Source organism: Gracilinanus agilis, chromosome 6 (assembly GCF_016433145.1).
Source record: "Gracilinanus agilis isolate LMUSP501 chromosome 6, AgileGrace, whole genome shotgun sequence".
Classification (NCBI taxonomy): Eukaryota; Metazoa; Chordata; class Mammalia; order Didelphimorphia; family Didelphidae; genus Gracilinanus; species Gracilinanus agilis.
In genome coordinates, this window is record NC_058135.1 from 277,735,487 (window position 1) to 277,805,172 (window position 69,686).

Genomic DNA, 69,686 nt, shown 5'->3' on the forward strand with positions numbered 1-69,686 from the left:
TTCCTTCTTCCTTCCTTCCTTCCTTCCTTCCTTCCTTCCTTCCTTCCTTCCTTCCTTCCTTCCTTCCTTCCTTCCTTCCTTCCTTCTTTCCCTCCTTCCTTCCTTCCTTCCAGACTCCATTACTCACCACCAAAATAAATGCTCATTAGAGCCCTGAACCAAGGTGTCAGGAGAAAGAAATCATAAGGCAGACAGTGATGTTCCATAGGTAAAATTCCTTAGGACTCATTCTCTTATAGTATTAATTATGTCCTTGTCTCCCTCTAATCTATTTAGTGATGCTGGTATTCACACACACACACACACACACACACACACACACACACACACATATATATATATATTATATATATATATAATGAATAACAAGGAAGAGTCATGCATTTGGAGACTGAAAATTGGAATTTAATATCAGTTTCTCATTTAATAGTTGGGTAATTTTGGTCAAGCAACTTTCCTTCTTTGAACCTCAGTTTCCCTTCATATAAAAACATGAGTTTGGATAAGAAACTCTTGAATATAATTTCAAATCAGAGATCATATAATTCTACAGTTTTTCATTAATTTCTTTGGACCAAGTATCATAATTTAATTTGTTGATATCCAATTAATCTTACAAATTTTTACCATATAATTTATCTTCATTTTATTGTACTTGTTTTTATACATTTGTATATATACTTGTTTTACCTTATTTGACAATGAATTCAGAATATTTTAAACTAAATTCTTTAATTCTTCCAACATGAAATCACAATTTTATCAGATTGAATATTAAATTCACCTGTGAGGAGTAGGGCATATTTATAGATGTAGACTTAGTTACAGAACATAGACTTTCAATTGTGTCTAAATCAGGTGAATTCCCAAACCACTGATATCATTTTTATACAACAATTGAATGACTCAAAGCAGTACCACCTCTATTCCTAACAATAACAGCAAAGCAAAACAAAGCAACTCTTTCACTTGTCCCTGCTGATGGAAGATATATTTTCCATGACTATAGCTTCATGTGTTTGAAGATATTGATTAAAATAACAGAGCAGTAAAATTGATCTGAAATTAGGGTTCCTAGTTTTAAGTCTTGACTCTTAAAAAGGAATGATTTGAAAGAAATGTTTCGAATCTCAGTTTCATCATTTGTAAAATGGAAGGGTTGGATTAGATGACATTAAAGTTATCTTTTAAGGTGTTTTCCAGCTCTCCAATTTTAGCCATACCATCTCTTCTAATTCAGAGCCCTCCAATCCTATAGTATATATATTTCAGAATAAATATATATTCTTCTTTCAGAAGAAGACATTAGGAATAAATGGCCAGCGAAAATACACCAGAGTAACTGAGTTCATTTTTGTGGATTTGTATAAACTAAAATCATGCTTTTCCTTCTTGTTTTATGTTTTTATCTCGTTAACATGATAGGTATTCTAGGCATAATCATCCTCATACAGATTGATTCTCGCCTTCACACACCAATGTATTTTTTTCTCAGTCACTTGTCCTTTGTGGACAAAGGCTTCTCTTCTACTGTAGCTCGGAAAATGCTGAGAGATTTCTTTGAAGAGAGAAAGATCATCTCATTCCTGGATTGTGCCTTGCAGCAATGGTTCATGGGGTTTCCTATCTAGGGCCTATGATCACTATGCTGCAATTTGTAACGCACTACTTTATTCCATTTCTATGTCCCAGAAACACTGCAACCAACTGGTGGCTATCCAATATTGCGCAGGATTCATAGATGCCATGATTCACACTTCTGCTACTTTCCATCTCCCCTTCTGTGGTCCAAATGTCATCAATCACTTCTTTTGTGACATTTTTCCTTTCCTCTCCTTCATATGTACTGATTCCAGCAAAAATAAGTTATTTGTTTTTGTTATTGCTGAGATAGTTAGAATCTTCAATGGTCTGATCATCCTTGTCTCCTATATTTATATACTTATAGCTATCCTACAGATCCACTCTGCTGAAGGGAGGCAGAAAGCCTTCTCCATCTGTTCTTCCCATTTGACTGCTATCATCATCTTATATGAGACCCTCTTCTTTATCTGTGTGCCACCTAACTCAAGTTTCACCATGGATACCAATAAACTCATCTCTGTGTTTTATACTTCAATGACTCCCATGTTGAACCCCCTCATCTATAGCCTGAGGAACAAGGAGGTCAAAGATGCTATTTACAGGACCATTGCTAAAAGAAAATTTTGCATCAGGATATGAAATTTCTAGAATGGAAAATTAAATGGTGGTTGTTGGTGATTGTTCTTCATACTTGAAAAGGACCAAAATGATCTCATGATATTGGGGTCACTGTACAATGTGTACTCTGACCAATATGGGCTCACAAGCTTCTACTCTATGGAAGGTACAAATACTTCATATGAACATTTGAGATGGAAATGTCATTAGATTTGTGCATATCACATTCATTTTGAGTCTTTATTAAAACATAGCATCAGCATGACAGGCATATCAGAAAGGTATAAAACAGAACATTATTGAATATAAGGAAGGGGGAAGTCATCATTGACAAAGAAAGGTTTCTTGGAGAACACAGAATCATTGATCTGCAGCTCAGGGAGCCCTCAGAAGCCATGTAGTCTCATACTCACATTTACCAATGTAGAATTTGACATCCAGGGAGAGTAAATACCTTTCTCAAGGTCATATAAGTAATAGACTGTAGAGTGAAGATTCAAATTTAGGTTCTGTGACTTCATGGTCAACATGAATTTCACTTCACTTGAGGTTTCAAGGATAGACATTCCCCAACAAATAAAAGAAAGGAAAGACATTATAGGCATTGGGAACTTTCTGAGCAAATGGAATATACAGACAACCAGGGATGGAGTTGGGCAAAGAATAGTTCTTAAGTGTAAAAGACTTAAAGGAGAGTAATATGAAATGGTGCCACCAGATGGCAAAGGGTATTGAATGTCAAACTATAGAATACTTTCTGTTTTAATTTAATGTATCTTAATATATTTAAGCAAAGGACTAAGGAAGAAAACAGAAAATATTAAAAACATTTTCTCTTGTGGAAGACACTTAGGTCAGTTCCAAATTAACTGTTACTTCTTCTAGATAGAGCAAAGCACTATGTAACTATCGACCACAATACAGCATCTCATTACTTTCTGGAGCTCCTGCTTACTCCTACAATGATGTTTCCATGGACAGCAAGATTGAAATTGTATGGCAGTAGAGATAGACCATCAAAATCATGAGAAAGGAGGAAATATAGCAACACAACATCTCAGTTCACCCTTGTGAAAGTTTCTGGGAAACACCTGATCAAGATGAGGTAAAAAATGTTACATCTATGAAGACAATAATTTGGAGGGAGGTTATTTTTATTTTGTTTTGTTTTGTTTTATTTCTACTAAAAGGGAAGCAATAAAAGATAAATTGTATGAATCCTATTCTTAAAGACAGAGATAATATGGGGAACCAGGAATTCTTAGAAAATTAGTTTATTAAAGCACTTTGAAAATAGTCCTAAAGAAAGAATACATTGAAAAAGAGAAATAGGAGACAAAGAAGACATAGAAGAAAAAATCTGAAGTTTCTATCCTAATAAACACTTGGTATACAAACTATATTGAGTAGCCTACTGATTTATTTGGTACTTTGCAATGTACTACAAGAATGTAAATGTATTATATGTACATGTGTATATGTAATGTCTACACAAATATATATATATATGTATATATATTTTAAATCCAGGAATCTGATCGACTGTAATATACTGGATGTGAAAGCATGGTGGAGAATTTACAGACTTATAACAGTATGAGGTCAGTAATAGGGATTACATTGTTCATTTTTCCAAATATTTATAACTCTATCTTGCAAGATTGAAGTACACTTTTCCATTTTATTTTTTTTTGTTTTGTGTGATTTCTTCTATAGCATGGCTAATATGGAAATAATTTTGAATGACTTCAAATTTATAATTTATATCATACTGCTTGCCTTCTCAAGGAGTCAGGGGGACAGGAGAGAGGGAGATAATTTGGAAGTTCAAAATTTGAAAAAAAAATTTTTTAATTTAATTGAATTTGGAAATATTTGAAGGTAAAATATATTTTAAATTCATATCCATGTTAATAAATATGTGTTTAATTAAATATATAAAACTCTTCATCATTATGAGACATTCATTGCTATGCAGTGCAAAATGAAAGCTTTGGATTTGGAGTTGGATATTAATCTAGATTAATATCTTGCATCTTCTAGCAAATTATGTGATCTTGGGCAAGTTCTACACCTAAGTTCCTACTTTTCCTAGGGTAGAATTGGGAAAGATCTTTATGTTCATTTCCATCTATAAATTTCATTATCCCATGAGACTATTATGAAAGAATAGAATGGAATTTCAAACTTGGAAACAACCCAGACCTTTGGAAACAAAAGAGGTCATATTACACCTGTGCAATAATCTCACAATATCTACAATATGTGCTCATCTACCATTACTTTAAGAGTCTGATGATCTGGTGAGAGGGAACCCACTTCTTCCTGAGGCAACTCATTTGACTTTGAATCCTTCCTAAGATTACGAAGTTTTCTCTTAAAGTACATTAAAATTTGCTTCCTTGTCATTTCTATCCACTGTTCTCCATTTCTATGTGTTTTCCAAGTTAGTTGTTGCTCTCTTCCCAACTGATCACAAGAGGATATTAATACTATATGGGAGTAGAATATTCTTTCTTTCCTTTCCTGATTTATTCCATATTTTATCTGGCTTATAATTTTATAGATCTGATTATGCCCTGAAATACAATCAAATATCACTAAAATAGGAAAACCTATCATCTCTATTCTGAGCCTCCCAAATAACAGGAGGTAAATTTTCTGTTTTCAGTGAACAAATCTAATGGAAGATTGTGATATCTGGTGGTGATGGAATACTATTGTGCTGAAAGGAATGATGAACTGGAGGAATTCCATGTGAACTGGAAGGACATCCAGGAATCGATGCAGAGCAAAAGGAGTAGAACCAGAACATTGTACACAGACACTGATATACTGTGGCACAATCAAATGTAATGGACTTCTCTACTAGCAGCAATACAATGACCTAGGACAATTCTGAAGAACTTATGAGAAAGAATGCTATCCACATCGAGAGAAAGAACTGTAGGAGTAGAAATGCAGAAAAAAAAATCTGCTTGACCTCTTGGGTCAATAGGGATATGATTGGGGATATAGACTAAATGATCACCCTAGTACAAATATGAATAATATGGAAATAAGTTTTTAACAATGACACATATAAAACCCAGTGGAATTGTGCATTGGCTGTGGGAGGGGGGTAGGCAGAGGGAAAGAACATGAATCATGTAATCATGGAAAAATATTCTAAATTAATTGATTAAATAAATAAAATTTTAAAAGGAATATTATCTTAAAAGACATATAGGTCAAAGAACAAATTATAAAAACAAGAAAAACTGTATTAAAGAAAATTAGGATGTTAGATACCAGTAGAGATGACATTAAAGAAAAGGAAGTATATAAAATAAGGAACTTCTGAGACAAAATGGAGAACACCTTGAGTGACAGGATCATCAGTTAAAGACTTTGGAATGTACCAAGGTGGTGTGAGCCAGGGCCAAAAGATAGTTGGAACCACCCCTATAAATACCCTTGGACTACAGCACAGGAGGCCTCAGTTTGAATATCCTGGGAGGAGGGTGGTTGAAGGGAGGGTAGGCCATAGATCTGCAATCCAGCATCCATACCTGAGTGCCATAGAAAGTTATTATACCTGCTACTAATAGAGCTGAGAGATAACAACACCTCAGCTATTAAGAACACCATTAGCCTTCCCTATCCTTTGGTTTGTACCAGGGCCAGTTCAAAGCTGGGATTGAGACAGGGAGAAGAATCTCAAGCCTGTTATCAACTCATCATCTACAGATTTAGATTACTTTAATTCAGTTAGATTAATTTAGTATTCCCAAACCTCTATCCTTATTCCTTGTTCCTAACCCTTTAGATAAGCAATAAATCCTGTTATAGTTTAATCCAAAAGAACATTGGTGTTCCTTCCTTAATTAGTGAACATCTACAGCTAATTAGGGGAAGGGATTTATCATACTGCAGTCAGAACAAAGTTATCCATTTAGCACATCATCACTGTCCTGATCTCTTATCATCTCTGATAATCTTATAAGGACAGTTTAGTTGATTAGGAAATAAGGACAGAGCAAGGGAGTTGTCTTTTACCTCATGCTTCCAGCTCTGTCTCCAGGAGCATGGAGTTTATTATATATATTTCAAGACTCATTTCACACAAAAGAACCCTCCTGAAACTTTGCAGATGCGCAGAAGTTACAAATTATGTCACATCAAAACACAAAACATTGGCTTTAGAATAGACCAAGGCCAAGGCTGAATTTTGACTGGCTTCTTATCAGGAAGCCAAGTTGGGGAGTATCCCTCTAAGGGTCAAATTGCCCCCACTAAGATTTTGGCCTTGGCTATACCAGGCAGCAGCATTCCTGGTTAAAGGGGAACAGTTTTAACCCTTTAAATTCAGGTTTGCTAGGAACATAAAGCTTTTCAATAAGGCCACAATACTTTTCAACAAGAAATCACAAGGATCACAAAAGGGGTCAACAGAGGAGTCTCAGATTTTTATCTATTCTCTTATTGGTTTCCCACACATCACCAGTCCAAATTACCTTTACCAGCAATTCCAACCCCAAGCCAGGAAGCTAGAGAAGTTGTTAACACACATACAACTGCTCACTGGCTAGCTTGGCTTGGGCACTGTTGAAGAGGCATAGGCTTGGCTAAGGTGAACTTCATAAGTCTTGGGGTTACTAGCACATTGTGTAATCATCCAGGCAAACGCATCACTCAGCCCAGATCCATCTATTATTATCAGAGGATCCAGAGCCAGCTTAGCAGACTCAGCTAACAGAGCCTGTCAGGACCAGGTGAGGCTTAGCAGCCCTTTCATATTACCAGATCTTCCTCCTATTTATGTACAACATATAATCTACTTTGTTATTATATCCTAAAGATTCTGGGGTCTTTCTCTCTGATTTGCAGCTGAAATCTTCCATATGTGTTATTTCCTCCATTAGAATGGGAACTCGTGGAAAACAGAGGATATTTTATTGATTTTAAATCCCAGGGCTTAGCTTAGTATCTTAAAGTTAGGAAATGCTTAATAAATGCTTCATTCATTCATTTAATTATTCTTTTATTCAACATTACATATTTTGCATGTTTTAACATACTGAGTAAAGTATTTCTGACATTCAATTTTTTTAAGGGATAACACATTTTCTGCAAGGTAACCAGTTCATTTTTTTTTTAAATTTTCAACTCATGGACCTAAATCTTCAAGGCTAGAAGATACCAACAAGATTTAAGTATTTAAAACATTCTGAAAAGAAAATGTTTTTTCTCACAAACTGCTTTGCTAGTTTTCTCCTGGGGGAAAACCTGATAATTTGGGGAATATGAATCTAATGAAAAGGTGTTTTTATATGATTATGATCTTTTAAACCTTTATTTTCTATCTTCATGACAACTCTAAAAGAGTAAAGCAAGGACTAGATACATGGAGTTAAGTGATTTGTCAAAGGTCACACAGCTAGGAAATGTCAGAGGCCAGATTATGAACTCGGGTCCTCCAAACTCCAGTCTTGAAGCTCCATCCATTTTTCCACTTTGTTGTTCCCTTTTTTAGGGTTATGAGTGGCATTATCAAGATAAAGAGTTTAGTAGACACTTCTAGACCATATTCTGACCATACTTCTAGTATAATAAATTATTTTCTGAAAATTTCAGAAGTTTCCAAATGCTAAATTATTGCATATGTGATTTGGCATGTATCTTCATCTCTCTTTTGTTTCCCCTTCTGAAAAACAAAACAAAACAAAACAGGGATAATAGTATTATTCTCCCAACCTGATAAAATCATTGTGGTGACCTAGTGAGATGATATATGTCTAAATACTCTACAAAATATTCAGATTTGAAAAAATGGGGAACTAAATAAAAGAATTATGCACAATGGAAAAATTATTCTACTAATATCTTCCTTTGCTATGGCATTTGAAAATTTCCAAAAAGCTTGCAACTCTACTCCATAAAGTATATCATATAATGATCATCACCACATTTCAGAAATGAGGAAACTGAGGTCCCAAAGTTAAAAGACTTTTCAAAGAAAGCTCAATAAAAAATGTCTGAGATTGTATTGGAACTCAGGTCTAAAAATTCCAAAGTCAAAACTTTATTAACAGCAATAAATTACATTTCAAAAGTATTTTAAGATTTTTAAAGCACTTTAAATTAATTGCCTATTTTAAGTATCATATCAACCTTTGAAGAAAAATTCTATTAGCATTGTTTATAATAATTTTTATAAATGAGGAAATAGGTTCAACCTAGGGCCATATGGGTAATAAAAATAAAACTGTCCAAATGCATTTGAACTCATAATTTCATTCAAAGGAATTAAAGAAATATATCAATCACCTTGTCCCATACAGAGCAGACACGGTAGTAAAATTTAATAACAAGCCTTGAGTTTTATCATAGAGGTATAGATTTAGAGGTGGAATCATCTTAAGAAGATATCTAGTTTATCTTTTTTGCATTTCAGATGAGAAATTTGGGAACCAGAAAAGAACAGTGAGAGGTTTATTATATAGCTAAGCAAAAAAGTATATAAGAAAGAATATTTTACTAGTTACACAATCTCTAAAATTAGATTAGTTACTCTATCTGGTTAAGCATCTGTCCCTTCCACTTGAAAATGGGGATACTACTAAGCCCTCTCTAATGTCAATGGTTGTAAGAAAGAAACATTTTTAAACCTAAGATTCTATTGAAGTGGGAGCTCTTATGGGGAACTGAAGTAAATATTAGGTCTACAAAGTAAACCCAAGAATTATTGCTTTAATGCACAATAATTTGAACATTCTAAAAAATGCTTCAACATTTACATATAAACACTGCCTTAATTTAAAGAAAGAACACATTGCATATTCATCATAAATGGAATCTCCATGGACCAGTTTTGGTTTGGAAGATGGTAAGTCTCATCTAATTATTTTATCCCTTAGTAACATAACTCCCAAGGAAGGGGACACAAGGGAGATTGTCTCTCCAAGATAAAGTAAATAAAACTATTCTTCCTATAAAGAAAATATTCCTTCTTTATCCCAAAGCAATCCTACAATTCTACAATGAAATTGTGTCTCCTCTGTGTGCTGAGATAGTAGTGGGTGAGTGGTGAAGCACGGTGTGGGAAGAGGGGGAAGACAGAGGCATTTAAGAAACTGAAAATTAGGCAACCTGTTTTGACCCCTTCTTGTTACCTTTAAAGGGAAAAATCAATAATATGTAAATTAATATATTTAAGATTTTTCCCCTCTTTATATGTTTTGAGAAAGCCAAGTTATTCTTTAGAAAATACCTGGACTGGGGCAGTTAGGTGGCTCAGTAGATGGAGAGCCTGGCCTGGAGAAAGAATGTCCTGAGTTCAAATTTGGCCTCAGACTCCTTCTTGCTATGTGACCCTGGGCAATCTCTAACCTTTCTGCTCTTCTGCCTTGAAACCAATACTTACTGCCAATTCTAAGAAAGCAGGTTGTCTTTTTTAAAGGAGTTCTTGGATCTAACAAGGCATTACCATCAAACTAAGTTATTCATTAATGAAATACTAGGAAACAAGAACAGTGATAATGTGGTTTGCTTATAAGGTAATAAGCTCCAGAATAGTATTCTTTAGTAGACCACAACCTAACTTGCTCATTAGCCAGTCCAAGGACTATAGGTGGTTCAATTTCTTGTCAATTCCATTTGTTGCTCTCAATGGGATTAATTGTTTACAAATCTTTTGGAGCTGGGATGGTGGTAGGGACAATCTAGGCAGAGAAAAAATGGGTATGACTCAAAATTTGCAAAAATAAGTGCCTCTGATGTACTAGCTACTTGAGAAATAGATAAAGGAAAAAATTAGTTGAAATATAGTCTTTCTTCCACATCACCACAAATGAAACAATATCCTTCTCCTCTCATCCCCTCTCAATCCAAAAAAAAGTATTCTTTCCCAAGGTAATACAAATAGCAAAGAGATGTCAGATAACCTTAAAATGTTTAATAACAAGAATTCAAGAGAATAAGGAATTATTAAGTGCCTACTATGTGCTGAGCACTTAGTAAAGTAAGGGAGATGCAAAGAAAGGCATCACTCCTTAATTTCAAGGAGTTTACAGTCTAATGAAGTATATGACATTCAAACAACTCTACAAATTAGATAGATAATATATGGATATGTGTATGTAGATACACACATCTGTATGAATTGGAGATAATTTTAGAGGGAAATTATTATCATGAAGTGGCATCAGAAAAGGCTTTTTGTAGAGGATAGGATTTTAGCTGAGAAAGAAAGAAGGCAAGAAATTTGACAGGTACACATGAGAAAGGGGAAAATTTGAGGCATGTGAAATAGACAGTGAAAGAAACCAAAACTTTAAAGCAAATTATTCTATGTTATATGAAGGGACATCATAATGTATTATATTTATGTCAATGAGAAAACTGAGATTTGGTCAAGTTAATTCCACAAGAAAGTATCAAATTTGAATTTGAACCCACATTTTATCTTCAAGTCTAGTTCTGCAGTGCAATAAAAGGAAATATTTTACATGTGTGTCAAGGAGCCTAATTTACCAATTTAAATGGATGCATCACTATTAAAAAAAAAGAAATCCACAACAATATCTTTTTCTCCACATTTGGGCTTCAGATAGCAAAGCAAGCATTCATGATTCCATCGTTACCTCATTCTCTGAAAAAAAAATCAACTGTGGTACTGCTGTCCAAAAGTTCAAAAGTCAGGTCACTAAATAGGAAATATTGAGATGTTATATTCATAAGTAGCAATCTGAATTTTGATTTCAGAAAAAAAGCTGGTTGCATATGACTCTTTGAAGTACAATGAACCAAATAAGGGATAATTCTACCAACTCTTTTGTACTCAGATATTATTTTTGGAGTTGTGATGAACTCTGGAATCTCCATTTTAGATAGGAGAAAAGATGGTACCATTAAGTCGAACATAATTATCATTTTTTTGTGTCATGGACTCCTTTCAAAGTATGGAAGAGGGGCAGCTGGGTAGCTCAGTAGATTGAGAGTCAGGCCTAGAGACAGGAGGTCATAGGTTCAAATACGGCCTTAGACACTTTCCAGCTATGTAACCCTGGGCAAGTCACTTGACCCCCCATTGCCCACCCTTACCACTCTTCCACCTAGGAGCCAATACACAGAAGTTAAGGGTTTAAAAAAAGGAAAGAAAGAAAGTATGGAAGAATCCATCGATATCTCAGAATAATATTTTCTATTTTTTTACCTAAAATAAAATATTTTATGGTACAAAGGAAAATAAATATGTTGATATGATATATATATGTATTTGTGCATATATGTATGTGTCTAATAGACATATATATGCATATATACCTCTAATTTCCATTTTAAAATTTACAAGTGAAGAATCCCTGAAGTAGATGATCCCTTTCTAGCTCTGAAATTCCGATTCTATGATCAACATAAATTGTGGATTTGCAACCATGCTATGTAAGAATTGGGTGAAGGAAATGAAAATTTTTTACCATAGAATAAGAGGAGACACATTCAGTGTCTTCAATTGTTTGAAGAGCTCTAATATATTAGTGAAATTATATTTTTTCTTTCACCCTGGGGGATAATTCAAATAACAATGAAGATACAAGGGATAAAAATCAAGCTCATTATCAGAAAAATGCCAGCAATGAGAACTCTCTCATCCTGGAACAGGGAGTAGATTTTCCTCATCCCTGAAAAAGTTGTTGCCCTTCCCTGAAGATCTTCAGGCAAGGACTGGATGCATGATCATTCATTAGATATGTGGTAAGAAAAATTCTATATCAAATGTCGCTTAGATTAAGTCTTCTTCAGTACTTTCTAATAATGACATTTTGCAATTTGGGGATAGAAAATATTGAAACGTTTCACTTTTTCTTTAATGACAAGCATGAATGACTTTTAATTTTAATTTTTCAAGGAAGATCAGAGTGGTTCTAATTGCCATACAGAATATGCCACACCTTTATAATATAGCAGTTCTGAAAGTTCATGTAGCTTCTGAATTTATTACCTTGTGATCAGTTTAGTGATGGGCTTCTTCCTAATTATCTCTCCTAGTGCTGGGATGGCCAATCCACTTCTATGCTTATAGTTTTTGAGGCTTGGAAGGACCTCCCAATAACTGCCACTGACCATGAAGTCTTGGAGGGTCACTGATTAAACAGTGGAGGAAGAGTGTTAAGGAAAGAGGATGGTCTTAGTGAGAAACAAATGCCAATAATTACAAATTATATTTATGAAGTGTTTTAAAGTTTGCAAAGCACTTTTCGAACATGAGAAGCCTCCAAGCAACCTTGCATGACAAGGACTACAACTACTGTGAACCCCATTTTTGAGATGTGGAAACTGAAGGTCAGAGAAGTAAAATAACTTGTCTATGTTCACACAGAAAGTATCAGGAGGATCCCAAATTAGAAATTTCTAAATCTACCCATGGCATTTCTCCATTACATATTGCCTCTCTCTTAAAAAAAAAGACATGTCACTTTAAAAAATGCTTAGAGACCTCAGAACTTAGCATAGCAATATATGGTAGATGCAATTATTATACCAATTTTACACAGGAGAAAAATGAGTTTGAATGAGGAATCTTGCCCAAGACCACCCCAGTTAATATATGTTTGAATTCAGATCTCCCTAGTTCTAGGTCCAGCAGTCTGTCCATTACCCTGATGTACTCTATCATGAAAAATAAAATGAGAAAAGCACTTTATTCACAATAATATCATGAAATAGGCAATCTAATTCAAAGAATCTTCATTGTTATAGGTGAGGAAACTAAGGCTGAGAAAGCTGTTGAAATGTTGTTTAGTTAAAGAAACCAACAAATATTAGGACTAAGACTTCAGTCTATAAGTTCTGAGTTATTACAGTTATATTATATTATGAATTATTACAGTTATTATCATAGAATTAGCAATTCTAATACTTTTGCACCTCATAAGGATGTTACCTTTTATGTGTTTTGAAATTTAGGAAGTCTATATTATCACCAGAGCAATAACTAGGGTAGTGTAAATAGGGTTTTGCTCCAGTGCATTAGCATATCAAGGACTCTGATTACATTTCAGAATCAATTGAGCTTTGCACCCAATTGATGAGAATTATTATTTTAAATGAGCAATTGTCAAAGGATTCTTTTTCTTTTCTTTTCTATTGCCCAGCCAAAACTTTATGGGAAACTTGCATCAAGGAGCATTATGTAAAATTCAACCTGATGCCAAAACAATGTTCCTTATAATTCAACATTAATAGAAGAGGGAAATCATTAGGACAATGAAGTTCCTTGATAAGATTCCTTAAGACTCATTACCCATGTAGTTGTGATGCCTCTGACCCACACAAAAATGCTGTTATTCTCAGTATACCTTTTATTTCTCCATCTTCAAGTTATAGAAATAGATAAGGATCCTTCTTTCTTAAAATTTTATTTAATTAATTAATTTTGAATATTTTCCCATGGTTACATGATTCACGTTCTTTCTCTACCATCCTCCCAAACCCCTCCCATAGCCAACATGAAATTCCCCTGGGTTTTACATGTGTCATTGATTAAGAGCTATTTACATATTATTGATATTCGCACTAGGGTGATCATTTAGAGTCTACATCCCCAATCATGTCCCCATCAACCTATGTGATTGAGCAGTTATTTTTCTTCTGTGTCTCTACTCCCACAGTTCTTTCTCTGGATGTGGATAAAATTCTTTCTCATAAATCCCTCAGCATTGTCCTGGATCCTTGCATTGCTGCTAGTAAAGAAGTCCATTATATTTGATTTTGCCACAGTGTATCCATCTCTGTATATAATGTTCTGGTTCTGTTCCTTTAACTCAAGAGCCTTCTTTATTTAAAAAAAAATTTTTTTTAAACCCTTAACTTCTGTGTATTGGTTCCTAGGTGGAAGAGTGGTAAGAGTGGGCAATGGGGGTCAAGTGGCTTGCCCAGGGTCACACAGCTAGGAAGTGTCCGAGGCCGGATTTGAACCTAGGACCTCCCGCCTCTAGGCCTGACATTCAATCCATTGGGCTACCCAGCTGACCCCTCAAGAGCCTTCTTTAATATTAAATTTTGAGCTAGATTGAGGCAGGAAGACAATACAGAAAATAAGAAAGAGTCTGGCATTCAGAGACTAGAAATTGGAATTCACTGTCAATTTCTCATATAGTAATTAGATGATCTGGGTCAAAACACACTCTCTAGATCTCAGGTTCCTCATATATAAAATGAGGAATTTGCAAGTGATATTCTTGAAGATTATTTTCCAATCATAGGCCATATGATTCTATATCTCTCCATGAATTACTTGGAACAAAGTTCCATAATTGAATTTTTGGATATCCAATAAAATGTACACTTGTTTAAAATTTAAGGCATTTTATTATGAAACATATTCTCCTTTTATTGTAATCATTTGTTCTGAGCTGATTCAATGCTGAATTCACAATATTTTCACAAATATTCTTTAATTCTTTATCATATAAAATCATATTTTTCCATATTGTGTAAGTACATCTCTGAAAAAATCCATATTTCTAAGCATAGACTCAATTATAAACTATCAACCTTCAATTGTATTCAAATCAGGTGAATTCCTAAGCTATTCAAATGAGAATTTTATCCAAAAATTGAATGGCTCAAAACACTACCAACAAAGATAACAATAAAACAAAATAAAGTATCTCTCTCCCTTTTCCCAAGAGATGATGGCCAAGTTTTCCTGGATATAGATTCATGTGAATAAAGATGTTGTTTTAAATGGCAGGGCAGTAAAGTCAATCTGAGAATAGGGATGTGAGATAGAAATCTTGACTATTTGATAGTAATGATGTGATAAGAATATTCTAAAGTCTCTGTTTCCATATCTATAAAGAGAAATGCCTTTTAAGATGCTTTCTAGATCTACAATTTGAATCACAATATCCTTTCTAATTCAAAGTCCTGCAATGCTATTGTGATATTCTTTTGTTTCTTTCTTTCAGCAGAAAGCACCAGGAATAGATGGGCAGTGAAAACTATACAAGAGTCACTGAATTCATTTTTGTGGGCCTGAAGTATGATCCAAAGCTACAGGTCATTCTCTTCCTTCTTGTTCTACTTTTTTATTTCATTAACATGACAGGCAATCTGGGCATAATCTTTCTTATATGGTTTGATGCCCGACTGCATACCCCTATGTATTTTTTCCTCAGCCATCTCTCTTTTGTGGACATGAGCTTCTCTTCAATAGTGGCTCCCAAAATGCTCAGAGACTTCTTTAAGGAAAGAAAGACTATCACATTCCTGGGTTGTGCCTTGCAGCAATGGTTCTTTGGGTGTTTCGTAGCCATTGAATGCTCCCTGTTGGCATCTATGGCCTATGACCGCTATGTTGCAATTTGTAACCCCCTGCTTTATTCCATTGCTATGTCCCAGAAACACTGCAACCAACTGGTAGCTATCCCTTATGCTATAGGGTTCATAGATGCCATGATTCACACTCCTGCTGCTTTCCGTCTCCCCTTCTGTGGTCCAAATGTCATCAATCACTTCTTTTGTGATATTTTTCCCCTCCTCTCCCTTATATGCACTGATACCAGCATGAATAAATTATTAGTTTTTGTCATTGCTGGGATTATTGGAGTCGTCAGTGGCCTGATCATTCTTGTCTCTTACACCTACATAATCACATCCATCCTCAGAATCCAATCTGCTGAAGGAAGAAAGAAAGCCTTCTCCACCTGCTCTTCCCATCTCACTGCTGTTACCATCTTATATGGGACCCTCTTCTTTGTCTATGTACGGCCTAATTCAAGATTATCCATGGATACCAATAAACTCGTCTCTGTGTTTTATACTTCAGTGATTCCCATGTTGAACCCCTTCATCTATAGCCTGAGAAACAAGGAGGTCAAAGATGCTATTTACAGGACCATTGCTAAAAGAAAATTTTGCATCAAGATATGAAATCTCTAGAATGGAAAAAGAAATGGTGGCAGGTGGTGGTGGTTGTCCTTCCAAAGAGGACTAAAATGACATCACGATGTTAGAGTCAATGTGTAGTATGTCTGCCTCTGACCAACATGAGCTCAGAAGGCTCTACTACAAATCAGTGATAAATATTAACATTTAAGATGGAGATGTCTAGATTTGTGCATCTTGTGTTTATTTTGAACCTTTGCTCAAAACATAACCTTAACATGACAGGCATATTGGAAAAATTCAAAACAAAAAGCTATTGGATATAAAGGAGGAGGAGGAGAAGGAAATTATTACTGACAAAGAAAGACTTCTTCAAGAACACAGGATCACTGATCTAGACCTTAAGGAGCTCTCAGAGGCTATAGTGTAAAACTCACATTTAAAATTGTAGAACCTGAAGCCCAGTGAGAGTAAATGTTTTGTCCGAAGTCACATAAGCACTAAATCACAGAGTTGGGATTAAAATTTAGGTTCTTTGATTTCATGTTCAGAATGAGCTTCACTTGACATGAGATTTCAAGGATAGATATACATTCCTCAACTAATGAAGAAAGGGAAAGGCATTATTGTTATTGGGAATTTTTTGACCAAATAGGACACATGGAGTGGGCAAGAATAGACTAGAGCAAAGAGTAATGCTGAAACATAGATAATTTGGAGAAGATTAATGTAAGATGATTCCATTAGATGGCAAAAGGCCTTCAATGTCAAACTAAGAAGACTTTTTTTGTGTTTACTTTAACATATCTTAATAAATAAAATGAAAAGATAAAGGTAGAAGGCAGAAAATATTTTTAAAAAACCACTTTTCCTTATCACAGCACACCCTCCCTATAACTTTGGGCTAAAATGCCCCTCTCTGGTCTGCACTTTACTATTTATGCTTTCTCCTCCAATAGAATATAAGATCCTTGAAGACAGGGAAAAGGACTATATTTGCTTTTGATGTGTCCACAGTATAGTGTTTCCCACATATCAAGTACTTAAATGTTCATTCATTCATTCATTCTCTTTCTGGGCTTCAGTTTCTATATATCTAAAAAAGACAGATTTAGAAGAACTGATGTCCAAAATCTCTTCCATATAAAAACCTCTTCTCTCAGAGTCAGATTTTTATCACTCATATTCTTTTCACTTTCATAAAATTCTTGAAGTTCTCACAATATTTACAACCTTCCACAAAGCTGATTTCTCTTTCTCTCATATGTTCTGGTACATAGAACAAGAAGAAATTGGCTTACTCCCTACTCAATATTGTCATGTTTAGTCCCTTTACCATCTTTACTAAGTAACTACCTCTGCTTTAGAATTCATATAATTCTATCCAGATCCCTGTTGCTGTCATCTATGACAAGTTCTGGAGCTCCTACTTACTTATAGCTGCCAGTGATGTTTCCATGGACAGCAAGACTAAAATCGTATGGCAGTAGAGAGAGACCATCAAAATCATGAGAAAGAAGGAAATATCGCAACATAACATCCAAGTTTACCCTTGTAAAAGTCTCTGGTAACCAACTGGCCAAGATGAGGTTACAAATATTATAATTACAAATAATGTGGATGCAAGTTATTTTTGGTTTGTTTTTACTAAAAAGGAAGGAATAAAAGGGAAATTCTTGGGAACAAAGATAATGTAAGAAAAGAAGAATTCTGAGAAAATTAGTATATTAAGGATTCTTAAAATAATCCTAAAGAATATATTTAAAAAATGGAGAAATAGGAAACAAGAGAAGACTTCTTTAGAAAGAAGAATCTGAATTTTCTATCCTAATGGGCAACTGCTATACAAACAACTTTGAGTAGCCTCTTGATTTGTTTGGTGCTTTGCAATATACTACTTGAAAACAATTGTATTATATGGACATATGTATGTGTAATGTCTAAACAAATATGTTTTTTAAAGTTTCACAAATCAGATTTGCTATAATATACTAGACATGAAAGCATCATGGAAATTTTCAGAGTTACAACAATGTGAAGTCAATAATAGAGATTAAAAATTGTTTTTCAAAACATTTGTTAATCTGTCTTGCTAGATTGAAACATATTTTTCCACTTTATTTTTTGTATGATTTCCTCTATGACATGGCAAATAAAAATAATTTTGTATGACTTTGCATTTATAATTGGTATCATACCACTTGCCTTCTCAAGGAGTTTGAGGGATAGGAGATAGGGAGGTACTTTGGAAGAATTTTTAAATGAATGTTTAAAATATAGAAATACAACAAGAAAATATTTAAAGATATAAAAATATATTTAAATTTTTATTTTGATAATGCTAACAAATATTTGTTCAGCTGAACTGAAAAAGCTCTTCAACATTACAAAATATTCACTGTAATATTATGGGAATAAAGGTTTTGAAGTAAAAGAATTTAGATTAAAATCCTGCATCTTCTTCTCATTATGTTCTATGTTATTTTAGACAAGTTACTTAGTCTCTAGATCTCAGTTTCTTGATTTTTAAAGGAAAGGGGTGGGCCAACATCTTTTTGGTCCTTTCCAGCTTTAAATTTTATGAACTAATTAGCTTTTTCTATAAGATAATAAGGGAGTTTCAAGATTGAAAACAATAAAGGCTATATTCTACAGGTACAATAATCTCAATAATATCTCCTACATGTGATCATCTAACATTTGCTTGAAAACTTTAGTGAGAGGGAACCTACTTCATCTAGATGCAATTCATTTCATTTTAGATATGTTTTAAGTATTGGGAAGTTTTCTTTTAGAGTATGTCATAAATTTCTTCCTTGTAATTTGGACCTATTGTTTTTCATTTCAATGTCTTCTGAGTTAGTGGTTGCTCTATGCCCTTTTGGTTACAAGAAGTCACTGATATTACATAAGAGTAAAATATTTGTCCTTCTTTTTCCTATTTCTTTGATAACATATCTGGCTCACTGTTTTATATAGATCTGAGGGTGTTTGGAATACAGTCAAATGTTACTAAAATAGGAAAATTTATCATCTCGATTCTAAGCTTCACGTCTCATCTTAGGTACATTGTCTACTTTCAATCAACAATTCTAATGGAAAGGGCATAAGATCATTTGTAATCACCTTGTTATTATTGAAATACATAGTTGAAAAGCTACAAAGAGTACTGACTCCTTTCCTATCCTATTGTCATCTATATTCTCTATGGAAGGCATTGGGGGAAAATTATCAAGGAAGAGATTACAGATTTAGAACTTGACAAGGTTGGCTAAACAATCACTGGAGAAAATGTGGAGTAAATTATTGAGGTTTCCAATGGTTTTACTAGTCTCTCTGCAGTTGAAGAAAGTTACATGGATACTGTCTAATCCCATGGCATTCTGATGCCTAGGCAGCCATAGTTTTCAGCATCTATTCTACTTCTTCAAATGTTGCCAACTTCTTCTGCAGCAACAGTGTCAGAGGATAGAGTAGAGAAGATAGACAGAATGGCTATAGGCTTGCTTGCCTCACCAGGAACTCCAAACCTTTTTTAATACCCTCTTTTCCCAGTTACATAGAAGGAACAGAATGAAATGGTAATCAAGGGTTTCTCTATATTGAGTCTAAAGCCCCTTTCAGTGAGTGGCTCAGGTATTGTAAGAAAACTCTCTTACAAAGGTAAATCAGACAGGGAAGCCCTGGGATGGTGTTACTGAGGTTAGCCAAAAGTGTTCATTTGCTAACCCTCGGAGCAACCTTAACTGACTTTTCAGAGAGCCAATGGCTTTTCCCTTTAGGCTTCCTTCACCCTTGCAAATGATTATCTGATTGCATTCATTTAACTAAAGTTGGTTTAATAACAAGTCTTTAAGGGAAGGGATTAGGATAGAGGGAAGCTACGGATTGCCCTCAACCTTAAGCACAGAATGAGTTTCAAGTCTTTAGCAATTCTGAGCTGAGCCCAGGACTCACAGGCTTATGGAAGTTTTCTTTCTTTCTATTCTATTCTATATCTATGCTAACTTTTATAAGTTCAAAGTCTTTAGCAGTAGACAGCAAGAGGAAAAGAGATTCTAACCTTCAGAGCTGGGTTAGCCTGTCTCTTCCGGTTAATGCCCTTAAAGACCAGCGTTACAGTTCAAGCAGCCCCCTTCAAATCCTTTTGGTCAATGGCATGATCCACAGGAATCCAGGAAGAGAAATAGTTGGGAAATCACAGGAATAGAAGTAGTTTCCATCCCAAGAGGCAGAGAGCTCCCTCTTTCTCCCAAGGTCCAGGTAAGAGTTCCCTCAGAGAGACCAACTGTCACTCTCTCCAGTATCTCCCCTCTCCCCTTCCAACTGCCTTCATTGTCAAGTCATCCACTCTCCAACATTCCAAACACTTTCTGTGCATTTGTTCCCAAAGTATTGGATGAATTCATATCTTTGAATCACATGTCCTACACTGCCTCCAGATCTCTCACTGAGTTTCATCTCCACTGTGACCTTATGTCCAGAATCCTGCCACCCACACACACATATACACAATTTAAAGAAATTGAAAGTGCTAACTAAAATTGACACCATCAATGGATTCTTGGAGAATGTGGCCCATGACTTGATCCTGTAAAGAATCTAGATATTCTTTGTGAATGTGGTGAAAGTGAGAAGAGGGGACATTTTCATCAAATAGAAAAGTTTTTGTCAAATAGCATAGAGGTGGATGATAGAATAATGAATTTAAAGGAAATTCAGCAAAGTAAATTGGTTACATCTTCCCTGTTTTCTCAGTAATGGTGAATTCTCTAAAATGGTAAATAGGATGGTTGTTGGTAGTGGGGATTATTGTCCTTCATACTTGAAAAGGGCCAAAATGATATGATGTTAGCGTCAATGTACACAGGTTGTCCAACTCTGGCTGATGAGGATGATAGGAACTCAGAAGGCTCTAATGTAGGTTGGGCAAAAAATGCAAATACAAATATTTAGAGTGAAAATGTCTCTGAATTGGCAATCTCCAAAGCTGATTTCTCCTCTCATACATCTTGAAATATAGAACCAGGATAATTTCACATATGTGTGACTCCCCATTGCCATATTCAGTCCCTTCTTTTACCACTAGAGTCCATAGATATTTTTACTTTAACATTTACCTCATTCTATCCAGATCCTTGCTGCTATCATCAAGGAACCTCCAAGTCACACTCCCTCCTCAAGAAGTTTAATACATTACTGAGTTTTGAGGCTTCTTCTCTATCCCAAACCTTGCATTCCTTGAAGATTCTGACTTTAAGTCATTCAATTTATTCACTTGATACATCCTCTTTTTCTAATCTAATTTATCCATTAATAGGAATAAACTCACTTTACATCCCCATGTTATGCTTACCTTCCCATTGCATTCCAAAATTCAAAGGAATTTGTGCCAAGTTCTGGAGCTCCTGCTTAGATATAGCTGCCAGTGACAGACAGCAAGACTTAAATGGTAAGGTAGTAGAGACAAACCACCCAAAGCATTGGAAAGGAGGAAACATAGCTGTAAAACATTTCAGTGCACCTTTGCCAAAGGTGCTGGGAATCAACTGGCCAAGAAGAAGTTTAAAAGTGTTATTGCTATAAAGATGATAATCAGTGATAGTTTGCTTTATTTATTTGTTTGTTTGTTTGTTTATAAAGGGAATGGATATGGGAAGCAAGGTGGTTCAGTTGATTGATAGTTGAGTTCATAAGAGGACATTGATAATGCATGGGAGCAGAATATTCTTCCTTCCCTTTCCTTTTTTTTTTTTTTGATAGCATAGCTGGACCATTTTTTTATATAGGTATTAGGTTGTACTATATAATACAATTAAATATTACTAAAATAAAGAAATCTATCATCTCTATTATAAGCTTTTATGTCACCTTGGAGAAAATGTCTGCTTTCAATCAACAAATCCAAGTGAAATTATTTAAAGATGATGTTTGTGTAATGGTCTTTTGATTTCTTATAATATATAGTTGTATAACTGTAAACAACTCAAACTCTCTCCCAATCACCTTGACTTCTCTATTCCCAACCTAAGAAAATTTGTCAAGGAAGGGACTAGAGAAGAGGGGACATTTTCATCATGCAGAAGTATAGTAAAGTACTATTTCACAAATATGAATATCAAGGATAATTGTGACTCTTTATAGGGCCAGATGGATAGGTTCTGGGGTAGTTAATGGATCTGGAACTCTCTGCAGTTCTAAACAATATTAAGGGGACCCTTCTAAATATGTCTACAAAAAAGAGAGAAAAAAAGCATAGATGAAAAAAGGACATAATAGAGAAAATAATATTCATCAGAATCCAACATTTATCAAACATGCCCCTCATAAAATGATGGTGAGGTGACATTTTGTAAAAATGGTCTAGTGGAAAGAGTATATATTTGATGTAGAGTCAGAAAATTTGACATCTAGTCAAACCCCAATACTTATTATCTGTATGATGATGGGGAAAATGGTTTCTCTCTTCTTAATCCAAGTGTCTCCATTTATAAAAAAGAAGGTAACAATAATACTGGCACTACTTTTGTAATTTAACTTTTGTGAGGAAAATACTTTCTAGTTCAAGACTCTATCATGTGCTACATTCCACACAATGCCCCCAAATGCTGGTACTTTCCCCATAAGAAATTATTTCACATTACACCTCTGTTACTTTCTCTATTACATAATATAGTTGAATATGCACACATTGTTTAACCTGATAGAATATAAACTTCTTGAAGGGAGAGACTTCATTTCTATCATTCTGTCTCCCTTGTTTAGAACTAAACTCTTTGGCATGTAGTTGTGTTTAATAAATGAATTTTGATAAATAATGTAAGCTATAAATGTGAAAGAGTGCCATTCCATACTCACATTTAGAGAACTTATCCCTGCTGAGAATGCTGTACCCACAACCACACTGTACAATACACAAATACAGGTACACTTATAAGGCATATGAGAATAATTCACATGTTAACATATAAGAACACACATGTGTTCTACTATGTGTAAACAATTCCATGTGTAATACACAATGTTTGTGTATTTATATTACACATTTGTGTGTTTTACTTACACATTTATGTGTACATAGGCATGTATGCATGTGATACATTGTACATAGACACAGACATATGTTACTGAAATAGATAACCTTCCTAGAGGGAAGTGAGATGATTCAACCTACCTAGGAACCTCCCCAGGGAAGCAGAAACCTTAAAATAGTAAAATCAATTTTATTAATGTTAGACAAATAATAAACACAGTCCTAAATTTATCCAGCTATATCTCCTCCCTCCCATCTATGAGATCCTCACAGATCTGTCTTCTGGTCTTCTCCATCCCTTCTTATATCTCCTTGCTCTTATCTAAAACCCAAAAAAGCTATCTGACTCTAAACTACTCTAATTATTATGTATTAACAAAAAGAGGAAAAAGGAAAAGACTCACTAGTGAATTTGAGCCTTTACCCAAAGCCTGGGATTGGCTGCACTATATAACCCAAAGTCCCAAATGTCAGTCTTTGGATTACCTTGGTCCAAGAGGATTCCTGGCAGATAGATCACTGGCAGATGGTCTCTGTACCTCAGGGAAAACAGTTTTCTCCAAAGCAGATTCTCAACCAAGGAGTCAATAGTCTCTCCACGAAATGATGACTACCTGGGAATAATCTCTCAAAGCAAAACCTCCTTTCTTCATCTCAGTGGAAACAGGCAAAGAGCAATGACAGTTAACAGTTCAAAACTCCCACAATCTTCTTCTCTTCAGAATCCTCTCCCTGGGTTTGTATCCAAATTCCCTTCTTTTCCTCTTAAAGCTAATCCTTGAAATTTACTCTATCCCTAACTTACTTCCTACATTTACATACACATTACAGACATAAACATGTACATCTTTTTGTTCACAATATAGTATACATGTACTATATAGATATGCATGCTCAATGCACATACACATATACATGTCATAACACATACATAGTCTTTTGGACTGGACTTCTGATATTCATCAGGTTAGAGAATTCTCAGTGAGGAAATCCCTTTACCAATGGAGATTAATACCTGCTCTAGAACTCATTATTATAGTTTTGTAGTATGCTTAGAGATTAATTGACTTGCTAGAATCATGAATCCAGTTTCAATCAGAGGCAAGCTTTGAGCTTTTGTCTTCTAATAGCCAAACCAGCTCTCTGCCGACTACTCCATGTTGCCTTTTGCTAAATCATTATAGAACCATGAGAAAAGAAAGAAATTATAAATTATTTTATCTTAATAAAATATTGAAACTATTTAATTCAAAGACTACATGACACGAATACTCAGGAAACTCCTATTTACTCAAATGGTAGGACAGGGGATGAGAAACTCCCATTCTTCCCCTGCCCTACCATTTGAGTGAGGGTGATTAGTTTAAGTGCTTTCCACTAAGCTGTGACTGTTCTGAATCTATCCAATCTCAATATATATCCTGTGATGAATAAAATGTTGAAAGATGTAAATAAATTTATTAACTAGGTTAGCAATAACCAATAAATTGATGATCAGTGGTCTCTCTCAGGGATTAAAAACAAGAAATGCAAGGTCCTGGTTGATTTAAATACAGTTCTGATAGATCATTATTCAGCCATTCCCTGGACAACAACATATGTTATATATATATATAATTGATGTATACCTAATAAGGAGGTGGGCTAATATTTTTCAGCCCCTCTTGATTACTTCATGGAGCTAGTGTTAGAAGAGTTATGAAGAGCAAGGCCCAATAGTCTTTGGCTATCTAGATAGAAAGATCTACTTCATTCCAACTAAGCTTTCTCCTCATGTGAGCCAAATGCTCTACTCTTCAATACAGAGTCCAAGGGAACAGGCAACCCTACCCCTTGGGGATATCTGACTCAGATCAGTTCTTGTTTATAGATTCTCAATCTTGATTGTCCCAATTTTAGAAACTCCTTCAGGGAAAGGAATATAAGGGCATTTCTAGGACTGTCAGGCTAAGTTCTTGTGGGCTTAGTCAGGAAAAGCAGTTACCGATTAATAATGGAAATTAAATTACATTAAAAACAATTTTCCTCACTCGTTATTCCAGACTTGGCATCTCCAGCTACTTATTGGATTTTTCCACCTGGACTTCCTGTCAGTACATCAAAGTCAACATTTTCAAATCTGAGTTCATCATCATCACCCCTATACTCTAGCTCCACTTTCAAACTTCTCTATTTCTTCCCAGTTAGGCACACTGGAAACCTCAATCTCCTTTGATCCTTACCTCATTCTCATTTCCCATAAGCAATCGGTTATTGAATTTTGTTACTTCTACCACTCACCATCTCTTACTCTGGTCTCTTTTACCCTTATACTGTCACCACTACCCACAGTTTAGGCCCTTAACAAGTTATCTGATTATCTATTATGATGGTCCCCCAAAATGTCTTTGCATTCAGTTTCTCCCTTCTACAATCATTATTCCATATAGCAACTATAATAATTCAATCAACATATAATCATGTTGACACTGATCCAGTGACACTGAGCATGTCAATTAACAGACTCTGTTCATGTGAATCTAGTGACACTGATTATGTCTCTTGTTTTATGTCAGAATATTAAGTGGTTCTTGTTGGTCTATAGGAGTGATGGGCAAAATTTTTAAAGAGGGGGCCAAAGGAAAAGAAATGGTCATCTGTCAGTCTGTTTCTAAGGCAACTCTTTCGAAGTTTCATTGTATTGCATCCTACTCATTGTATTTGTCAGATTAGGAATAACGTACTTCTGCAAGAGAGAACATTTCAAGGGGCCGCATCTGGCCCACCGGCCATAGTTTGCCCATCACTGTTCCATAGAATGAAACACAGGGGGAATCTGGGTAGCTCAGTGGATGGAGAGTCAGGCCTAGAGACGGGAGGTCCTATGTTCAAATCCGGCCTCAGACACTTCCCAGCTGTGTGACCCTGGGCAAGTCACTTGACCCCCATTGCCTACCCTTGCCAATCTTCCACCTATAAATCAATACACAGAAGTTAAGGGTTTAAAATTAGAAAAAAAAAAAGAATGAAACACAAACTTTTTAGAAAAGGCCATTTAAGTATCTTTTAAAATATGTTTACAGCTAACATTTCCATTTTGTTTTAGTGGCAGCCAGGTAGCACAATGGACAAAGAAATGGTCCTAGAGTCAATATCTTTTTTTTTCCCAACTCAAAAAGTTAGTATAACCTTCCCTTTCTAAGCTTCTCTATTTTGATTTTGGACAATACCCTTATTCCAGTGTCCATGGTTCATTCCCTTGCCATTTGCTTGAGCTTTTTGTTTTTTGTTTTTTTTTTACTATTCTTCACTTCAAATATCAAATCAATTTCCAAATTTTTATTTGTAATATCATAATATTTTTTGCATCTGACCCCTTCTCCTTACACAACTACCACTAAGTCCAGGCCCTTGTTCCCTCTCCCTTTTATTACTAGAAGAGCCTTATAATTGTTTTCTATTCCTCAATTTTCTCCTCATTTCATTTTCAATGCTGTTTTCAAAGTGATTTGCATGAGATAATTTCAGAAAAAGCTGGAAAAATCTGTGGGAAGTGATGTAGAACAGAATAAGCAGACCTAGGAAAACATTGTATGCAGTAACAGCAATATTGTATGAAGATCATCTATGAAAACTTGACTACTCTCAGCAAAGCAATGATCTGGGGGCAATCCTAAAAGAATTGTGATGAGGAATGCCATCTACTTCCAGAGAAAGAACTGGTGCAGTCCTCTTTCATATCAATGTATTTATGGTTTTATTTGGGGGTTTTGGTTATGTATGAGTTTACTTTTACAACAATGATCAATATGGGAGTGTGTTTTTATGACAATAAAAATATTTTAAAGTGATTTGAGTGATTCTTCTCAACAAATTCTAGTGGCTTCCGGTCATCTTTGGAATTCAAGAGAAATTCCTCTATTTAACTTTGAAATCCCTTAACAATCTGGTCAAGATTTATCTTTCTCATCTCACTGTCACTATATGTTATTCTTCCTCCTAAACACTGTGATCGAGTCAAACTGATATTTTTTTATGTTCTTCATAACTTACACTCCAGGTCCTGTGTTTGTGCTTTTGCATTGTCTTTCTCCCATGTTGAGTTTTAGGTTCTTTCTTCTTCAAAGAATCCCATTCTTCTTTCAAGCTTCACCTTCTCAAGGAAGTCTTTTGAAACTCTCCAAACTGGGTGCAGCTGGGTTGCTCAGTGGATTGAGAGCCAGGCCTAGAGATGGGAGATCCTAGGTTCAAATCTGGCCTCAGACACTTCCCAGCTGTGTGACCCTGGGCAAGTCACTTAACCGCCATTGCCTATCTTTTACCACTCTTCTGCCTTGGAGTCAATACATAGTCTTGACTGCAAGACAGAAGGTATGGGTTATTAAAAACACACACATGCACACGCACACACACACGCGCACACACACACACACACACACACACACACACACACACAAAGAAACTCCCCAAAATGCCAGTGCTCTATCCCTTAAATTGCCTTGTATTCAATCACTTTGTATTTATTCTCTCTACATATTATACATGTATATTTTATGTGTACAGGTATTTGGTGCCATATACACATCCATATACACTGTATCCAAAAAGTCTTAGTGATATTTTATACTTGAATAGCTTAAAGATTTTGGGGATACTCTCTAAAATACATCTTTTTCTTGCCTCTCCCATTAGAATATAAGTTCCTTCTGAGTAGGAAATGTTTCAGTCATTATACAGATATCCCTGGTGCTTAAAATATTTATTGATTAATATGTCAAGTAAATCTAGATTCACAAACCTGACATTCACTGCCTTTGAGACATTGGGCAAGTCACTTAACATCTCTAGGCCTCAGTTTCCTTATTCATAAAATGATAGGTTTGAAGATTCCTAAAATTCCATTCCAGCTTTTAATACTATAATCTTCTCAGCCTCATTGGAATGTTGAGAGAGAAAGGTTTTGCACAGAGACTGAAATGGAATGCTGGAAGGTAACAAGACTGACAGTTTCTTAGACTATATTGACATCTTACTGTATATTCCCAAAAGTTCTATTTCATGCTTGTCAATGTTAATAATTTCCTGCATCTTTGGCTCCATATCATATGTTGGGGATAGGGGTAGAGGAGGGAAGGCAGTGAGTTGATTCATTCTGCTGTTCCCATCAGTGTCAAAGTGTCTGGCTCCATGCCACTTCCAGAGCTTGTTTTAAAATGGATTGGGATACAGCCTTGCTGAGAAGACATATCTTCCCACACAGTCTAAAAATTCCAATTGAAAATAATAATTTCCATTCTTGGATATGATGTTGATAAAAGAACAGCTGTCTGTCTTTTTATGGGATGTGTCTTTTCTTCAGTGCTAAATGCTTTGGCTCCTGACCAGCTCTGGCTAATAATCTTCTATGACCCTTTGCCACTTGCCTGCTTTATCATCTGGATTTCTACCATTCATTCTCTTGGATGGAAGCATTGTTGACTGAAGATGATTTTTTAAAAAGTTTCACATCACTACATTAGTCCCCATTCAAAGGGATTAATCATTAACTTATGTAATAAAATAATGTTTTCAATACCTTCTCTTTTTGGATCTTCTCAACATTCCAGTAAGACAGGTCATGGAGGAAAATTTTATCATCATTTTAAGGCTATAGGAGTAGAAGCTCAAGGAAGAGTAAGGAAAGGTCACAAAGCTATTTAGTAGCATAACTGGAGCTGGTATATATATATGTATATATATATGTATTCCAAAGTTTATGAAAGACAGTCATGCATTACAGAGGCTACAGGAAGTAAAACTTGCTAGTTTAGGAGATAAGCATAATACATTTTCCTTGTATCATTTCTAAGTCCAAGGTCTCATTTAGGATTTTTGATGAAGTTATGGAATCAAATAACTTTAGAGACCAAAAAAACTGGAGTATTCCATCTATCTCTAATCCTCCCCTGCTTCCAGCCTTCATTTTCTGGATCCATGATTCCAGCCACACATTTTCCATATAATTTTAAACCCTTACCTTCCATATTAGAATCAATATTGGGTATTGATTTCAAGACAGAAGAGTGGTAAGGGCTAGGCAATGGGGGTTAACTGATTTTCCCAGGGTCACATAGCTAGGGAGTATCTGAGGGCAGATTTGAACCCAGGACCTCCCATCTCCGGCCATGGCTCTCAATCCACTGAGCCACCCAGCTGTCCCCCACTTTCCATATTTTAAAATATTTTATCTTATTTTATTTTCAGTTCTAATGCTCCTTCCCCATTAATTGAAAAGGCAAGAAAAATAAAACCTATTATGTATAGACATGTAAAAGAAGTTCCCAAATTAGTAATGTTGAAAGAAAGAAAAAAAGAAAGAGAATGAAAGGAAGATATGAAAATGTGATGCAATCTACACTCTAAGTCCATTAGTTCTTATTTGAAGTAGATAGTATGTTTCATAATGAGTTCTCTGGAATTGCAATTGATCATTGTGCAAAGTTTCTAAGTATTTCAAAAGAGATTACCTTTACAAGTTATAAGTTATTCTTATGTTTCTGTTCACTTCACTTTCCATCACCTCATACAAATAAGTCTTCCCAAGTTTTTTCTGAAACTATCCACCTCATCAATTCTTACAGCATACTAGAATTGCATCACACTCACATGCCACAGCTTGTTCAGCCATTCCCCTATTGATGGGCATCCCCTTAGTATCTAATTCTTTGTTACCAGAAAAAGAAGAGTTTTGATTTTTTTACATAGATGGGAACTTTTTCTTTCTTTGATCTCTTTGCTGCATAGTCTCAGTAATAGTTTGTATTCCAAATTATTAACATGTCCCCTTTCAGTTTTATGTTCTTTTTTTTCCATGCTTTCTTTTGGAGAAAAAAAAGCAAGAATTCTTAACTTTTTGCACCACTGACTCCTCCAGGAGTCTAGTGAACACTAAGTACTCCTTCTCATAATCATGTTTTTAAATGTCTAAAATAAAATGATTAATTTTACAAATGAGAAATCATATTGAAATGCAGTTATTAAAAAAAAGTTCACAGACACCATATTAAACACCCTGCACTAAAGTTATCATATCTTATGCCACTATTTTGCAAACTATTCAATCCTCTTACATAATATTTTCATATAACACTTTAATATACATAGAGTGATTTATCTTCCAACACTCCAAACTTTTTCCTTCCCCCTTCACAATAACCTATGTAAAGAAGTTACAATTATCCCCATTGTATAGATGAGGAATCTGTTGCTTATAGAGGATAAATTTCTTGCCCAAGTGCACAGCAAGCAAGTTTCAGAAGCCAGATTATAATTCAGAGCTTTTCAAATTAAAAGTGCAAAGTTCTTTCTAATCTATCCTATGGCTAGAGGAAGAGGTATATTTCTTACAGCATCATTCAGCATTCCATCTGCCTCAGTTTCTTCATTTTTAACATAGACTTTTGGAATAGATAACCTTCAAACTTACTTCCACTTCCAAATCAGTGACCCGCTGATCTCTTAAATATTAATTTTATCATCCACAAAATGAAGATAATAATATCTGTACTATTCCTGTATCACAGTCATTGTGAGGCTCAAGTGGTTTCATGAATGGATGAGTGGATGTTAAAGCACATATTAAGTGATTACTGTGTGCCAGGCACTTTACAAGTGCTAGAGATAAAAAATACAAGGAAACAAGATGGTCTATGCCTTATAGGAGCTTTCATTCTAATAGGGGAAGACAACATATGAAAAGAATTTGTAAGGGAAGGAGAGCTACTAATATAGAAACAGGGCATAGAAGTAGTTAAGAATTGACATGGAGAATTCATTTCAATAGAAAGGAGGTTTACATTCATCTACCAGAGATCAGGGTCTCAGGAGCAGAGAAGAGAACCATTGAGAGGTTAGTTGAGATCAACGAGAATGGAAACACAATGATTTGGAAATCTTGGGGGACTGGTCTGGAAGACATTATATGTAAAGTATTTTGTACATTTTCAAGCACTACATAAGAACTAATTATTGACATCATTATGTTATATCATATATGTCTAAATTGTCTTCTCTCTAGTAGTTTTTTTAAAATTTCTGGAGGACAAGGACCATGTCATTTTTAATCTTTGCAGTATTCATGCCTGGAACACAGTAGGAAAATAATTAAAGTTGATTGCATCAAACTGAATATAAGATATTTGAACTGAAAGTGGCCTTTGAATAGTGATCATAGGTCATTATAACTAACAGAGACCATCTAGTGCAGCTTTGGAATTTCGAAGCTTTCCTCTTAAGATAAGAATTTTGAATCAATGCTAAATAAGAAGTCTAACAAACCCTGACGATTATTAGTTGCCTGATGTAGTAGGGTTTGGATGTTTATTTGCCAGTAGAAGAATCCTTGTCATACAAGGCAAAATTACATTCTAGCGCACACAGAGGGAGAGATAGGAATTAAATATTTAGGATACCTCCTACCCAATCCAATCCCAGAAGACTCACTTAATAGGGCATCACAGAGTCAGGTGTCATAACTTGCCAGTGTGGCAGGCAAGATTCCTGACTGGTGGTAGTCAAGGGATGTGATGTGTAGGGACTGAAGTGAAATCTTGGCCAATTAGAAAATCTTAGGGAAAGAGTATGTCCCAAGTTCTGTGCTAAGCACTTCATAAATATTATTTCATTGGTCTTCACAACAACTCTGAAAACAAAATACTTTTATTATCATCATTTTATATTTGAGGAAATTGACATAGGTCAAGGGACTTACCCAGGGTCACACGACTAGGAAGTGTTGGAGAGTTTATTTGAACTCAACTTCAGGCCCAGTGCTCTGTCCATTGCTTCACCATGAATATATGACTTTTGCAAAAGGGAAAAGAAAAGGTACCTGGTGATTGTAAGTAGGTGATGACACATTCCAAACAAAAAATCATGAAGGAGAATTGGAGTTAAAATATGTCATTGAAGAAATTTTCTTTCTGCCAAAGCCTACCTCTCCTCCAAATTCCTTTTTCTGTTGCTCCATACTTCTTAGTCACCCATGTTGGAAACCTTGGTTTTATCCTTGACTCCTCACCTCATATATCTGATCACTTGCCAAACATAACTATTTCTGTTTCTTTAATATCGATCATATTTCCTCTCTATTCATATATCTGTCTACTGACCTTCATTACCTCTTGCCTGGACAGTTGTAATAGCTTCCTTTTTGGCCTTTCGTCCATAAGTCTCTCCCTGCTCTAATCTTTCCACTCAGCTTACAAAGTGACTTTTTAGTACTGATCTGATCATGTTACATGTTTATTCAATAAAACCCAAGTGCCTTTTGCTCTGGCTAAGAGCAAATAAAAATTTATTTTTTTTGTCATTTAAATTCCTTCCCAATCTAGAGTTCTGTTAATCCCTTTCCATATTCTATATTCTAGGAAAATTGACCTTATTACTTCTTCTTAGAAAAAACACTCCATTTTCTACCTCCTTGCCTTGGCCAGGAACTTTAAGTAGTTAGGCTGGTGACCTTAATTCTCTTTTCTTTCTTTTTTTTATTAATAAATACTTATAAACTTAATACAACATCTCCAAGATTAATTTTTATTTATTACAAAAGGAAAGAATTCAGTTGTGAAGTTCTTTAAAAGATAAACTTGTTATGTATGGAGAGAATAAAGTATAATTCACAAATAGCAGATGTTTTGGATTGGTGTCTTGTCCATATCAAGTCAAAGTGAATAGGGCTCCTTTGTGGAAGGCCAATTGGAGAAATAGGGTCTGGATAGGGCCTATTATCTGGACTCCCTACATGACCAATCCAGGCTGAGGCAGTCTTTGTGTTTGGTCCTGGTCACCTGAGCCCTGAAAAGCTCTGGTAACAGCAGGTTGGTTAATCCAAAAACAACTTGACCCATCCAGGAGGCTATTGGAAGTCATTTAGAGGAATAGTCTGTAATAGATATTTTTATCTGGATCCCATTACAAAATCATTGGTAAGTAAAACTGAGTATGATTTTTTCTGTACTGCATGTAAGGACGCAGACAGAATGGGCTATCTAAGGTAAAAATCTGAGACTCCTCTTTTGACTCATTTTCAGATCCCCACCTTTTCTTAATATTCTTATTGGAAAGCTCTGAGTCCTTAGCAGACCAGCAGTTACTGAGTTAACCATTTTTCTCCTTGATAATTAAGAAGCCTGAACTCTAAAAAATATAATCAAGGATGGACACAGACAAAACTAGAAAAGACTTTATCTGACCGGGTGCAATCCTGTAAATCAAGAGTACAGGACTCAGTTAGTTTAGGATATCTATGAAATATATTCCTGCTCCCAGAATTAACTTCTTACTAATTGGTTGTTGGAATTCGGCCTTGGTTTCTGTTGTATCTTTACTTTGAAGCCTCCAAGGATTTTCTTTTATGTGATTTGTAACCCCTTCACAGCTGTGATTCTTTCTCTGTGTTCTTTGTTTGAAACCAATATATAATAAACTCAAAATTCCATAACAGTTGGAGCAGCTATGGGCTAATCACTAGTTTGGATGTTCTCAGTTTTCTGTTTCTGGTCTTTTCAATCCAACACCACTAAACACCACTCAGGACCCCCAAAAATATAGAGCTGGATCTCTATACTCCTTAGCCAATTGGAAGGACCCCTTGTATTCAAACAATAGAAGGAAAGGGATAAGAGTTCCAAAGAAAAGATTGGCATGGAGGAATTCCAATCTAAGCCTCTTTAGGAAATACCTTCTCCAGATCCAGTTGAATATTTAATTCGTTAAATATTCAATTTCTTAAATTTGAATATATGATATAAATGAGAAAATTATAGCCCAGAGAAGTTAAATGAGTGTCCAAAGTCATAAACTGAGTAAATTTCAAAGGCAGAAGTTGATCCCAGGTCTTTCAATCCCAAATCCTCTGTGCTTCCTATTCCTTATTACAATAGAATCAAGCAAACAATCCCAGTTAATACCTACCTCTTCTTTATTAATTCTAAATCAAATTACTATAAATTCTTCTCATTCCCCAGAATCAAAAAAGCAGCACTATTGTTTGAGACTCTCAAAACAGCATTCTTTTAAAATCATATCTATCTCTTCAACTATCATTTTTCTTTCTATGTACAGGGATCCTTCACCTATCATCAGAGTTACGTTCCAGAAAACTCCCTCGACAGGTGAAAATCTGTGAAGTAGCAGGAAAGCAAACAGACATTGTTATAGTCATTGAGCCAATCAGTGTCCAGCGCTGGTGAGCAGTTGGTCCCCAACTGTTGGTTAGGAGATAGTTCAGCCCACCCCTCACCCCACCCCAGGAACATCACCTCTGTCTCAAGTCAGCTCTGATTTTGCCAGGGGATAAAAGGGGTAGCCTGAGGCCAAAGGGACAGAGCCAGGCAGCATGAAAGGGGCAGTCAGGATGACCAAGCCTCTCTGTCTCAAGACTAGCTGGGAATCATAAGGATTCCCATAAGAATCATAATCATAACCCTCTGTTCCTGGGTCCACTTCTAGGGACCCTGCCCAGAATCCCCAATGTCCTCAGAAGTATCCTATTTATGTTGTGTGTGTGTCCTTGAGAACTCATTGGCTTCTGCTCCCACCACCCTGCTCTGGTCTGCTCTTTCCTCTTCTGTGTACCAGGCCCTGTCCCCTCCAGTTTCTCTGCTTCCAATACTCCTGCCAATCCACATTCTGGTCTACTTCTGACTCCCCCAGGTTCCCACCCCAGCACCTGTTCCTTCCCCCTCTTCTGCCTCTGTGGACAGCATCCCAGATGGGTGAACCCCTGCTAGGATCTCTCCACCCTTAGTTCTTGCCCTAGCCTGGCTGTGTGCTGCAGGCCTCATTCCTCCTCATGGCAAGCACCCATATATGAGCCTTAGCTTTCCCCTCTGTCACCACAAAGATGGAGCGGATTGAACTCCAGGTGCTAGAGCTACAGGCCTTGGTCCTCCAGTCAGTGTTCTGTCCACTGAGACCCCCTTTCTACCCTCAGTTCATCCCTATCCCAGAGGTTTGGACAGAGAAGCATTCTTCCTTCTTAGCTTTCCTGTGACACCAGGTCCTGTTACTCAGCCTTGTGTCCAAAGCACCTTGCCTGGGCTCAGCTGCTCTCTTGTTTGGGCTGTGGGGAAGTGTGGGGTGGGGGCGGGGAGGGGAGTTGCTGTTGGATTTTTCATTCAATAAACTGGTGGCTTCTTACCCCCCAAAATAACACGATATAGATATAGATAAAAAAAATTTTAAACCCACAATACAGTGAAGTCGCAATAAGTGAACCAAGATATAGCAAGGGACAACTGTATATCTTTCTCTGATGACTTATTTAATAATTATTTTCTTTATCTCCCACTGTCTCCCTCCCTAATTGAATAATAAAAATAATACCCCATATTTTCTCAACTAACTTAAATAGTCCAGCAAAGAAAATCCCAAATTGTTTATGTCTAAACATGCATGTCTTATTCTGAATTTTAAGTCTATCATCTTCCTGGCAGGGGGTGGGTGACATGATTCCCATCCAGTCCTCTGGACTTATGGGTTATCATTGTATTAATCAGAATTCTAGTCATTCAAATTGTTTTGCTCTTTAACTTTGTTCTCCTAGACTTGATTACTTCACTCTGATCCAATTCATAGAGGTCTCCCCAGAAATGGTAATCATTTTGAGGCTAAAATCAGAGATTATTGGAGCAATCATAGAATGTGGGAGCAAAATTCTTAGGCTAAGCAAGTCTGTCTTTAATCATTCTAAGAATCACAGAATGTCAGTGCTAGAAAAGATCAGAGAACACAGAATGTCAATCTTAGAATTTAGAATGTCAAGGCTGGAAGGGATTTTTTAACAAAGGATACTGAAGTAACAGCAATAGCTAAAGTTTTTACAGTACTTTAGTTTTTGGAGAGTATCTCACACATGTGATCCTTACTGTCAACCTTGAAAAATACAGAACCACCAAAGTAGTCAGGAAGAACAAATCTTTAATTAGGACAAAGGGATACAATGCTCTATGGGCCACCACACAGAAACACATGCAAGATGCCATACAGAGACAAGTTCTGGGACTCTGGGAATACTGTCTCTGGGAAAATGCTCTTTGAAGGGAAATTTTTTCAGTCAACTGAAGAACTCAGGGTTCTATATCCATTCTAAAGAATGAAGGAAAGGAAATATGCACCCACTGGTTATGAGGAGGCTTGAAAAAAAGGTTGTAGCCCAAGGCTAGGGTACCAGGGATGGCCCAAGAGAGGCTAAAAAGACAAAAAGGGCATTTGATAGTTGAGTATCTTTATCACTCCTAATTCACAGTGTTTGATGGATGCTTAATGATCCATTTTTCAGTCTAAGACATAGGTTAGTCTCGGAGTTCCCTTAAGTCAAGTTCAAAAGGGATAAAGGTAAATTTGGGCTCCATAAAAAAGACAAAGGAAAATTTGGGGGTTCCATAAAAAAGTCATTGATACAATATCCTGACTCTAATTTAAGAGATGAAGAAACTGAGGCTCAGGGAGGTTAAGCTACTTGCCTAGGATCAACCAGATAGTAAATGTCTAATGCTCAATTTGTACCTAGGTTTTCTTGACTCCAAGTCCAGCACTTTACCCTCTGTACCATGTTAACTGTCTCAGTATTCATAAGAAACATATAGCTTGTAATTATAATCTACTTTTATGTTTGCAAAATGTTGGACATATTGTATCTCATTTGGTTCTCATAACAACCCTGTATAGTAGGCACTATCACCTGAATTTTACAGGAAAAAAGTAAAGGTGAATGAAATAAGTAGTGGTCATAATCACAGGGCTACAAGTATCTGAGGCAGGATTAAAATTCAATTTTGCCTAACTCTATATATTTTTCCATGGTTACATGATTCATATTCTTTCCCTCCCCTCCTCCCACCCCTTTCCATACCCAATAAGCAATTTCACTGGTTTTTACATGTGCATTAAATGTTTTAAGCTTTGTCCTTACTGCCTAACATTGTTCCTGGCATTAAGTTACTGTTTAATAAATGCTTATTAATTATTGGGGTTGTTGAGAACCAGGATTGACATCCTGATGCCTTTAATTTTATTATTTTTGGAGAAGAAACAAGACATAATGAAAAAAAAAAGCATAGAACTGGGTGGTAGGAGACCTGAATTCATACAATAAATAGCTCTACCAGGAATGAATGTGTGATTTTAGATAAGTTGTTTCTCTTTGGAAGGCTTCAGTTTCCCCAGTGTGCATATTTGGACTGAATACTTTAAGATCTCTTTGAACTCTGCCATTCTCTTATCTATTTTCCTATCCATCTCTGACATTTCTGGACAATTCACCAATTAATGGAGCACTTCTTAAGTACATGATGGCATATCCCAGGGAAATAGTCCCTCAAAGAACTTATATTCTACCCCAAGAGAAAACACACTGCCTATATAAAATATCAGATATATTCAAAATAAATATATCATTTTGGGAGGGTGGGACTTTATTAACCAAGAGAACAAGAAATGCCTTATATAGAAGTTTGTGTTTTAGTCAAGTCATGAGGAAATTTTGGTCCCAAATCCATCTCAGATCTGACACTGCATGTTCTCTAAGTTTCTTGCTAGTCTTGAAATTTTATGTTCTATGTTCTTATTTCCTTTCCATCACTAGTATTCTATGTTGTTAAGGTTGCTTTACTTTGATATTCTATGTTCTAAGATCCATCCCAGCTCTGATATTCTATGTGCTATGTTCTAAGGTCCTCGACTCCCTATGTTCTTTTTTTTAAACCCATAACTTCTGTGTATTGGCTCCTTGGTGGAAGAGTGGTAAGGGTGGGCAATGGGGGCCAAGTGACTTGCCCAGAGTCACACAGCTGGGAAGTGTCTGAGTCCAGATTTGAACCTAGGACCTCCCATATCTAGGCCTGACTCTCAATCCACTGAGCTACCCAGCTGCCCCCTCAACTCCCTATGTTCTATGTTCAAAGGTCTTTTTCATCTCCAACATTCAATAAATCTCAGATTGTGAGAGACAGTTTATTTGGGGGGCAGTTTTCTTGGGGCTTTGGGGGAAATTGGGGATTTTTTTCAGAGTAGCCCCAAACCTGTCATGAAGGTCACAATTCTTGAGTTTACTCCTTTAGGAAAAGAACAGAAGTGGAGTGGAGTTTTAATTTGTGTAGATAGGAATAGGTATCAACATGATGAATGGTCATATTAGACTGATGGAATAGAGGCACTAAACTAGGAAGGTTACTTAAAGCTTGGAAGCAATCCAGGGATAGAGTAAACTAACCTATAGCGCTCTGCTAGGTCTCACAGGACCTCATTATTAACACATCTGCTCATCTATCCATCCTCCCCTTTTGGCTCTGACCAAGAATTAAAAAGAATTTTAAAAATTCTAATGAATTAATTATAATAACATTAGACTTTGCTCTGATTGCTCCAGTAAGGGGGCTCCAGCTGTGCCAGTAAGGGAGCTTAGTCTGTTCAAAGGTTGATTGCTGCAGGCCCTCAGCCTCATCTCTCTGTGTGTTTCCTTAGATCCTTCCTATCCTACTTACAGAAAACCACAGGTGTCTGCCTCCTCTAGTGTCCTTTGAATTTCCTTCTCTGCTGGCGTTCTTGTGGTTGGGTAATAGCGTGGCTACCTTCTTGGTGGGGCTTTGCTTTTTTGTGATCTCCAGCTGAGTTCTGAAAACTGAATTGGAGATATCAAGTACTTACTGCAGCCTTTTAAAAGGGCTGGTATTTCTTATATCTGTCTCCTACCTCCACCCTCACAGACTTTGATCCTTCCATAACTTCCACCTGGATTTTCATGGGTCCCCATCACTAAAATAATCTGTCATCTATCTGTTAGCAGACCCCTTGGTGATGAGTCTCTCTGAATTCAGCCAGGCTAATGATCACGCAGCAGGCACTTAGATTGTTAGTAAGACTGTAGGAACCTCTCCCATGTATTACAATGTGCCAGAACTTTTGCCCCTGCAAACACAGAATCAAGACTTACTTCATACGGATGATGAGGTGTCAGATGTCAAGAAAAAAATGCTATAAAAAAGAACACACAAATAAAGGTCGAAGGGGACATTAGAAATCACTTATCTAGGAGATGTTTAATCACCTACTAACCTGTTTTGAGAGGTTTTGGCCCATGAGACATACTAACCATCTCATTTGTTTTCTTCCAAAAGACCAGTTAATCTGATTGATCAGAAAAAAAAATGGATGAATATTTAGATCAATGGTCGGCAACCTTTTTGGCAGTGAGAGCCATAAACTTCTGTGGAAGGAGGAGGATGGAGGCAGAAGGCACTGGAATATGGGGCAGGGGCTGAAGGGCCCCCAGGACACATCCTTGGGCTCTTCCTGGACTGGCCAGTGGGGAGGTGGAGCCAGATATGGCTCAAGAACCATATGTTGCTGACCCCTGATTTAGATGGAGGGTTTAGATGCAAATGAATGAGTAGTGTAAAATAGAACCAGAAAAAAAAAATTTTATGCCGTGTGCTTTTCTAGTTCCATCAGTTACTCAATGTAAAAAAGTAGGGCATTCGTTGTGAGGAGGTTGTGCAAACAAGAAGTAGCCCCCTTCACTGACCTATGAGCTAATCAAAATACATGGCAAATTGTCTCCCACCTTCGGTTCCCCTGTCTAGAATATATTCTCATCTCCGTTATCTTGTAATATCTTGGACTTTCTTCAAAGCAAGCAGATATCATTTCCTACATGATAGGAATCCTCCCAGTAGTCTGTGAAGGCCTCCTCCCTAAAATCATTTTGCATCTACTTTATATTTATTTGCCTCTGTAACCATTTACCATTTTATGGGGTGAGAAATAGTGAGAAACCTGTGATATATCTTATGTTGTGAGACTTATGGACTAGACAGATGGTTTTGCTCTCCACGGTAAAAGAGAAGTAGGAGGGGAGACTATATAGGGGGAAAGATACCTTCTGTTTGGATATATTGAGTTTAAGATATGTACTGAACACTAGTTTGAATGTTTGAAACGCAATTGTAGATACAAGATTGACACAGAAGGGATTATTACTTGTAATTATTACTCATTACAAGGCATAATTTGGTTGTTTCCTTCCAAAACTAAGCCTCTATAATTCTGAGGCCAATGCAACTCTCCTTTCCCTTAGTCTTCATAACATACTTCATTTTAGTGGATGTCTCTGGTAAGTGTCCAATGTTAGTGGACCATCCCTTGCAGAAAACAGAGTCATTAAAACTTAAAAGATTCACATAAGTACTAGTTGAGACCAAAACTCTTCAGATCTTCCATTGAAGGACCCTGAGATCATCAATGCAGGACATCCCCTGCAGCTGGCTCTTAAATGCATCATTTGATGTGTTAGTCACGTTTTTAATCTATGAAAGATTTAGAACTGAAATTGGATACCTCCAGGACATGTCACCTGAAATGTTAGAGATTAAAGAGATTCTGACTTTAGAAGGAACCACTATCATTCATTCCTTTCCTAAGAACCTACTCTATTGCTCAAATTTATTTTTATTGTTAGATCTCAACAGCTAAGGAAATCTTATCATTCTTCCTTTGGCTCTTTTCTAAGGACAACTGATTCTTGGAACTTAGAAAATGGAGCACTTACAAGCTATGGGACTTTCTTTTCTATGGCCTTCTATTTTCTGCTTTATAGACAATTAAGTGGAGTAATCCATTAGTTCTCAATAGGCACTGGAGAAGTAGAGATTGAGGGTGATTTTCTTTGATGCAATTATCTTATAAAGAAAGATCTGTATGTGTTAGTGATAGCACCTATGGCAGTGACAGCACCAACCATGGGAGCTATGGCAGCTGAAGCAGGACCAATGCCAGGGAAAGTAGCAGAGGAGGTGGAGGTAACAACTACAACAGCAGTAGCAGCAGATTAGGCCAAAATAGTAGAGTGGGAAGCACTTGAAGCCTGTGAACTGCTCTCCAAACAACCTTAGAACAAAAATGTCTCAGAATGAATCCTGGAGTGGCAAGACCAACAGAAGAAGGGGTGAAGCATTTCTCTGGTCCAGAATGAAAGTGAGTGAAAATAAGAAGGACTCGTTTCCCTGGAGTTTGAAGAAAGAACCCTGAACAAACCTCAACAGAATTTGCTTCCAATATAGCACAAAAAGCATGGTAAGGAACACAACCTTCTTGTTTCAGCCATAGCAGAGTAAAGTCAGAAACAAATGCAATACAGAATGAGCAGCAGTGGAAGGAAAGTATCCCTGCCATAATCCAGTTGATGCAGAAGGCAGGAGACATTGCAGCATAAGGAGTGGGAAGAATTCAGCCCAATAAGCTCTTCGGTGGGATTGGACAGAACCCAATTTTAACCAGGTGAACTGAACAGTAGAAAACCTCCACATAGCAACTAAGCAGGTTACCTCTTCAGAGTACTCAATCTGATATTGAGCCAGTTAAGCCAATCCAAGACACAGTAAAAGTGTGAAACAGAATTTCCTCCACACCTGGAATTGACCTAAACTTCAATATACAGACAAAAACAAGGAAAAAGTGAAGAAAAACAGAGAAAAAGCCTGATGCTAGAAATATATCTCAACAAGAGAGATAACCAAAATAAAAGCTTGAAAAGACAAGAGCAATAAAAATGAAAATGTGAAGTTTCAAAGGAAAATGAGATAAGATGTCAAGCCTAAAATAAACAACTGGAAGGTTACTTTTAAAAGATTTTTAAAATAATGAATAACTTAGAAGAAAAAATAGAAAAGAAAATGATAGAAAAAACTGATAGCTTAGAATAAAAATTTACTAAGGAAAATAATTTCCTAAAAAAAGAAATATAATACCTTAAACAGATAAATAACTCCCAAGGAAAGGAAGTATAAAGACTCAAAAGAGAAAATAGCCTCCTAAAAGTTAGAATTTGGTAAATGGAAGCTAATGACTTCAGGAGACAGCAGGAGATAATAAAACAAATTCAAAAAAGTAGAAAAAATAGGGAAAAAAATTAAATCTCTCACCAGAAAAATAACTGACCAGTAAAAGAGAATCAGGAGAAATAATTTAAGAACCATTGAATTGCCTGAAAGCCAGGATCAAAAAAAGAATGAGGAAAATAGAAAAAAATTATCCAGGGAAAACTGCCCTGATATTCTTGAATATAAGGGAAAATAGAAATTGATCACCTCCTGAAAGAAATGCAAAATTAAAAAAATTCCAGGACTATTAGCCAAATTCTAGAAACTCCTATGCCAATGAGAAAATACTACAACCATTCAGAAAAAGAAATTCAAATATTGCTCAAAAACAATCAGAATAACACAGGACTTAGCATTCTGTACATTACAGGATCAGAAGGCTTGGAATATGATATTCTGCAAGACAAAAGATCTAGGCTTACAACCCAAAATCATCTACTGCCCACTGGGCAGTCCTAAGAAAAGCTAAAGCTGCAATTGGTCCATGAAAAGTGGAAGGAAGACACAGGAAGTGACAAAAAGAATGGTCTTTAAAAATGGTTGTAACTTTCTGTGGAGGGAGTCCTTAAGGTGTTTTCAAGGCTGGTGAACAATCTGCTTCATGGACTTGAGACTCTGAAATTTGGTGAGACTGTTTTTGAATCTCTCCCTGTGAACTACCACGTGGGTGAGTGAAAAGGATGACTTTTTTCCTGACTTTCTGGAGAGACAAGCCTCCAGATCGGGCCCCTGTTTTGGAGAAGGCCTCTTGGCTGGAACTCTTACTTAGTTTACCTCTGGGTCCCCCTCTGAAGCGATGCCTGGTTAAAACCTGGCCAGAGTAATTATATACTCTACTCTCTCATTACCATTACATTCACTCTTTCTCCTTTTTTAAATAAACTACCATAAACAGTCATTCTGACTTGGGTAATTAATTTTGGCAACCACATTTCTCATAAATTTAGTCCAACCTTTAATTTTGAACCCTTACATTCCAGCGACTACATAGAGACCAGACTCTCTGATTCTACACTTTGTGTACCCTATTATTTCTCCCTCCATGGGTCTTCTATAAATCCAAACTTTCTTTCTCCTTAGTGTCCTCCTCATAAAATATCTAGTCTTTTTAATTGTACTTTTAAGTTTGTAATATACTTCACCTCGGTCATCCTATTTGATCCTTATACATGTGTGAGAAAGGTTATATTACTATTCCCATTTAATATACAGAGAGAAACTGAGACATGGAGAAGTAAAATAATTTGAGCAGAGTTACACAGCTAAGAGCAGCTATGTGGTACAATGAATAGAGTGCTGGAGTGTGAATTAGGAAGTCTCAGATTCCTCAATTCAAATCTGGCCTGTGACACAAGCTGTGTGATCCAGGATGAATCACTTAATCCTGTTTTCCTCAGTTTCCTTATCTTTAAAAGGAGCTAGAATAAAATGGCAAACTACTCAAGTATCTGCCAAAAAATAAAATGAGGTCACAGAGTCAGACACGAATGTAGAACCAGTGAATACAGTTAAGAAAATGTCTTAAATAAGGATTTAAATTGTCTTCCTGACTCCAATTACAATGTTCTATCTACTATACCTTTTATATATTTCTTAACACAACTGTTGTTGGCCTAAATAGAATGGAAATTCATCAGGAAGAGCTAAATCCCATTAATTCTTTTACTGGGATGTCAGCCAGTGGCTTTTACTGGAAGGGGGGAGCATGTGGGGAAAGTTTGCCCCTGTTTCTTGTTAACATAATCTTTGATAACCAGGCAGAGCTGCAATCTTTGCTTGACATATGAGCAAGCAGGTATTCTCAGAATTGTTGGCAAGAGCCTACTGCCACCACCCAGGGAAGAGAATCAGATAACCTTAGGCAAATGACATTTATGAACAGATCAAAAAGCACTTATATCAGCTCATTTTTAAGCTAGTAAGTAGGTTTATATGACTGGAGAGAGCTTAAAACAATTCATTCCCTCATCTCTAAGCAATGTTATTCATCAGCTTGTTAATATTGTGAGGGTGCACTCCAGGGCAAGGTTATTCTTCATCCATATGGAAGTTTTAATGCAAAGAAATCTTAGGATAGATTTACTTAGCATTGATATAGTTTGGGATGGAAAGCCCCCAGAATTAGCATCATGAGATTTACTTGAGCTCCTACAGATTGACAGGCAGAACTCCAGCCACTGCCTACCTGTTCATAAATATATATGAATTAAGTGCCTGCTGCTATAGGGGTCTGTGTTACCCTTCATCCTATTCAGTCCATTTGACCAATATGATGCTTTGTTCTTAGTTCACTATAACTTTTTTGGATGTCCCATTGTGGTCAGACAATAATTTGGGAGTATTAGAAAGCTGACTGAGTAGGCTACAGTTTAACACAGGGCAGAGATTTTTATCTTGGATGGGTCAAAAAAACAGCTTCTGGATAGATTTTAGTCTATAACTTTGGATGGGAGGGAACTGCATCTCTATCCTCACTACTTTCTAATTGAAATATAACCTTTCCTTCAATTATGAAATTAAAAGATTATTCTGAAAAGGGATAAATAGGTTTCTCCAGCCTGCTAAAAAGGATTAATGATAGAAAATTGTGAAAAATTCCCATTGTAGAGTATCATAATTTTAGAATGATCAGAAAGGCTTCCTACTTACCCTATCTCTACCACTCATTTGGTATTTTATGAATGTATATATCATTTTCTTGAATTTCTCAGTTATCAATTTCCTTTGCTAATAATCTGTATAAATTTGGGCATGTCACTGCCTATCTTTGTTCCTAAGTTTTCTTTTTTCTAATTTAATTTCCCCACAATTACATGTAAAGACAGATCTAACAAAAATCAAGGCATTTTTAGCCTCAAATTCTCTCTCTTTCTTCTCCTCTCCCCCATTGAGATAGTAAAGAACTCTGACATAGATTTTTACTATTTTTCCTTATTATAGAAAGAAACTTGAAAAAAAGGGAAAAAATGTTTACTTTGGTCTGATTTCAGATTCAATCAATTCTTTCTCTGGAAGCAGATGAATTTTTTTTTATCAGGAATCCTTTGGGATTGTTTTGGATCCATGAATTGTGAGAATAACTAAATTAGTCACAGTTGTTCATCCGATAGAATTGTCACTATGTACAATGTTCTCCTGGTTCTGCTGACTTCACTCTGCTTCAGTTTGTATAAGTCTTGCAGGTTTTCCTGAGCTTCTCCTACTTGTCATTTCTTTTTTTATTATTTTTATTTTTCTGAACCCTTGACTTCTAAGTATTGGATCATAGGGGGAAGAGTGGTAAGGATGGGCAATGGGGGTCAAGTGACTTGCCCAGGGTCACACAGCTGGGAAGTGTCTGAGGTCATATTTGAACCTAGGACCTCCCATCTCTAGGCCTGACTCTCAATCCACTGAGCTACCCAGCTGCACCTACTCGTCATTTCTTAAAAGATATTAGTATTCTCTCAATTTCCAATTCCCTGCCCCCACAAAAAGAGCTGTTTTAAATGTTTTTGTACATATAGGTACTCTCTCCCTTATATTTTTTATATCTTTGGGATACAAACCTAGTAATGGTATTGTTGGATCAAAGGTTATATTCTCTTTTCTAGTTCTTTGGGCATAGGACCAAATTACTCCCCAGACTAAGCTATCACTCTTTGCAGATGATATGATGGTCTACTTAAAAAATCCTAGAGAATCAACTAAAAAACTAGGAGAAATAATCAACAATTTTGGCAAAGTTGCAGGATACAAAATAAATGGACATAAATCATCAGCATTTCTATATATTTCCAAAACATCACAGCAGCAAGAGGTAGAAAGAGAAACACCATTTAAAATCACCCTAGACAATATAAAATACTTAGGAATCTATCTACCAAAACAAACACAGGAATTATACGAACATAACTACAAAACACTTTGCAAACAATTAAAACTAGATCTAAACAATTGAAAAAACATTGACTACTCATGGGTAGGATGAGCTAACATAATAAAAATGACCATTCTACCCAAATTAATTTACTTATTTAGTGCCATACCTACTGAATTAGAAAAAACTATAACAAAGTTTATTTGGAAGAACAAAAGATCAAGAATATCAAGGGAAATAATGAAAAAAATGTGAAGGAAGGTGGCTTAGCAGTGCCAGATATTAAACTATACTATAAAGCAGCAAACATCAAAACAATATGGTACTGGCTAAGAGATAGAAAGGAGGATCAGTGCAATAGACTTGGGGTAAGTGATGTCAGCAAAACACTGTATGTTAAGCCCAAAGAGCCCAACTTTTGGGACAAAAATCCACTATTTGACAAAAACTGCTGGGAAAATTGGAAAACAATATGGGAGAGATTAGGTTTAGATCAACATCTCACACCCTATACCAAGATAAATTCAGAATGGGTGAAAGACTTGAATATAAAGAAGGAACCTGTAAGTAAATTAAGTGAACCCAGAATAGTATACTTGTCAGATCTCCTGGAAAGGAAAGATTTTAAAACCAAGCAAGAGTTAGAAAAAATTACAAAATGTAAAATAAATAGTTTTGATTATATTAAATTAAAAAGTTTTTGTACAAACAAAAACAATGCAACCAAAATCAGAAGGGAAACAACAAACTGAGAAAAAATCTTTATAACAAAAAATTCTGACAGAAGTCTAATTACTCAAATATACAAGTAGCTAAATCAACTGTATAAAAAAATCAAGCCATTCCTCAATTGATAAATGGGCAAGGGACAGGAGTAGGCAATTTTCAGGCAAAGAAATCAAAAGTATCAATAAGCACATGAGAAAGTGTTCTAAATCTGTAATAATTAGAGAAATGCAAATCAAAACAACTCTGAGGTATCACCTCACACCAAGAAGATGGGCTAAAATGATAGCAGGGGAGAATAAAGAATGTTGGAGGGGATGTGGCAAAATTGGGACGTTAATGCACTGCTGGTAGAGTTGTGAACTGATCCAACCATTCTGGATGGCAATTTGGAATTATGCCCAAAGAGCAATAAAAGAATGCCTGCCCTTTTTTTCCAGCCATACCATCGCTGGGTTTGTACCCCAAAGAGATCATAGATAAACAGACTTATACAAAAATATTTATAGTTGCACTCTTTGTGGTGGCAAAAAATTGGAAAGCGAGGGTATGCCCTTCAATTGGGGAATGGCTGAACAAATTGTGGTATATGTTGGTGATGGAATATTATTTTGCTCAAAGGAATAATAAACTGGAGGAATTCCATGGGAACTGGAAAGACCTCCAGGAATTGATGCAGAGTGAAAGGAGCAGAGCCAGAAGAACATTGTACACAGAGACTGATACACTGTGGTAAAATCGAATGTAATGGACTTCTGTACTAAAAGCAATGCAATGACCCAGGACAATTCTGAGGGATTTGTGGAAAACAAAGCTACCCACATTCAGAAGAAGAACTACAGGAGAGGAAATACAGAAGAAAAACAACTGTTTGAACACTTGGGTTGATGAGGACATGATTGGGGATGTAGACCTGAAAGGACCACACCAATGCAACTATTAATAATATTTAAATAAGTCTTGATTGACCACACATGTTAAAACCAGTGGAAATGTGAGTTAGCTATGGTGGGGAGAGAGTTTGAGGGGGTGAAGGGGAAAGTAAAAACAGGAATCATGTAACCATGGAAAATTTTTCTAAAAATAAAAAATTAATTTAAAAAATAGATAACAGATTCAAGAGAATGATTAGTTTGTGAGGGAGTTAGGGGAATAAATTTATTCCAGGCATTCCCCTCTGGGGGATTGCTATTTCTATCAATATCCTGAATATACTCTATAGTTTTACCTTACCCTTTATCCTAGAAATTATCTCTCTTTCCTGTTTTCCTGAATTAATAAATCCCTTCCCTTCTTAAGTTTCTGGGTTGTGTGAGGTTAATATTTATAAGCTTTACCAACTCCATCCATACATTGCCAAAGGCAAGGCAACTAATTGAAGTCATCCTGAGCACCTTAGCTACCAGGGGCATTGGGAATAATCTTCCTACAGTGGAAGCTGCTAATTTCTGTGGGATTATTCCTTATTTGTCAGCCAATTTAGCCCTGAGATACTCAAGTTAATATAGCCTCCATTACTGGTCTATAAGAGTTTCTGTTATAACTGTTATTCTGGGCAAATAACTGCCTCAGGAAGGGGAGGAGAAAGAATTATAACCTTCCCTCCCCTCTGCTATTAGCAGCTTGACATCATTGCCAACTGAACCCATCTTTTCAGACAATAACATAAATAATTTTTAGCATCTCATTTTACATGAACATGGTTCACACAATTTCAGGTGTTCAAGACTGTTGACCAAAAACAAGCAGAAAAATACATAAAATAAGGATTTTAATTACACACTAAATTTGTGTCATTTTCCCAAGTAGCTAAAGCCTTCTGGTAGTTTCTCCAATCATACTCATTCTTGCTCTTTGAAGCATTAGTGTAAATCATTATATCATTTACACCAAAATTTTTATCATCTCCAACAGTATTTCTCTGGAGTTCTTACTTGTAACAAATGATGTCTGCATCAAGGTAGACTTCTCTTTAATTAATGCTGTTTTGTTACTAATAATGTCCTTAAAGTAGAAAGGTAGTGATGCTAATAGCTCAGTAAACCTATGAAAAGTCACAAAGTTCCTATGTATAATCATATAAGAAATATTTATTAAGTAATGAAGTTCATTTTTAAGTACAATTCTCAACTTACTTTGAGTTTTGGAACATATTAATCATGTAAAACAAGATGTGACTATAGTTGTACTGCAAGTCCATGAATTAACACATGAATACAAATTTCTGATTGAATCACTGGAGATAGCAAAATGAGCCTAAAATTGAATGGGAGGAATGATATGGTCTGTATTGCATTTAGGAAATTTCTAGGTGCTTTTAATGATTCCTACGTATACCTTAGTGCAAAGGTTTTTTTTTCATCTTAATTCACACATTCTCCTAAGAGTAATGAGTGTTCACTAATTCTGAAACATCAACATTTCTTTTTTTTAATAGAACATTTTTATTTAATTAATTAATTTAGAATGTTTTTCCATGTTTACATGATTCATGTTCTTTCCCTCTTCCCACCCCTTTTTCCCCATAGACAACACACAATTCCCCTGGGATTTACATGTATCATTGATCTAGACCTTTTTCCATATAATTGCACTAGGGTGATTGTTTAGAGTCTACATCCCCAATCATATTCCCATCAACTCATGTGTTCAGGCAGTTGTTTTTCTTCTGTGTTTCTGCGCCCACAGTTCTTTCTCATAAGTAAATCAGAATTGTCCTGGGTCATTGCATTGCTGCTAGTAGAGAAGTCCATTACATTTGATTATACCACAGTGTATAAGTCTGTGTGTAATGTTCTCCTGGTTCTGCTCCTTTCACTCTGCATCAATTCCTGGAGGTCATTCCAGTTCACATGGAATTCCTCCAGTTTATTATTGTTTGAGCACAATAGCATTCCATTACCAACAGATACCACAATTTGTTCAGCCATTCCCCAATTGAAGGGCATCCCCTCATTTTCCAATTTTTTTGCCACCACAAAGAGCATGATCATAACTATTTTTGTACAAGTCTTTTCCCTATGATCTTTTTGAAACACCAATATTTCTGAAGAACCTGAAGATAAAAGTAACACAAAGAGCAGTAGAAATAGCCAAGGTGGGTTCAAATAGGCTGTAGCACATTTCCAAATATATTCATGGTAGATATATATTTCTAAATTCAAAGTCCAGTTGGTCACACAGAGGTCTTATGTACACATTGAAGCAATGAGGGGATACTCATTGCACACACCCAATACCTAGCCATTAAAGAAATCAGAATCTCTTTTCTTGAATACTTTTCTGAACAACTTCACTGGAATGCAAGGTCTGACTCAGGAACATCTTTTTAGGAGAAGTTTTACAGCCTCTTTTACCTCCTTGTTCCTCAGACTGTAAATCAGAGGGTTCAGCATGGGTATCACAATACCATAAAACACCGAAGACAACTTATCATTCTCTTCTGTTTCACTGGACGAAGGCTGTAAATACATGTAAGAGAGTGTCCCATAGAAAATGGTGACAGCTATGAAGTGGGAGGCACAAGTAGAGAAGGCTTTGCGTCTCCCTGAGGCTGAAGGCATCCTCAAGATGGCAGCCAGAATGTAAATGTAGGAGAAGAAAACAACCAGCAAGGTACTGGACAGGTTAAAACCCACAAAAATGATTAATAACATGACATTGAAAGAAATATTAGAACAGGAAAGGGTCAGGATTGGCGGCAAATCACAAAAGAAATGATTGATTATGTTAGAATTGCAGAAGGACAAAGAAAAAAGAAAGCCTACATTTGTGGTGGCATTCAAAGAACCCATAAAAAAGGATCCAGTGACCAGCAAGATACAGACCCTCTGGGACATGACAACTGAATAACGGAGCGGGTTGCAGATGGCCACATAACGATCTATAGCCATGGCAGCCAGAAGGAATAATTCACTTGTGACAAATATGCCATAAACATATAATTGCATCACACACGCAGAGAATGATATAGATTTGTCTGAAACCAGGAAGTTTAGTAATGTCTTGGGAGTGATAGCAGAGGTGTAAAAGAGATCAGCCACAGCCAGGTTTTGGAGGAAAAAATACATGGGAGTGTGAAGGCGGGCATCGAGTTTGATGAGCAGAATCATTCCGACATTGCCCATTAGAGAAGTCATGTAAATGACCAGAAACACGAGGAAGAGGACATACTGTAGTTCTTGTTGAACTACAAATCCCAATAGAATAAATTCAGTTACTCTGGTGTTATTTCTGTTGGTCATGGCTTTCCTATAATCTGTAGATAAAGAATACAAAGAGAAAGACCAAGAGATTTTAGTGACCTTAAGTTAAGAAAAAATAACATATTTGAAATAATGTCAGGTCATTTCCTTTTTTAAAAAATATCTTATTTTATTGAACTAGTTCTTTTTCATGTTACATTCCTTTCCGAATCCCTCTTCATTACCTGGCCAAAGGACCCTTCCCTTGTAACAAAGAGTGAAAAGGAAGGAGAAGAAAGGAGTTCAGCAAAATCAGCCACTATGCTAACTGTGGCTAAGGATGCTCTATTTTCTCTCTCACTCCAATTTTGCTGTGAGATTATCGTGCCACTAGTTAACTTTCCTCTAGCATCCTACAGTTTATAAAACACTTTACATTTCTTTATTTTGAAATTCAATCCGGGGATGTAGGTTTTACTATTATCTCCAGAATAAGAAATTAGGCAAGCAGAGGATAAATGATTTACCCAGTGTCTCATTCACTTATGTATGATGCAGGATTTGAACTCAAGACTGCCTGTCTCCAGGTTCAGTACTCTAGTGACAACACCTAGCTTCCTCCTTCTGATTTCCTATTTTTTTTAAAAGACATTATTTATTGACATTCTTAAAAGATGAAATCCACAGGACTCTGAAAATAAGCCAATAATACTAGTACTGTTGGTCATCCTGGAGGTATTCTGGAAACATTTTTCAGTTTCCAAGACAGGGAAAAGATGAATGTGAAGTGATATTTAGATCCAGAGAATGACATGTTGTTAGAGCTGGAAAATGAACTGAAAGAGACAGAACTATAAGGGATTCAGAATAGGAAATGTTAGCTCTGAGTAAAGGGATCCTGGAACCAAGAACCTAGGGTGCTCTGAGATGTTTGAGGAACTTCAAATGTCAGAAATGAAAGGTATATTAGAGATCTTGAAGCCAAGTCTTTTTTCTGTGTGTGTTAACAGATGAAAAAACAGAGGCCATGGGAAACTTACATGATTTGTAGAAGGTCATACTAAACTACAACTTGAATTAAAAGCTAGACGTCCTTACATTCAATCTAGTATTGTTGTGTTTTTTTTTCTTTTGAAGACAGATCTCCCAATTTTCCCCAGGATGAAGGTACTGTGGTTACTCATCTCCCAATGTTGCTGCTGATTCCATTTTTAATTTGGGCTAGTTCACCTCTCTTCCCAGAGCCTGCTCCTTATGGCTCAATATATTGGTGCTAGTCTTACTGGGGACATCCAAATATCACTAGCCCCACTGTAGCTCAGAACTCCTGAGCTCAAGGGATTTATTATCCTCAGCATCCCTCAGTAAAAGGGATGAGGCATGTGCCATAATGGCCTCCCTTTTTCTCCCTCCCCATCCCTTGCCTGTGCCCTCAGCTTACACATGCTCCTTTTCTTCCTAGTAACAGCACAGGTCTCTTTGTCCCCACCACATCAGCCATATAGATACAAGGTTGGTGTGTCTGAACTGATGTGCCCCTGTCACCTTAACCTTATTGTCTCACTGTTGCGCCACTCCTCTCCTGACCACTATGCTCATGCTACAGATAGTCTTTGTTTCATTGCTCTCCTCTGTCCCAAATGGTTTGTTTTGTTTTTTTCCCAACCAAAGATCAAAAAGATCAGTTAGTGAAGTCGGATTCCATCTTGGTTCTGCCCCTAACAAACCTGTCCCTCCTCCCATCTTACCTGTTTCTTTTGGTAGCATCTCAGTGTTCACCATCAACCAGGCTCAGAATCTTTGTTTGACTTTTCCCATTCCCTTATTAGACATTTTCAGTAAATTGCCATATCCTGTCAATTCTTCCTATAGAAAAACATCTCTTGCTTCCATCTTGTCATTTTACTCCCATGACCACTCAGAGATTCCAGGCCCTCATCACTCCAGGTCTGGGCTATCATATTGCCTTCTAATGATTCTCTCTCTTTCCAATCACTTCCTTTTTCAACCATCATTCATAAAGTTTCCAAAATACCCTGCCTCAGGCACCCAAGGCTCCTGTCCTTCTCAAGAATATCCACTAGTTCCTTCTTGATGCTAATTGTATATTTAAGATGAAAAATCTTTCAACAGGTATTTAAGGACCAAACTAACTTCCTTCTAGTACTCCTTTCTCAATATTCTTTTTCATACTCTTTCTATTCCAGCCAAACTGGTCTGCCACTTCTCCTCCAAAGTACACCTGCAATCTCTAGTTGTTGTGCATAGGAACAAGTTTCACATTTCATGAATGTCTAACTTCCTTATTCCATTTTTAAAACCTTTATTATTCCTTCAAGGTCTAGTTCAGGCATTCCACATCCTCTAGGAACCTATCCCATTAGAAGCATTTTCCTCCTCAGTTTTTACTCTGTCTCTGTCTCTCTCTTTCTCTCTCTCACTCTTTTTTTCTCTCTTTCTCTCTCTCTCTCTCTTCTCCCTCCCTCTCTCCCTCCTTCTCTATGATGTGGACTTTGCCTCTCATCATTCATTGCTTTTTTTTTACATATTATCCTATGTAAAAGACATAGCCTTCCCTCTTCCATTAGAGTAGGAGAAAATCTTGTGTGCCAGGACAGAGTGCTTTTTTTCTCTGTATCTCAAGCCCTGAGCACCAGGCCATGCATGTACTAGTACACAGGAAAGTCAGTTAAGAGCAGGAAGGAATTGTAGAGGTAATCTAGGACAGACTTCAAATGTGGCTCAGTAATTAATTTAAAACATGAATTGGAGTGATAAACACATTGTATAAGGCATCTAGGTGTTATAGGGGATTGAGTATTGGATTTAGTGTTAAGAAGACGAGTTGAAATTTCCTCAGACACTAGCTGTACAAATCTGGGCAAGTCATCTAATTTCCTTCTAGTCTTAGTTTCTACAGCTATAAAATGGAGAAAATGATGGCACCTACCTCCCAGAGTTGTTATGAGGATCAAATGAGATATCTGTGAAGTGCTTTATAGATTAGAAAATGCTATGGAAATCCTGGATCTTTCCTTCCCAGAAATGAAGGGGATGGACTAAATGATTTCTAATGTCCTTGATGTTCTAAAACCTTAGAGCTCCAGTCCCTGAAAGTGATATTGCTATTCTCTTGAAAGTTCAGTCCGTAACTCTAGAATGTCAGAAGTCCTACCTAATCAACCCATCACTCATTAACTTTTAATTTGCCTTTTCAGATCAGAATCAGCACCTCTGTCTCTCTGACCTGATCCTCCCATCTCTGCTTCTCTGAATATTTTTTTCCCAGGCACACACAATTTATTTGTAATAATGACAATTTGGTTTCAGAGGAAGGATTCTCACTCCAAATTCTTTGGTTCCCATCAGGTCTAGGCTGACTAGAGTCTTTCAAGTGACATCTCTTCAAGTGCTCCAAATTTGAGTACCCATAAAATAGCCAATTAGCATAAAGGCTGCTCTCCTGGGCATTTCTGGGCCCAGAGGATGAAAAAAGATCATGAGAAAAAGTGATCATTAGCTACTTTCCTTCTGACTTCCCAGGAGTACTGCCATTTTCCAATTACTTGGGAATTTTGCAGTAATAATTATAAATTACATTTCTTAGGCTGTGGATTATCTAATTCTACTATATAGAGAGTCAGAAGTATATCTATAAGAGAGTCATAGAAAAATTAAGTGGTTTACCCAGAATGAGAGGAATAATGAGCATAACTGGTCAACTGCTGTCAGATTTTGTGAAATTTGGGGAAATGGCACAGATTTAGTATGTAATTATTTTTTAAATTTTATATATTTTATTGCCTTCATATTTTATAATTACTGATTGCAGATTCCTGGAATCCACATGTGTTGAGTTCATATAAAATGAAGTCCTACTGTACTCATGAAATTTGTCATTGCCATTTTTCATTTTTGTTAATCATTTCCACTCATTCTGACCCTATTTGGGGTTTTCTTGATGAATATACTTGAGTGGCTTTGCTATTTCCTTCACCAGCTCTTTTCATAGAGGAAAAGTAGAGGGGAAAGTGGTTAAATGACTAGCTCAGAGTCACGCAGTAAGTGTCTGAGGCCAGATTTGAACTTAGGAAAATTAGTCTTACTGACTCAAGATCCAGCACTCTATCCATTCTGACACTTAGCTACCCCAGAATTTATCAAATGTCTTTGAGTTAACAGAGGTCCTTGCTTCTGAACTCTCAAAAATTATCATATGGGTTGAAAGTCTCATTTAACTTTTTATGTTCTTTTTTTTCTTCCTTGAAGCAAATAAGGTCACCGTTTTAGAGCTGAAAGAAAAATTAGATTTCATTTATTCCAATTGCTTATTTTTTGGATGAAGAAACTGACATCTGGAGTTGTCTAAAATCACAGTTTATAAGTAGCAGATCCAGGATTTGAATCTAGATCCTCAGTTCAAAGAAAAAAAATCAATGCTTTTGACATTGTTCCATATTGTCCTTCTTTCTATATTTTTAAGGAAAACTTAATTCATCTTAATAAACTAGAGACTATTGCTAAAGACCACCACCCATTTTCTTTTCTCCTAGGATAGAGGCCAAGTTCTTCTTTATGAATACATAAATAATATATGATAATGGCAAAAGTACAGACACTGTACATGCTCCGTTACTCCCTCGCAATACTTTTCTTTGTTTTCTAAATTTCCTTTTGACTAAGTTACCTAATGGCATTTGATTTACTCCCAGGAAATGACTGAAGGAAACTTGAGGTGCTGTGGGATATGATTTATGGCTTCCAGTAAAACCCAAGGTTGTACCAGACACTTGGAGATCTTTTGGTAAAAACTTTTTTTAACTGAGCTGTGCCAGTTTCTGATGTTTGCAATAGCACTTCAATGTATGATGACTATGACCACTGTGATGATGGCAGTGCTTCAAATTCAACGTATATTTGTCAACCCCCCCATTATGCATAATCTACCATGTTAGGCACAGGGAGCACAGCGTCAACAATGAAAGCATGATCATCATTATGAGTTTTTAACCTCTTAGAGGAATATATTATATAGACATACAAATAAATACAATATACTTAGAGTAAATAGAGATAATCAATAACAGCTGCAGATGACCAAGTCAAATTTCCTAAAGGAAATGTCATTTGACCTGAGTGCTGAAAGAAGATAATATTGAGAGGGGCAGACTTGGGAAATTAATAATAATAGTTAACATTCTATAGTACTTTGTTTTGGAAACAACTTTTCATGTGTTTACTCCTTTGAAAAATGTTGTTGGGATAGAAATGGAAAACACTTAAAATTTGGGGGCACGAAGTGGTGATCAGCTTTCAAAGAAAACCAGAAAAAAACTGAGGCAGACAAATAGTGGGAGATATGGGAAAAGAAATGGTACTAAAATCACAGAATAAAGAGAATTTCCAGAAGGACTGGTCAACAGGGTTATGTAGAGGTCAGAGATAATGAAATTTATTTTAAAAGGCATTGAATTTGGCAATTAAGTTTAAGAAATCTTGCAGGAAACAGGTTAAAGAGAATAGAGGAGTTTAAAGTCAGATTATGAAATTTTAACAAAAGTGGAATTGTAACAGATCTTCCAAAGTAGTCACTTTGATTATGACATTTGAATGTTAACAGTTTAGGATAGTGATGGCAAACCTTCCACCCATGGCTGATGCACATTTCCACTGGTTTTAACATGTGTCATTGATCAAGACCTATTTCCAAATTGTTGATAGTTGCATTGGTGTGGTAGTTTCAAGTCTACATCCCCAATCATGTCTACCTCAACCCATGAGTTCAAGCAGTTGTTTTTCTTATATGTTTCCTCTCCTGAAGTCCTTCCTCTGAATGTGGGTAGAATTCTTTGCCATTAATTGCTCAGAACTGTCCTGTGTCATTGCTTTCTGCTGGTACAGAAGTCCACTACATTTGATTTTACCATAGTATATCAGTCTCTGTGTACAATGTTCTTCTGGCTCTGCTCCTTTCACTCTGCATCAGTTCCTGGAGGTCTTTCCAGTTCACATGGAATTGCTCCAGTTTATTATTCCTTTGAGCATCCTCTTTTTAAAAAAATGTTTTATTGAAATATTTTGTATACCTCTTTGCTTTCTAAATTCATCCTTCTCTATTACTCAACCAAAAGAGATATCATTTGTGAGCAAGACTAAAAAAGAAAGAGAAGAAAGGAATTCAGCAAAACCAATCAATGTTCAAACTGCATGTGAGAATATTCTAACATCTCTCACCCTCTTAAGTTTTGTTTTCCAAATTTATCACACGTGAGGCAGTTTAGGAAGCATGGGTTTCCTTGTCATTTTTATCCTGGCTCTTAAAGACAGTTTCAAAAAAGTCCAGGTATGTTTGTGTTCACCAGTGACAGCATGGGAAGAATGTTTCCCTGGTGCTACTCTAAAGGGGAAAGGGCTTCCTGGACTATGTAAAAAAATACTACAAATAGTTAACATGTATCTAGCATCCTAAAGTTTACAAAACACTTTACATTCCTTTATTTTGAAATTTAATCCTCACATAACCCTGAGACCATGGTGGTAAACCTATGGAACACATGCCAGAGGGGACACTCAGAGCCCTCCTGTGGACATTCCTACTATCACTCCAACGCAGAGTTCACCAGAGTTCATTACTAGAAAACCTGAGGGATGCAGGCTGGGCTTCTCCCCTCTCCCTCTCCACAAGTCTCTGAGGACATCATCTACCCCTCTAAAAGATTTGCCATCACTGACCTAAGACATAGGTATTGCTGTGATCCCCATTCTAAAAAAGAGGGAATTATGCAGGCATATGTTAAGTGATTTGTCCATGGTTTTACCACTGATGTATGACATGGGATCTGAACTAGACTATCTAATTCCAAGTTCAGCATTCTATTTAATTTTGCCATCAAACTTCCTATTTATACATAAAGATTTGTTTTTTTAAAATTCATTATTTATGGAAATCCTTAAATGATTCATAGAACTATAAAATGAATTATTAGTTTTTGTATAGTTGATCATCAGTTATTCTAGAAATATTTTTCAAGTGCCTACAGCGGGAAAATAAGAGCATGGAGCAATATTGAGATCTAGAGATGTAGACTGAGCCCAACGAGCACAGCCAGAAGGGTACAAAATGTTATCTCTGAGTGAAGGGACCCTTGAACCTAGATCATAGAATGCTATGAGACTTTCAAAGGATTTCAGAATATGAGAACTTAAAGGTGTATTAGAGATTGTATAGCTGTCTTTTTTTGTGTGGCAACAGATGAGAAAACGGAGGCCACAGGGAGCTTATTTGAATTATCTAAAATCACCCTAAATTAACTCCCATCTCTTAGCCATGGGCAAAAGTAGAACTAGAAGTTAAATATCCTTACATTAGGCCCAAGCTTTTTTATTTCTTTTCTTTTGAAGACTAGATTTCCCAAACTTCTGGATGTAGGTACAGTACCTATTCATCTACTGACCCACTGCTAATCTCATTTCTTTTTTTTTTTTATTTTAAACCCTTATCTTCTGTGTATTGACTTATAGGTGGAAGAGTGGTAAGGGCAGGCAATGGGCGTCAAGTGACTTGCCCAGGGTCACACAGCTGGGAAGTGTCTGAGGATTTGAACCTAGGACCTCCCATCTCTAGGCCTGGATCTCAATCCACTGAGCTACCCAGCTGCCCCTAATCTCATTTCTAACTTGGGTGAGTCAGCCCCTCTTCCTGTAACCTAGTGACCCATTGATGCTAAGGACTCATTGTATTAGTACTAGTCTTACTGGGAACACTACTTCTCAGAACTCCTGAGCTCAAAGGATCCATCAGTCTCAGCCTCCCTCACCAATAGAGATTACAGTGGGCCAAAACCACTTCTTTCCCTCCCTCTTCCTATCCCCTACCTCTTCCCTCAACTTCTTCATGCTCCTTTTCCTACCAGCAAATACACACATATCTCTGCCCCTTACTACATGAACTACATAGACACATATGTACCTAAGTCACATTTCTACAGTGTTTGCCTATAAAAATGGTTGGGTGTGTGTCAAAACTGTTGACCCACAATAACCTCAATCCTATTGACTCACCATTGAACCACTTCTTTCCTGGTCACTATAACCATGGTTAGAATATCACCCAGCAACAGAGAGTCTACTATCTCCTGCTACCCCCTAACCTAATCTTTTTTCTCCAAGTGAAAAACCAAAGTAATTAGTTAGTGACTTATGGAAGGTAAAGTTTAATTTCATCTTGATTCTTCCCTTGACCAAACCTGTCCCTCTTCCCAACTTATCTGTTTATTTTGAAGGCATCACGTGTTCCCCATCAACCAAGCTCGGATTTTTGACTCTTCCCATTCCCTTGTCATCCACATACAATAAATTGCACCAGCTTCTATCAGTTCTCCCTATAACCAACTCTTGCCTCCATCCTGTCACTTTTAGTCCCATGCCCACCTTGATTGTTTTAGGCCCTCATCATCCAGGTCTAGGCTATCATATTACTGCCTAATGATTCTCTCTCTTTCCGTTTTCTTCCTTATCCAACCATCCTTTTAATGTTTCCAAAAGACCCAGCCTCAGTGTCACAAGGTAATTCCCTATTACCACTGACTATATATATATATATATATATATATATATATATATATATATATATATGCCTCATATGTACCAAGCAATGTTCTTGGCACTTGGGATACAAATTATAGATGAAATCAGTCCTCCTCTAAAAGAGTTACATTCTTGTGCTCTTTGTGGTGGCAAAAAGTTGCAAAAGGAGGAGGTGACCCACGATTGGGGAATGGCTGAACAAATTGTGGTATATGATGGTAATGAAATGCTATTGGGCTGAAAGGAATGATGAACAGGATGATTTCTATATGAACTAGAAAGGCATGCATGAACTGATTCAGAGTGAAATGAGCAGAACCAAGAGGACATTGTGCACAGTAACTGAATCATTATGAGACGATCAAATGTAATAGACTTTGATACTAACAATGCAATGATCCAGGACAATCCTGAGCAACTTATTTTTTTTAAACCCTTACCTTCTGTCTTGGAATCAATACTGTGTATTGCTTCCAAGGCAGAAGAGTGGTAAGGGCTAGGCAATGGGGGTTAAGTGACTTGCCCAGGGTCACACAGCTGGGAAGTGTATGAGGTTAGATTTAATCCTAGCACCTCCTGTCTCTAGGTCTGGCTTATAATCCTCTGAGCTACACAGCTGCACCCCTGAGGGACTTATGAAAGAACTATAGGAGTAGAAATGTAGAAGAAAACATACGATTTATCATTTTTTCATATGAGTATATGATTTGGGGTTTTGGTTTTGAAAGATTATTACAAAAATGAATAATATAGAAATAGGTATTGAGTGATAATACATATGTAACCAAGTGGAATTGCTTGTCAGTTTCAGGAGAGGGGAGGGAAGAGGGGAGGGAGAGAACATACATCATGTAACCTTGGAAAATACTTTAAATAGATAAATAAAAGTGTTGGAATTCTACATGAGAAAATATGTATTTATTCAAATATAAATATAAGAAAGAGGTTATATTTCAGAGAGGGAACTAATTATGGGGCTAGGAGACAAGGGCATCTCAGAAAGACTTTTTGGAGAAGGTGGTTCTTGAGGAAAATGTAGAAGTATGGGATTCTTCAAGTTAGAAGTAAGGGCAGAGAGCATTCCACCCATGGGAGATGACCTGTGTAAAGGCACAGAAATGGAAGATAGAGAGAGTGATATATGTAATGTAAGAAATAGCAAGAAAGTCACTTTGGTGTGGTAAAGGAAATAATATATAAATAGATGTAGGAAAGCACGTCAAAACCAGGTGTTGTGTAGGTCTTTCAAGACCAGATCATGTAGTTTATATTTTATTATAGAAGCAATAAGGAACAACTGGATTTTATTGAGTAGAGAAATAATGTGGTGAATTGTGCATGAGGGAAATCACTTAGTTCTAAGCATGATAAATTGAAATCAGCAAAGTCTTGAGGTGAGTAGAATAATTAGGAGGCCATGGTGGTATTCTGAATGAGAGGGGTTCAAGGCCCGATCCAAAGTAATGTCTATGTAAACAGTGAGGGATGACCAAAGGTGAAATATTTTATAGAAGCAGGCATACAAAATTTAGTACCTTATTTGCCATGTACCTTTGATGATTAGAGAATTAAGAGCTGAGAATAACAATGAGGTTGTGAAACTCAGAAAGAAAGGTAGTATCCCTGATAGAAAGAGGAAAATGTGGAGAAGGATGGGTTTGGATAGAAGCATAATGAATTTACATTTTAGACATATGATGTTTGAGATAAGTGTTGGATACTGAGTTCAAAATGTCCAGTCAATAAATCAACAATTCACCAAGAATTTAGAAAGCTTTCATTAGGTACTAATTACTAAGAAATTAAAAGAAACAGGAGAAACTCAAGGTTAAGGGGAAATTATATTGATATCAATACATATGTAGAAAATTCACACAGAGTAGGTGGAAGATAATCTTAGAAAATAAGGCATTGACATATGGGGAGCCTGGGAAAAACCACCTACAGAAGATGAGACTGGAGCCAAGACATGAAGAAAATCATTAGCATCGTGTTTTAAGCAAAAGAAGTAGACCTTTATGACTGCACCATAGAGTGTATGGTGAGGAGTAATGGGTAAGAAATATAGGAAAAGTTCAGTTTGGGATCAGCTTGAAGTGCCAAAATATTGGCTCATATTTGATTCTACAGGCAACAAATCTGTTGGAATTCATTGAATACTGGAAAGATATGGACAAATTTGTACTTTAGGAAAAACACTAGGCCAAGGGACAATAGGTCGAGAAAAGAAGGATCCTTCCCTCACTGCTCTTGAGGGAGAAAATTACTATCATATTTTAATTTTCAACTTAGGCCTTTCACACCAAGTACTGGTTACCCAAAAGAACATTACAAATAACTTATGAGTAAATCTATTTATTATGCCCAACACAGAAACCAAAAACTGAGGTAATTTCATTAAATGAAATATATTCAAGAACAAGTTAACTTTCTAGAGAAGAGATATAAGATACCAGTTCATCCAAGTAGAGAGAGAAATATCTAACTCAGAGGACGATCATGATGCAAAGATTTTGTAATTCCAGGCACTTCTAGGGGCAAAAGGGAAATGTCTTGTCATACATGTCCATCATTCCAAAATCTATGTCCACTTCCTCCCTGGAGCTCCATTCTTTATATATCTCTCAAAAAGTATCTGGAATCAGCAAGTAGATGGCACAGTATAAAAAAATGATGAACTTGCAGTGAAGAAAACCTGAGTTTAAGTCTGACCTTAGATATTTAATAAACATGTGACCCTGATCAGATCATACTACCTCTCTCTGCCTCAGTTTCCTCTACAATAAAATGAAGATTATAATACCACTTACCTCTCAGGGTTTTGTGAAAACATAATATTTGTAAATTGCACATTGTAAACCTTGAACTACTCTATAGGTGCTAGCTATTAAGATTATTTTTGTTTATTTATGTATGCAGCATAGCACTCGATAATTCTCTTAGCTAATTAAGAATCAGATTTTCCTCTATGTACATAGCATGCATCACAGTATTGTCTTTTGGGAGATCTTAAGTTCATATTACCATATAATGCTTCAGTTTCTTTTTTTGTAATCTAATTTTTAATATATTTATATTTGTATATTTATTTATATATGTTTATATAACATATCATAATTATACATTATATAATGCATATTATAAAATATGATTATTATAAATAACAATCTTACTTATTTACAGAGAATATTAAGGTTTACAACATGATTTTCCTTATGATATCCTTGGGAAGCAGTTGATTTAAATGCTATTATCCCTATTTTATGAGAAAATGAGTTTCTTTACCTGTCTAGTAAGGAAAATAATATTGTGGTACTTCCTAATAAAGTTTGATCTGAAGTTTTAATTAGATTCTTTGTGATGTATTAAGGTATAGTGAATACAAAAAAGGCTTTGCTTTAAAGCAGGGGTCGGCAACGTATAGCTCTCAAGCCATATCTGGCTCTCTTAAGGGCCAGATATGGCTCTTTCTGCAGGAGCCATAAAGACAATTTTTTTTTCAGGCGCTGTTACAGGAGCAGCACTGTGAGCACTGTACGGCTCTCATGAAATTAAATTTTAAAAAATGTGACGTTTATGGCTCTCACAGCCAAAAAGGTTGCCGATCCCTGCTTTAAAGGAAAAAAAAAAAGTCCCAGCACTTGATGCCCTGTCTCTGAGACTTCTAATTGTGTAAATATGGGCAAATGATTACAATTTTAGAGTTCTCAAACAATTCTCTCACATTATAAAATTAGAAATGTTGTGAGATACAAGTTGACCATGGGCTCAATGACCAGTTGTCTTTTTATGAATATAAAAATACCAATAGTCTAGCTATGGCTATAATCATGGATAGAGTAGAGAGTCAAAAAGGAAGTGAGGGAACCAGAACATATTGTTACACCTGGGACCATAGATCACCATAAGGTTTGGATATCATGGACTTTAGAACTTGAGGAGTCATACCTTAGAGGTAATCTAAGTCTCTACTTAAAGACTCCTTGTAAGAAGGAATCCACTATATTTTTTAAAAGCCCATTCCACTATAAGGCAGCTCAAATTGTTATGATATTTTTTACGTGATGTCAAGATGTTCCTCTTTGTAACTTCCATCCTTCTTTCCCATCCATTTTGCATCATTCTGTCCTAGAGGGCCAAAGAACCTATGCTCTCTTCCACACAACATTCTTCAGACACTTGATATCTGTCATATTCTCTTCTCTTCTTAAGACTAAAATTCATAGTTCCACAGATCAAAGTATCATAAATTTAAAGTTAGAAGAAACATTACAGACCACTGAATTCAACCTTCTCATTTTAAATGTGAGGCCCAGAAGCACTAAGTAGTTTGCTTACGTTCACAGAACAAGCCTAATCTGGGGCAGAATTCAAATCCAGTTTTCTTGATTCTAAATCTCTCTGCCCACTTCATCAGATTTATTTTAGGCAGTCCTCTTAGGAAATGGTTTTCATAATCCCTCACCATCTCAATCGCCTTCCTCTTGACACTTTCCAAGTTTTTTAGGCTCTTTTTAAAAATGAGGTGTTATTTGGGATCAAATTTAAATTACCAAGATCTGAACACAGCACAAGGCCAAAGTGGAAGCTGCTTCTTTAAATTTGACCTATGATGGCTTTAGCTTTTGTTTGCCTCAATACATTATTTACCATTGTTAAAAATGTTGTCCATCAAAAGTGCTGTATGTTTTTAGACAATTTGTTGATTGAGCATGTCTCTCTCATCTTCTATCTGTGAAACTGACTTTTGTATCCAACTTTAAGGTTTTAACAATTATCCTTATGGGAATTCATAGTTTTGGTTTCAAAACTATCTCTAAACTGTAAAGGAAGATAGATATCATTCATCCTAAAATTTAGTTTATTAACCATTCCACATTTTGATATTCCAAAAAGTTAATTAGTAAGATATCTGTCCTTTTCTGCTAGTATTTGCTAAAAAATCTTTAGTAGTCATAATGAAGACTTGAGGATGATGTCTAGATTATGAGCCTATGAAACTGGGAGGAGGGTAATGCCCTTGAAAGTAGTAGGGAAATCTGGAAGAAAAGAAATTTATGGAGATATGCTACTAGGATATCCCATCTACATATCCTAATACATCTCAGACTCAAACTTTCACCTTTTTACAAATTCCCTCCACTCTACCAACATGATGTCATTCTTTTTAGAGCAATGATCCAGTCTCTTAGAGCTCACCTCTTCACTCACTCACCTCTTCTTATTTGATCACTTACAAAGCCTTGATAATTCCACCTCTTTCCCTCTCTTGTATCTCACAAATTTTCTTATCCAGACTCACCCTAGTCCAGACCCCCACCATTTCTAACCTAGGATATCATAATTGTTCCTTAATTTCCCTCCAAGTATCCCAGCCCAACACTCTCCAATCTTACTTATTATCAATTCTAAGACAGAACTTAGGGGTTAAAAAAAAACCATCACTGGCTAAGAAATGAATAGTGGAATAGTGAAATAGATTAGTTGCACAATATACAGTTTAAAAGACCACAGTACTATTTCGAATGACCATCAGGCAATGTCCATATGTAGAGTTGCCTTTTGGGTTGTTGAAAAATAATGTTGCTAAGACCAGGGAGTTATCTTGACAAAACTCTATTAATCTCTACCATGCTTCATTTTCATATCACCCCAAAACTTGGTATTTGTTCCAAACATCTTTCCATTCTTTTTTAGCCTTCCAATCCCTTGTGATAACTATGACATTAAAAATATTATCTCTAGAACATGTTATAGGCTTTCATTGAACTGATGAACTTTGTTCCCTACAGCATCAGTGGTTGGAATCTCAGAGATTTGTATTATTATTATGCTCCATGTTTCCCCTTGGAACTGAAAATATTTCCTTCTGCCATTTTTTAAATTGACATCTTAATATATTACTTTTTCACCCTTTTGTTAAATATGAGGGCTACTCTATTTCTTCTGAAGGATTCTTGCTCACATTATTATAAGTAATGATCACCTTGAATGAAATTCATCAATTCCTATACATTCAAGTTGGATTTCATTGCTTAATCTTTACATCTCCTCTTTGAACACAACTAACTCACTTTGGTTCATAGATTTTATTTTTCAGTTTCTTGTGCAATACTGATCTTTACATCAGACTTCCCTTTCATCACCAGACACATCCACAGCTGAACTTGGTTTTGGCCCAGTCACTTCATTCTATTTGGAATTACTTATACTTGTCCTCTGTTCTTCCTCAGTGATATATTAGACATTTTTCTACCTGAGAGGCTCAACTTTTCATCTCAAATCTTTTATCCTTTTAATTTGTCCAAGGGGTTTTCTTGGAAAAGATATTGGTGTGGATTTACCTTTCCTTCTTCAATGAAGGACTTTTGTTCATAACTCTCCAGTAAGGTCTATCTATCTTGGGTAACTCTGCCCAACATAGCTCACATTTTCACTGAGCCTCAAAAGTCCCATCCACCACAAAGTGGAGGAGATCCAGGAGGCAAAATTAATTTTGTGGGTTGAACTGATAACAAGTGAAGGACTGACTATCATAGCAGGCAAATGGTTTTCTTCTTGATTCACTTGATGAATGAGATACATGCAGAAATTCCTATTATCATAGCTCTCTATCTAACAATGTTGTTGGAACTTGGAAAATTTAACCATTCTATTTTCTGTTCTCAAAAGTGATATTTTTAAAGCAGGTAACCTAGTGCATAGTAGATATTATACTAATGCATATTCCCTTCCTCCATCCTTCTTCTACCTTCCTTATTTATCTTTATTATTAGAGGTCCTCATTGGATAGTAAAGGGCAAATGGATATATAAATAAATAAAGTGGGCACAAAATATGAAATGACAATATTTTCTAAAAAAATTATACTAGGAAACTAAAGGTTATTTTCATTTCCAATTGTTGGTGTCTACAATCTAATCTTTGTCCTCTTTGTATCTTTTATCCACAGATCATATGCTAGTCATGACATGAGGAAATGGTACCACTGTGACTGAATTCATTCTGCTAGGATTTTTTGTTCACCAAGAGGTGCAATATGCTCTTTTTCTTGTATTTCTCATCATCTATGCCATATTTCTAGTGGGCAATGTTGGCATGATCCTACTCACCAATATTGATTCCCATCTTCACACTCCCATGTACTTTTTCCTCCAACACTTATCTTTTGCTGACCTCTGTTACACCTCTGCTATCACTCAGAAGATGTTACTAAACTTTCTGGTTTCCCACAAATCTATCCCCTTTTCAGGGTGTGTATTACAATTAGAAGCTTATGGAATTTTTGCCAGCACTAAATGTTACCTTCTTGCTGCCATGGCCATTGATTGGTATGTGGCCATCTGTAATCCCCTGCGCTATCAGTACTCATGTCCCAAAAAGCCTGTATCCAGTTGGTTATTGGATCTTATTTCATGGGTTCTGTGGCTGCTTCCATTCAAATTGGCTTCATCTTTTCCCTATCCTTTCTGTGACTCCAACATAATTAATCACTTTTTCTGTGGTGTACCCCCACTCACTTCCCTTTCTTGTTCCAGTATTGATACCAATGTCATGATGTTAATTATCATTTCAGTGTTCAATCTATCAAGCATAGTGATGACTGTGTTCTTCTCCTACATGTACATCCTATCCACCATCTTGAAAATGCCCTCTGCCACAGGGAGACAAAAGACCTTCCCCACCTGTGCCTCTCACATGACAGCTGTCATCATTTTATATGGGACCCTTTTTTACATGTATTTGCATCCTTCTTCCAATGAATCCCAAGAAGATGATAAAATAGCCTCTGTCTTTAATGGTATAATCCCCATGCTGAACCCCCTGATCTATAGCTTAAGAAACAAGGAGGTCAAAGAGGCCATGAAAGTTCTGTGGAAATGTTCATGATTCCAGCTTTATATTCCAATAGCTCAATTCAGAGAAGCATCTAGGCAAAGATTATCCTGCCTTCTTTCTTTAATGGACAGGCAACATGTCAACTTTGGGGGATGTGACAAATTAGGGGCAAAAGTTAAAAAGATATATACAGAATTAACTGGGTTATAGCCTATAAGTAACCAAGAATTTCTGAAAATTCTTAATATAATTAAAATAATTAGTAATATTAAAGATGAATATGGTGGTGATGGTAGTGGTTATAGCTTTCATTTACCTATCACTAAAAGGCTTTCACATTTAGGGTGAAAGAGTGGAGGATTCAAAACTCTTGAATGTGTCAGTGTAGAATACTCCCACAGAACAAACTATGTCCAATGACCTCCCCTGAGCTAGAAAGTAAACTTGTGATGTGTTTGAAAGTAAAAGTATGGTAGAGAGTTTCTGGAGAACACTGAGAGTTTTGATGACTTGTCAACAGTCATGAAACTTTAATGTGCCAATGACAAGATTTGAATCCAGACTCTCCTCACTATCCACTTTTAAAAAAATGCCTTTTAAGTAATCTATTTTCATCTTCATGATCCTCCTTTTAGGGATGTAATACAATTTTATTATCTCCAATTTATAGGTTAAAAAAACAAAAATAAATAAATATCAATAAAAAACTAAATGTTTTCCATTGAATCATAGAATGTGAAATATGGCAAGGACCTTAGTGATGATCTCTTGATTTGACTAAGAAAAAATTTCATTATAAAGAGAGAAGAGGCTCATCCAAACCAATGAAAGTAACTTGAGGCAGTAGGAAGAATGACTGTCAATCTTGTAAGAAAATGGAAGACTGCATGATACCATATTACGGGCAGAATTTCTATGCATGATCTATAGGGAGCTTCATGATGGCCCCAAAAACGTAAATTAGAAAGGTTAAATGAGTAATCCTATAATCCTTTCCTTCTGCCATCTGATTAAAATAAATGTTAAGATGGTAAGCCTTGATACCTTTATCAAGTGATATGTCTTAATTATTCACTAGGTATAAAATCAATGGAGGCCTTCTTGAAAGAATAAAAAAAAATTCAATTAGAGGCAATGGCAAGTCTGTTCTGATTGCATAAGAGATTTGATCACTCCCCTAGTATTTTGTCTGAAAGGAGGAGGAGCTAGATCAGAGCTGAGGAATAGGCTCTTGTGATTCTGATAACCGACATGAAAAACTACAGCCATCAAGAGCTGAAAAATAAAGAGAGAATCTGGGGAAAAGAGGAATGGAAGTACTGAGCTATGGTAGAATAAGGAGATCCTAAGAAGACTTACTAGATCTATAAACATCTTGAAGCAAAAAACTTCGTTTGACTCTTCCAGAAACATCCATTCCTCAAAAATAGAAGGAAGCTGCAAAATAACATCTTGTCTTCCCCCACCTTTCTCCTCCAAGGTTTGTGTAGTAAGAGATATTCTATTGTACTCTGCTGTTTATTTTCCCAAATATTTCCAGGAACATGAATTTTACTCAATGTCAATTCTCAATCTAATTTTTAAGCTTTTTTCTAATATGGAGTTCAAAATGATTGGGTTAGTCTTCATACATTTTCATTTAATATAAACTCCCTAAGACAACAGTGAGGGAAACCAGATGAACTTTATATTGATGCTAGACTTGAAAGAAATTAAATAATGAAATTTTACATGAGTTACATGCTTTTCTTTGCTAACACATGACTTACTCAGGTCAATGTCCACCAGCAGGGTTCAGTTGTTTGATTCAAGTAGGAGATTCAGAAAATTACAGTGGAAAAAAATGAGCAAGAAGTGTCTGCAAATGCATCTTCATCAGTAGCAAAAGAATATCTAGTGTTAAAGGTATTTAAGAAATATTTGAGAATGGACTTGATCTAGACAAATAGTAGCCAGAGGTCTATGTGACATAGAGAAGATCAAAAGTTGAAAGGGACCTTCTAGGCCTTCTACCCCATCATACTCATTTCACAGATGTGGAAATGGAGAAATAAATGTAAATGACTTGTTCAGTGTTATATAGATAGTAAAGACTGGAGCCAGTATTGAAACCCAGGTCTTTAAACTCAGTTTTGATTTCTTTCAACTTTTCTAAAGGTGTTTTTGTTTTCTTTTGTTTTATGCTAATGATTTTCTGGATGAACATCTTTCATTGGTGCTAGGGAATTTCAAGTTTGAGCAAAAGGTTTATAATGCCCCATTCGTCCACACAGCACTGAATGACTAAGAAATTCTGTTAAATACATTGAAAATGTTAATTATGCCATGGTGTAGGCAGCATTTAAAACAGAAAAATACAATGGTATTTTGACAAACAAGTTTAATTCTTTCTGTGGCCAAGCTCATAATTCAATTTGCTCATGTGTTCCCATTTAAATTAATGGAAATGCAATTAATATACTCCAACCCCCTCAAAAGTATGCATTTTT

General features: G+C 36.2%; 3 protein-coding genes and 1 pseudogene across 3 annotated transcripts; 3 read left to right on the top strand and 1 right to left on the bottom strand.

Moving 5' to 3' along the window:
- Positions 1-1,373: 1,373 nt before the first annotated feature.
- LOC123252676 (olfactory receptor 1009-like) lies at positions 1,374-2,223 on the top strand (the record flags this gene model as incomplete). The annotated part of the gene is given in 2 exon segments (XM_044681943.1): positions 1,374-1,618; positions 1,620-2,223. Coding segments are annotated over 2 exon segments (849 nt in total), but the record flags the coding sequence as incomplete, so codon positions are not given.
- Positions 2,224-15,174: 12,951 nt separating this feature from the next.
- LOC123252083 (olfactory receptor 1009-like) lies at positions 15,175-16,119 on the top strand. Its single transcript, XM_044681447.1, has one exon. It carries the CDS (start codon positions 15,175-15,177, stop codon positions 16,117-16,119), a length of 945 nt encoding a protein of 314 aa, XP_044537382.1.
- Positions 16,120-49,902: 33,783 nt separating this feature from the next.
- LOC123252677 (putative olfactory receptor 5AK3) lies at positions 49,903-50,832 on the bottom strand. The gene has a single exon (XM_044681944.1). The coding sequence runs from the start codon at positions 50,830-50,832 to the stop codon at positions 49,903-49,905; it is 930 nt and encodes a 309-aa protein (XP_044537879.1).
- A 15,492-nt stretch (positions 50,833-66,324) lies between these two features.
- LOC123252678 lies at positions 66,325-67,248 on the top strand (annotated as a pseudogene).
- Positions 67,249-69,686: the final 2,438 nt, after the last annotated feature.

Excerpts from the sequence above, each read along its gene's own strand:
- LOC123252677 (XM_044681944.1), bottom strand. The coding sequence starts at position 50,832 with ATGACCAACAGAAATAACACCAGAGTAACTGAATTTATTCTATTGGGA.
- LOC123252083 (XM_044681447.1), top strand. The coding sequence starts at position 15,175 with ATGGGCAGTGAAAACTATACAAGAGTCACTGAATTCATTTTTGTGGGC.